At 36.9% G+C, this 72,089-nt stretch overlaps 4 protein-coding genes across 4 annotated transcripts; 3 read left to right on the forward strand and 1 right to left on the reverse strand.

Moving 5' to 3' along the window:
• Positions 1 to 12,741: 12,741 nt before the first annotated feature.
• LOC109114789 (nuclear intron maturase 2, mitochondrial-like) lies at positions 12,742 to 25,996 on the reverse strand. Its single transcript, XM_088890668.1, is given in 9 exon segments — positions 12,742 to 12,968; positions 13,596 to 13,709; positions 14,637 to 14,675; positions 17,508 to 17,581; positions 18,435 to 18,543; positions 23,209 to 23,292; positions 23,385 to 24,288; positions 24,291 to 25,163; positions 25,166 to 25,996. Coding segments are annotated over 3 exon segments (2,073 nt in total). The 5' UTR covers positions 25,515 to 25,996; the 3' UTR covers positions 12,742 to 12,968; positions 13,596 to 13,709; positions 14,637 to 14,675; positions 17,508 to 17,581; positions 18,435 to 18,543; positions 23,209 to 23,292; positions 23,385 to 23,437.
• Positions 25,997 to 27,600: 1,604 nt separating this feature from the next.
• LOC104598411 (stellacyanin-like) lies at positions 27,601 to 31,862 on the forward strand. The gene is made up of 2 exons (XM_010260451.2): positions 27,601 to 27,824; positions 29,313 to 31,862. Exons 1-2 carry the CDS (start codon positions 27,665 to 27,667, stop codon positions 29,711 to 29,713), a joined length of 561 nt encoding a protein of 186 aa, XP_010258753.1. The 5' UTR covers positions 27,601 to 27,664; the 3' UTR covers positions 29,714 to 31,862.
• A 14,052-nt stretch (positions 31,863 to 45,914) lies between these two features.
• Positions 45,915 to 60,090, forward strand: LOC104598410 (protein mago nashi homolog). Its single transcript, XM_010260450.3, has 3 exons — positions 45,915 to 46,500; positions 46,675 to 46,851; positions 59,627 to 60,090. Exons 1-3 carry the CDS (start codon positions 46,285 to 46,287, stop codon positions 59,684 to 59,686), a joined length of 453 nt encoding a protein of 150 aa, XP_010258752.1. The 5' UTR covers positions 45,915 to 46,284; the 3' UTR covers positions 59,687 to 60,090.
• A 7,732-nt stretch (positions 60,091 to 67,822) lies between these two features.
• On the forward strand, positions 67,823 to 71,129 carry LOC104598409 (large ribosomal subunit protein bL19cy-like). Its single transcript, XM_010260448.3, has 5 exons — positions 67,823 to 67,990; positions 68,083 to 68,460; positions 68,573 to 68,659; positions 68,751 to 68,884; positions 70,833 to 71,129. The coding sequence occupies exons 1-5, from the start codon at positions 67,967 to 67,969 to the stop codon at positions 70,939 to 70,941; spliced, it is 732 nt and encodes a 243-aa protein (XP_010258750.1). The 5' UTR covers positions 67,823 to 67,966; the 3' UTR covers positions 70,942 to 71,129.
• The last annotated feature ends 960 nt before the right edge of the window (positions 71,130 to 72,089 follow it).

The raw sequence follows: 72,089 nt of genomic DNA on the forward strand, positions 1-72,089 counted from the left end.
GCATTTACCCGGATAAGTAACTTAGGCCCCGTTCACTTTTCGGTAAGTTACTTACTTAGGTAAATACAATTACTTGGGTAAGTTTTTCCTAGTGCATTTACCCATGTTCTTTTATTTATAAGGTAAATAAGGCAATGACCACTTTAGCCATAAAAATCTATTACTAAAAGGGGCATTTTTGTCCCATTCAAGTGTTGACAATTTTTCCCCCATGTGGGAAAGTTATTTACCCACCTAGGAAATGGGTTTCACTTCCCTGGGCAAGTGATACCCAAGAAAATAAATTTTCATTAATCTCCACATAAAGCTAGGAAAAGAACATAGGATTCTTGGTCAATGAAAACCAAAATCCCATTGACCAACTTCCCCCCTCTCAAAATCCAAAAAAAGAATGCCCCTTTACAGAAAAACAAATGGGGCCTAAAGGGAAAATTTGGAAAATAAATCAACTTGAACAAAAGTGATTGAAAGGGTTTAGAGGTAGTGATATGAATGGGAAATTTGCAAAATAAACATTTTTGTTAAAAATAATTAGATGAATATTTTGGACTTTTTTACGTCTCATTTTAAAATATTCTGGTCTACTTGCAAGTATGTAAGAAAAATTAAAGGGAAATGATTGTAATTACCAAACTTTAAAAAATGTTTCGATGACAACCAAAAACTTCAGCCTAAAATTTAAAAAGATCAATATAAAGATAGATAGGACCATAAATATTTACCAAAAAAATAAAAGACAGCACTCATGCATGAGCTTGCAAATCCGAATCTCCTACCCACTCCTATTGAGAGGACACTACAATTGTGCATTGGAAGGAGATCCAGACCTTAGGGCTTGGACCTTGATTAGTGTCACACGTCCCATGTTTCAAGTATGTTGAAATCCAGCATGCATCCAGATGAATGGACAATTGGACATGGACCCCACACATTTATTATCATGGAAAGTGATGAGAATACATAGCATACAGCATATGGCTACCAAACTATTGTTCATTAAGTATAATTAGGCCAATCCACAGGACCCAGCATTTTAGACGATCAGGATTTCTGTAGCTGGAGATGGAGATAAAGATGACGGATGCCAAGGGTCCAAGGGTCCAAGGCATGTTTGGAAGGTTTCAAAGTGAGGGATGAACTCAATTTGGTAATCCTCTAAATAGGCTCATTGGGTTTATTAACTAATACTAAGAAGGGGGGCCCTACGAGGGGTGATTCTAAAGTTGATCATTTCAGTTCAGCCCGGACCCACATTCCCAGCCAAAACCATCCTAGACCTGCACTAAACTAGACCTTGGTCAACCAAACCCTAAGGCTCGCTCAACATGGCCCAACCCAGAAGTTATATACCATATATGTTAAATATATGAACAATAAATTTTTAAGTATATGTTCTACAATTTATATTATAAAATTAAATTAATATTTTTAAATATAATTTTATTTATTTATATGGGCAAGTCCAAACACCCACTACCCTTCGTATATGCAAAGTATTCTGGTAACATTTTGATTTTGAACTCTATAATTTTAAAGTTTAAGATTTATTTATAAGTTGATTTTGATTTTTTTCCTTTTTTTAAATGAAAAAAGTAACATCTTAAATTCTATAAAATAATTTCTTAATTTAACTTAATGAATTTTAGATCTTTAAAATATGTTAAAAAAATACAATTGAAATGCTACAGGTTAGGACTAATCGGTATTAGGTTAAACCCTATAGGGTCAGGTTGAGGAACTGTAGGGTCAGATTAAGATTGAAGCAAACTCGATCCATTGACATCCCTATCTGAACATATAATATCAGGCCCGGGGTATTGGTCAAGCCAAGCACTGGCCCACCCTATAAAAACCCAACTCGGGCATGGCCTGACCCATAATCATTCCTATGTGTAGGTGATCATTAATCATTTATGACATCTTGATTGTATTCAAGCTCCACACACATCATGTAAGTTAAACAGCTACAAGGAGGGGGAGAGAGCAGAGTAAATTTGCAAGTCTAGATATAATAGGCACAACCTTGTAAAGTTGTAATCGCAATCAGTGAGCACTAAAGAAATATTATCACAGCTGTCTTAAAAGTTTGCTTTTAATCTTTTGAAAGGATAAGGTGGGGGCATTTATAGGACAAATGTGTGAAAATGGATCATTTACTAAAATATCCTTTATAGTTTTATGTATTTGTTAAAATTTATCCTATAGTTTGTGTTTTATTAAAACACCCCTATAGTTTGCAACCATCCCTATATATTATAAGAAAATAATTCTCCGTTAACTTCATTTTATACTTTGGATCCAATTCAGTTGCTACACCCAAATTAAAATGTTGTTAATCAAATAACAATACTTATGAAATTTCCCCAACATTTTTTATGTCATTTGCCTTGCAATCTTGCATAAACAACTAGGCCACTGAAACAATGCTATTCTAATCTCATAAACTGGGAAAATATAAATTCGTTATGGGATACTAAAGACCCTGAGAATAATTTAATTATATTATAAAACAACTTTAACCTCCCACAAATTTCCTGTGTCAATTCCCAGTGTTTCTCACTTGACAAATATTTATATTGTGGCTCACGTTATTTCAAGTGAAAGAAAAGCGTCCTTATTTTTTTTAATTAAACCCCAAATTTTACTCCAAGTGGAGGGAGACCACCTTAAATTTTATAAATAAAAAAAAATTATAAAAGAAATTACAAGAGAGGACGTAGCCTGGCTTGCCCCAAGCCTGAATACAAATGCACTCATCACTCTGGCCCATAAATTGTGCATAAAAAGCTAACCAAGGCGATTTTAGGTAAAGATAGATAACAAATCATAAAACATCAATGCTCTAATTGAACATGGTGAAGAGCATGGTTTTCAAAACTGGACCGGACTGGATGGTCGGACCAGAAAAACTAGGAATCGGTCATGGTTCCGTTTTCTCTCAAAACTGGATTTTCTCAAAAAACATTGATTTTGTCAGCAAACCACTGAACTGGATTAACCGTTTGAACCATTTGAACGGTTTTGACCGTTTTTATTTTATTTTTAATTTTTGTTATTTTTTCTGTCAGAACAGAGACCGTTCAACCCAGTAACCAGACCCCTGACGGGTTCAATCTCTGAATCGTTTTTAAAAACCATGTTAAAGAGGAAATATAAATCATAAAAAATCAATGGTCTAATTCAATTGAAGCGCATGGGATGCTAAAGCATCAGCAACCGCGCGCATTCCCTTCCTTGAGAGTGTGTAAGAACTTAATGCTCATGGAAGTGGAATACAATAATCACATCGAGACATGGTAAAATTTTCCATGGTTCTTGGTTAGTAGAATCCAAGAGCTGGAGCAAATTTTATTGCATCCAGAATAGCCCTACATTCAGCTATCATATTGGTACCTTTACCATATAAAATTCATAGCAAAACCACAGATGTAAGAATCGATTTTTGTTTGAAATTTAGTAGTAAGCACATCAAACATATGCATCCTAGCTTTACCTTTGTGAATTGGAACCCCCAAATATTTACATGGCATTTGTTGTTTACAACAACCAGTTACAATTCCAAAGCATGAATTTTTGTTGTTTACATGATTTTTGTGGTAGCTACGAGAATCTTGAGGTAGAAAAAGATCCGATAGGTGGAGCTGGACCTGTCAATAGTGTAGCAAATGTTGTTAACGTGCCAAAGAAGATAGAACTTTGATAAGAAATTGCAAACTAGATAATAAATTCATTACAATGGCATAGATTATATCATGCTTTCAATACTTTGGTTTGTTTTATATTTATTTCATAAGTGGACTACAACTTTGTTATTAAGTTTGTAATGTGATATTATACTTTGTTATGCATTTAATAAAGTTTATGGGCCCGTTCATTTTTTGGGAAGTTATTTACCTGGGTAAATGCAATTACCTGGGTATCCAGGTAAGTGCATTTACCCATGTAAATAATGTAATTACCAATTTAGCCATAAAAATCCATTATTAAAAGTGGCATTTTTGTCCCATTCAAGTGTTAGCAATTTTCCCCCTAGGTGGGAAAGTTATTAATCCACTTAGGAGATGGGTATCGGGTAAGTGGTACTCAGGAAAATAAATTTTCCCTGGTCCCCACATATATATGAAAAATGAACATGGGATTCTTGGTCAATGGAAACCAAATCTCATTGACCAACTTTCCCCCCTCCCAAAATCCAGAAAAAGAACACCCCGTACATGTAATGTGATTTTTTTTTATGAAATATACAAATCAAGAATCTTGAACATCCAATTTGTGCATGAAAATGACTTTCATATTAGAACACCCCTTCATAGTGGTATATCGCTTATCAGTCTATGTTTTTTACCGTCAATATGCTAGATATTTCTTGTTATGAACAAGCACATGAAAATGACTTATGTTTTTTACCATCAATATGCTAGATATTTCTTGTTATGAACAAGCACATGAAAATGACTTAATAAGGGTTGACTCGTTCAATTCCCCCGATAGTGGTAGACATGTTAAGGTGCAATAATAGCCAATTGCATGAAACAGGAGCCAATTCTTAGCCAACACTGCTTGTGGGTTTTGTTGCTTCATGGCGTGTTGGGTTTTTATTTTACTTTTTATATATATTTTTTTTGTCTTCAAGTAGTCAACAATTATCTAATAACAGTCTAAAAAACACAAGACATCAATAACGTGTGGTCATTTGTTTATTAATTTTAGGTTTGAGATTTTGTAAAATTACTTTGTGTGTATAGATTTGAATCACTAGTCCAATGAGTCAATGGTATTATCTAAACATTGTTTCTCTTTCCGTATAATAGAAATCTATTACCAAGGAGCAGATTGCCAAACACCTTAGTTATTCCCCAAGAACCAAAAACGGAATTCCTATTTTGGAGCAAGAATTTCCTTAGGAATAGAAACATACAAGAACGATGCAAATCAGGGCTTAGGGGTGAGCAAATGGGTAGGTTCTATCCAAAACCAAATGGAACCCACCTCGCACTGGCCTTAAATCGACCCTAGGCCGATTTTGTTTCCAAATTCTTGGAACCGACACCCACCTAGGCCGATTTTAGGGTCTAGGGGTTTACCCTACCTGAACAGGTCTGATGAACCAACCTTAGTTGGCCTCAGCGGAACTGGCTTTGGAACCAAATTTGCCTTGAAATAAACCCAAAAATACTTTTGAGGATGTGAATAAAGATTTGCACCCAAGCAATCATTGTTACAAAGGCCATAGTCTCATTTGAACATTAAGTTATATGATTTAATCATTTGTTTTCATTTTAATATGGGAAAATTCTCAATAAGTACAGTGTACTTTGGGCCTAGTGCCAATTTGGACCCTAAACTTTAAAATGTAACAATTCAATACCTAAACTTTCAAAATGTGTCAATCCAGTATCTATCGTTAATCAATCTGTTAACCAACCACTAAGTGACATTTGAAAAGGCACAAATGCCCTTTGAGTATCATCTAATTCTCTTTACCAACCATCTCTTTATTGACGAAAATGAACAATCCCAAATCCTTGCCTCTTCTATTCAAGAAAGTTGGGGTCACGTTTTACTGGCATTCTGGTGACTCCAACTTTCTTGAACAAAAGAGGCAAACATTTGGGAGTGTTGATTTTTAACAACATTTGGATGTGGTCGATAAAGAAAATTAGATGACACTCGAAGGGCATTTGTGTCTTTTCAAATGCCACTTAATAGCTGGTTAACAGTAGGTACTAGATTAGCACGTTTTGAAAGTTCAAGTATTGAATTGTCGTGTTTTAAAGTTTGGGGACCAAAGTGGCAGTAGGCCTAAAGTATAGGGTACTAACCGGGAATTTTCCCTTTTAATATTTATATGTGTATAATAACTAATATAAAAGGTAATATTTACAAAATTTAAATTATAATGTTAAGTTTTGAACCATATATTAATATATTATGATAATCTATATATTAAATTACTCAATTTAATCAATAAAGATAATATAAGTTTTAAATTATATTATATTTATTAAAATAGTTTTTAAAGAACATGAAAAAAAAAGAACAGATTTCACTTATAGACCCTGGAACAATCAAAAACAGAATCATCCAATCTTAGAACCATAAAAAACAGAATGGACCTTCACAAGATAAGTTCTAGTTATACAAACTTGAACCAACCCCATAGGTTCTAGGTTCTTATGTTGCTTCTTCTTTGATTTTCATTGTATCTTCCTATTTTATAGGAAAAAAAAGTTGAAGCATTTCTAACTTTTAATTATCACTAGTAATTAAACATGTGCATTGCACATAATATTTTTTTTCATATTAATTACTTGAATTTTAGATATATTATAGCTAAAATAGAAATTGAAAATTAACAAAAGTAACAATTTGATTAAAAATAAACTCAAATGCTTGTAGTAAATGTGCATGCACATTGCACATGGAAATTTTAAATTTCATTAACAATTATTATTATTATTATTATTATTATTATTATTATTATTATTATTATTATTATTATTATTATTATTATTATTATTATTATTAAACTTTGTATTCCATTTCTGTCATAAATAAAAATAATGTTACTTTAACAATTATTTTTATTTAATATGATGAATATATAACATTAGAAATGTTCCCAAATGTTTTCGATAAAATTCTGTACTTTTTCATTTTTTATGTTCTATCTTTTTTAAAATATGTATTATTCAATTATGACATCATGAGTTTTTTTTAAAAGCTGGATCATTGACCCACCATCTAGATAAGAAAGTAGCTTTGCTTTCGGATCAGTTTTAAATTATATAGTTCATCCATATTTTATAAAGATTTTTTACTTATTACACCTAATTTTTTTTGACATAATTAATATATCTATTTTTTATATGTTCTTTTGTTTGACATAATTAATATATCTAGTTTGCTTTCAGGTCAAACTACTAACCCACCACCCAAAAGGGAAAATAGTTTGATTTCTAAGTTGACATTAAATTTTGTATTACATTCTATCATTTATAAAATTATTTCTTATTTATAATTCTTATTCTTGTTCAATATAATGAATTTATAATATTATAGATGTACCTAATATTTTATTTTTTTATATATATAACATTAGTAATGTGCCCAATTTTTTTCTTTTTTTTTTAATTTTTGTGATTCTTTGTATTTTCTATTTTTAAAAATTTTATAATTTAACTATGGAACCATTTCATTTCTAAGTTGATTTTAAATTTGGTATTCCATATTCATTATTAATAAAACTACTTCTTATATTTCATATTTATTTTTGTTTAGTACATATAATTAATATACAATATTAGAGATATGTCCAATTCTTTTTTATATTTTTTTTGTATTATATATTTTATTTATTTTAATTTTTATTATTTAATTATGGTATTATTTATTTACCTATTTGACCCTAAATGGTTTAATTGCTTACCCACCACGAGGAGGGAAGAAAATGGTATTGTTTTCAAATTATTTTTTTGAAATATTTATTTTTATACTATTAAAATTAATATTGTAGATTTAATTAGTAGAATTTAATGATAAGAAAAAAATAATATCTTAAATATATGATTTAATGAGATAGAAAAGGGAAAGAATTTTATTTAAATTTTACATTCTATTTCCATAATAATAAAAACATTTCTTATTTATCATACTTATTATTGGTTAATATGTGAAATATATGATGTTAAAAATGTTCCCATTTTTTTATTTTCTATATTTTTTGCATTTTATCTAATTTTGAATTTTATGATTTAATTGTAGCAACATGGATTGGTCCATTTGACCCAAAATGGTTTAATTTCTTACCATCATCTTGATAAAAATATTTTTTTCAAGTACATTTCAAAAGTATATGATTCAATGAAGGTAAATGCAAGTTAATACCTTAAATGTTGGATTTAATGAGAGGAAATTGAATGAATTGAATATTTGAAATTTACCTCTTTTTAACTCATTTAATATCAATAACCAACTATCCTATTAGCCCTCATTTTTTATCAATAAATTTAAATGTAGAAGGGTAAATTTTGTCCTTAGAAAATTTGCAGAAATATTCTTGAAGCTATTCGTCCTTTTTAAAATAATATAGATATCGGACTTTTGTTAGATTACTGTTGTTGCTTCCTTTTCTTGGAGAAGAGATTCACCAAAACCAAAATCAACTTTACAAATAACGTTAAGACCAGGCAGTTAAAATTTCCAATTAAGTAGATGTTTTTCGGGATGACAATATTAGAAGAAATGAAGGGTTACATCATCGTGACGGGGCCATTGGGGTTGGGCCAACACAACATGGCTCGAGGTGATGTCTCACGATCACGATTTCGACCGGTAAGAAGGCATGCCGCACAAAGCGAATCTGAAACACATCTTGTAAAATGGCCATGGCCCACCATAACGCCACCATTAAGCGCATTGAAGGTGAGTGACGCAAGTCCGAATCCTCTATAGTTCTCTCCACTCTTAGTATTTGGCCTATCACGGCACACCACGTCAGCTCCATACAGCAGTGAGCAGGGGTACATATTTGGTACAAGCACAATATTTGTATATGGACACGTGGCCAACATGCAAAATTTTTATAATTTGAAAATTTGTCTAAAACTCACCATGAGTTTTCAGCATTTCTCTTAAACTCACCACAACTTTTTGAAACATCTAAAACTCATCATGTCAGCAAGTTTTTATTTTCTAAAACTCACCTTCCGTTGGTGCACCGTTAAATAACATTTTTATGACCAAATCACCCCTAAATGGTGAGTTGGAGGAAAAGGGTCTTTTTCATTTTTCAATTTTCATTTTTTAAACATTTCTAGTGTTTTGTTATAATTTCTAATGTTTTTTTATTATTTCTATTTTTTACATTTTTCTATTTTCTAACATCTATAAAATTTCCTGTATTTTTTGTTATTTATTTGCAATTTCCGTGCTTTTCTATACTTTTTGGTGTTTTTCCCACCACTTTTATTTTCTAATTTTGTTTTCAATTTCTATAGTTTCTATAATTTGAAAATAATTTTTTATTTTGTGTGCAATTTCTATAATTTTTTATATTTGAAAACATTTTTTGAATTTTTTCCTTTTTTTCATGTCTAAATATTAAAATACAGGTATATAATTTATATTTTTCTATGAAGGCTAAAATGGTAATATATTAACAGCCGTTAGTCTCTTTAACGTCAAGTTAGTGACATGGTGAGTTTTAGAGGTTTTGAAAAGATGGGGTGAGTTTAAGAGAAATCTGAAAACTCATGGTGAGTTTTTGACAATTTCCCTATAATTTATACTTCTGCACAACCAATTTGCGTGGTTCTTGACCCGCTCGATATTGGTCCGGGGTCAATGGGTTTGGGTTGGACCAAATATAGAGTTAGACATTTTAGTGATTGGACCAAATCGTGATGGCTGGTCCTAACTCCTACCTACAACCAAGCCCGAATTCAGGTCTGTGGCGATATTCTAACCAGCGGTGCTGTAAATAACCTCGTGCTTCTGTCCTGGTCCAAACGATACCACCGTTACTTGCACGCCCGCCATTTCGAACCAAAGTTTTCATCTCTCCATTGTAACAGATCCAACGTCGAGGACCCTGAACTACTTTTACAATGAATTAGCAAAGGGAAAGCTCGAGTCCTGCTCGACAGAATGCCTCGAATCGAAGAGGCAGCTGTAGTGCTCACAAGTTATCATCTTGGTTCACTAGATGTCTGTGCTCACAAAGTATGCCAGAGATGGCTTTGTCGACAAAGCTCGAGCTCATGCTAGAAAGGAACCTCGTCACATATAATGCAATGCTCTCTGCCTATGTGCAATCGGGAAGGATTAGGGATGCCTCTCGGTTCTTTGATGGGATGCCTGAAAGGAACGTTGTGCCTTGGACTTCTATGCTATGTGGGTTCACAAATGCTGGGAAAATTGAAGAAGAGAAAATATTTATTGGTCAGAAATATGTCACTAAGAATCGGCTATCAAACACTATGCAGTATTGGTAAAATTGTCCGCCACTATTTAATAAGAAAACAGGTATCTGCTATAAACCTCGACAAATGATAACATTAAGGTCATTAAAATCAAGACATCCATATCATCTTGGTTTTGACAAAAACATTTTCATGCAGTTAGCTAAGGGAGGATGCAGGGGTTTGGAATACAAGAGAAAAATATATTTTATATAGAAGATGAATCTCGGATTGATGTTTTCTCCAAAAGATAGACTTAAAAATTATATCAAATTCCAAAACGCACTATTGCAGTGCATTCAACAAAAATGTTAAACCCTGCTTTCAATAAGCATGTGTGCAATTGAGTCCTGGGGTATTGGAGATACCAAAAGTAAACTATGTTGATAACTACTTGAATTCTGTCCACATGTTTTGCGCATTATCCTATTGGATCCTTGTAGTAAATAAACCACAAAAATAAATTCTGAAAATACATGTTTAAAATAAAATACGAAGAAGACTCCAACAAATGTAACTCCATCTTATGTATCTAACATATCCCCATTAACCACTCTGGCTCATACCATAAACACAAGTACAGTTATACTTACCAAGTTATCAGATCCCTGCAAATGAAAGTACATTGAAGAGTCGAAGCCAAACGAATAACAACTGTCACATCTTCACTTTTGTACAACTAGATATCGTATTTAGAGAACAGATCCAAAGAAAAGTATACAAGCCCATCCTCGAAAATAGGTCTATGCAGCTACCGAAAAATATTAACTGAAGTCCAACCCAAGCACCAAAATCAAAATGAATAAAAAAAAGGATCCAATTGGCGATTTGTATGACCTATTTAGGACTCCCGCTAGGGGCAAATCCTAAGGAGAGTAACTTTTGGTGCCCGGTTGTAGAGAAGTTTGAAAAGAGTTTGGCTTCGTGAAAGAAGAATTACATCTCTTTGGGAGGTAGAATTACCCTAATTAGAGCCACCCTTGCTACCAGCCTACTTCTTGTCGGTCTTTAGGATTCCTTCTAAGGAAGCCAAGAAGCTAGAAAAATTAATGAGGGATTCCTTTGGGAACCAGGAGAGTGTAGGAAGGACCATCTGGTCAAATGGGAAGTGGTGTGTAGGAGTAAAGAGGAGGGAGATTTGGGAATAGGGAATAGTTTTGCAAAAGAACACAGCATTATTAGGGAAGAGCGAGACTGTGGCACAAGGTGGTGGGAAGTATTCATGGTCAATATGGGATGCTAGAGTATCTCGGTGAGCAACGTTGGCAACACCATTGGAAGGCAATTCATAGTATTCTTCCTCAATTCCTTAACTTGTCAGGTATGATGTGTGTGGTGGTAATTTGGTTCGTTTTTGGGAAGATCCTTGGGTCAGAGAAGCTCCTTTGAAGGACATTTTTCCATCCTTGTATATGGTTCTCTGATTACAAAAAGAACCTGTTCCAAAACTCTTTTCCCCTTTAGAAACTCCTATGGCACCAATTTGGGATTTTGGGTTCCGTAGAGGGTTAAGGGATGAGGAGATTAAGAGTCTAATTCAACTTTTGAGTATGCTTGATAAAGTTTGTTTGGATCCCTCTGAACTACACAAAAGGATCTGGACTTCTCAGCCCTCCGGTATTTTCTCTTGTGCTTCCTTTTTAAATCTCTTTGCCAGTCTTCTTCACAACAGAATTTTCCCGTTAAGGAAGTTTGGTGTAGGCCTATTCCCCCTAAGGTTTCGGTATTTTGTTGGGAAGTGTTCTACGTGAAAGTAAACACCTTGGATAATCTACAAAAGAGAAAACCTTTTCTTTGTCTCTCTCCTAACTGGTGCATTCTTTGCAGGTCTCATGGTGAGGACTATTGTCATGTACTAATTTCTTGTTCAGTTACTGCAAAATTGTGGGATTGGCTTTTCTCGATTTTCGGGTGCAGGTGGAATAGGCCAGCAACATCAAAGAGGAAGAATGATGTGGAGATGTGCAAGAGTAGCTCTGATATGGACAGTGTGGGAAGAAAGGAACGCAAGGATTTTCCAAGAGAAAAAGATAATTCTACAAGAACTGAAGGAGTGTGTCCTGTATAGGACTATCTTGTGGCTGAAATCTTTGGATCTCTTTCATCAATTTTCCTTTGATGATCTTTGGAGGAGTTGGGTGGCAGTGACAAGCTCCTCATCCCTTAAGAAGAGGATGTGTTTGAATTGGGCACTCCCCCTGAAGGCTTTATGAAACTAAATTTTGATGGTAGTAGCCAAGGCAATTCAGGTCCCTTTGGGATGAGAGGAATTATAAGGAACCAAAGAGGAAATGTGGTTCTATTATACTCAGGCCCCTGCCCTTCAAGGGGTGCAGTTTGCAATATAGCTAGGAGTAAGGCTGCAATCGAATCGAGCTCTAATAGAATAGTTTGGGCTCGATTCGAGTTCGAACCTTGGGGTAAGCTCAATTAGTTATTCGAGCTCGAGTTTGGCCAATAAAAAGTTTGGCTCGAAAGCTTGCAAGCTTGGCTCAATTAACACATATATACATACGTATGTGTATATTATAGAATATAAAATTATATCTTATACTATATTATAAAAATATATTAAATATAAGAATATACTATATATTGTAAAAAATATCATATATATGTATATATACATATATATTTTAGAGCTTTCGAGCTGAACTCAAGCTCATTGAATATATAGTCAAACCGAGCTCGAGCCAAAAAATATAGTTTGAATCGAACTCGAGCTCGAAATATGATTCCCACTTCCAATTGATATATAGATCTTGAGTCCAATTAATAATAATAATAATAATAGTTCCGCCCTGGCTTTACTAGGTAGAGGAAGTGAATGATCATGTCACGTTACAAAATTAAAAAAAAAAAAAAAACTACAAAGATGAAAAGTATGGAAAGATATCAATCCCAAACACAACCATTAATTCTTCACCCAGCGAAACAAATTCAGGGGTAAACATGTGGCACTGTGAAGCCCAACAGTCTTGATTTGGCCCATCATAGTTTTGCCAGCTGTCATAGTGGTCAATGGAACCATCATGTGAGACCAAAGTCTTAATTGATTGATGAATTAATATTATGTGGATAATGTGCAATTTTCTACACACGAGAATCAAGACATCAGTTCAATAAACTGAATTAGAAAGAGTATCTTTACTTGTCAAGGAAACGTTCAACCTAAAAAATTAAGCTGTTAGGTGAGGTCCATAAATAGATTTTTATTCTTTAATATGCTCCCTCATGCAAAAGCCCATTGGACTTGAAGCACTGACAAGCACAGGCCCGCCCATACCTTGTGCTGAAATTTAATTAATTATAATGGGGGCAGTGAGGATCAAACACTAGACCACTTGGTGAAAGTAGAAACAGGCTTCGATACTATGTCAAGGAACCACTCAACCTAAAAGCTTAAGCTGTTAGGTGAAACAGACTCCGATAATGTTGCGCTTCCTTTTTTTTCTTTTTGCTAACCATGTCTTTCTCAGGATAATGTATAAAATTTTTCCGCACAAATACTTAAAAATTTGCTAGTTATAATGCAGTCTAATTTTTATCTACCCCAAAGCACATAAATAGCTTTTGAAGTAACAAAATAGAAGCACAACAAAATAGACCATAACATTTTAGAACTGTAGTTACCTCCGGCTTCCCTTTTGAAAGAATACGGACTAGGGATGATTTTCCCACATTAGGATCTCCAACTAGACACAATGTCAGTGTTTCCAGGTCAACTATTGGCATCACACGCAACGTCTGCAAACCATACCAAATCTGTCCTTCAGAGAGGGGGAGAGGAGGAACTTGAATCTAACAAATAAAATGCACCTGAAAATAAGATTTTCTTAAGAAAATAGGAGTTAGAACTGGAAACAGAATCAGGACATGTTTGTCATTTGTCAGAGCATTGCCTAGGCACTGAGGTACTCTGAGATGCTAGGAGAGTCGCACCCAAACAAATAGCAAACAGGTGCTCAGAACAATAACTTGGGCAGTTGCCTAGATGCCAAAGTCAATTAAGTGACCTTGACATGTATCCTTGTCGAAGAGACAAGTGCTCACAACATAAGAGACATATAAGCATCATTTATAGAAACAGGACTCACAGTGCATGACATCTTTTGTTTTCCCTTCTCAAAAGATCCAAGTTTTATAAGGCCCTTGGCAATGTTTAACAAATCATCCACAGCCTTCCCTTCAAGTTTAAAAACCTCTTCCAGTTTCTTCATACCCTTCAGGCCTCGTTCGCTTTTCGGTAAGTTACTTACCCGGATAAATGCAATTGCCTGGGTAAGTTTTTCCTGGGAAACACTTACCCAGGTAAGTGTATTTACCCATGTTCTTTTATTTCCCAAGTAGAAAAGGAAATGACCATTTTAACCATAAAAACTCATTATTAAAAGGGGCATTTTTGTCCCATTCAAGTGTTGGAACTTTCCCCCCAAGTGGGAAAGTTATTTACCCACCTAGCATGAAAATAAATTTTCCCTAGTTCCCACATTAATCTGAAAAAAGAACATGGGATTCTTGGTCAATGGAAACCAAAATCCCATTGACCAACTTTTCCCCCTCTCAAAATCCAAAAAAAGAACACCCCCTCAGAGTAAATGGAACAAAGTGATTTAGGAAAGAAAATACTTTACATGGATAGAGGGGGTATTCTACATGCAAAAAAATACCAACCTCACTGAGTCTCTCCTCTGCTTCAAGCTTTGATAAGGACTGGCAACATTTAATAGGCAACTTTAGTAAAACTTTTCTTTTTGAATACTACAAGTAATGAATTAACATCATATACACTCTTCTTCTATTATTATTTCTAGAAAAAGATGGAAACTTAAGGCCAAACTGCCAAATTGACATAAGAGCCCTCCTCAATAGTGGGGAAAAAACATTCAATCATATAGCATATATTCAAAAGTTGATGGTTCTTTTGATATTTAATCAATATACAAGAAGTAAGAAGCATAAATGAATAACCCAAGTGGTAAGGCAACTTCTCATAAATATAATTTTGTTTTCCAATACATGTTAATCATTTAGTGTCCTCAAAGGGTTGCCAATCACCCAAAAAGAAGATAGAAAACAATAAATTCAAAGATACCAAAATCCAACACCCAACAACACACCAAAGATAGAAATTTGAAGGCATTAACCATCTCCTTATAAGAAAAGAAAGCTAACTTGAAGCCACCTTCAACCTCAATTCCTCAACCATAAGATTCATTATTCCAAAATCAGTTTTTTGATCGGTAACAATAAAAAAAAATTATAAAGATATAGAACAGAACATACAAATTTATAATATAAAGTAGATGAGCATACACCATCTACCCCAGCATCTCCTACATTAGGTTCCCCTTGGTACCTCCCCCCAAAATAAAGCAGCCCTATTCACCCTTTGTCTGGCTAGAGCATCAACCACACCATCTACCCCAGCATCTCCTCTCTCTAGTCACCACCGCCAGCCAATCTTAAAACTGTGGTGATGTGTGCATACAGCATACATGCACATTTATAGATATACGTACAAAACAAGCCTGTTTTCAATACTAAGAATTTATTTTTAAATTTTAATATTGAACAGTATTTTTGTAGTGATATATACTATTACTTAAATACCTATCTTTCACATACATGCAAATGTAACTAACATATTTTATGCATGCATGTTTGTACAGGTTTAGGCAAGCCCACAAGCTGGTGGCCTGACCTGAGTTGCAGTCCTATTTGAAACTGCAGTCCAAGAAAACTATCATCCTCTTTATTTGTTTATCACTTTATAAATTGCACAGCTTTTCACCTCAAAAAATGCTGTAGCTGTATTCTTTTCATAGGCACCAATATACTATAAATATCAATAAATTCTCTCCTCTTGCTAAAGTCCTCTGTAGCCAGGTCTAAACTAGGGAACCAAACCCTCAGAATTGCACATTATTTACCAAAGAGACCTAATGAAGTGAAACTGCAATTTCAATGAAAAAGGACAGGGATTTATTAGGTAGACCACTTCTTAAGTTGTAAATGCCTACAACACATTCGCACTTTATCATCCCTCTTCATGAAATTATATTACGAATTCTCAAAATGTTATTAAGACTTGCTGTCCACATGAAAAAAAAAAGGTAATAGAATGATTTAAGAGAACTAGATCTGCTTTCGTGGTACTCTTCAATCAGATATATGATAACCAAGGATTTTTCCAAACTCAATCTCAGCAATTTCTCCACCTAACTTGGAATCTCTTTGAAGCACATTTTCTTCTCTTCCAAACTAGTGTGTTTTTTTTTTATGAATGAGTGGTATTTTATTGAGTAGAGATAGAAAAAGTACAAGCATGAAGCCCCCTAAGAGGAGGCACGAGGTGTTACCTCACTAGTGTTAACAATAGGGACACTATCATAAAAGTGTCTATTCTTAAGGAAAGGACAGTCTTTATTCTAGAAACGTGTAGAAGACAAATCTTTTGATATGGATAAAGCCCTGCCTCTCATAGTACATGATGCATGGGAAAGATAGGAAGTTGTTCAATCTCCACATTGTTCATTATAGTGGAAAAAGAAGCTATTGATTTTTCTTCTATTTTTCAACTTGTCCTTTCTTCTATCTTCTTCTAACATCTTCAACTTGATATTCCAACAGTATTTCAGATCCTTCTGTTCAACAATGATCCTAACCTTTGCAAGAAATGATTTTATGAGGTACATCGGACCAGAAAAAGTAAGACTTTAATAACAAATTTTCTAGCATGTTTAATTTCATGGTTCAATTTCCTCTTGGTTAATTGCTTAGTGCAAGGAAGCTAGCAACCATTTCTTTTGCTCCAACTTAATGATTTTTGGATCCTTTGTCCAGGTTCCAGTAGCTTGAAATTGATTTGCCAATAGCGGAAAGGCCATCCTTCTGTTAAAGCATTATCATATCTCTGCAAATTGTTCTTGTTAATTACTTATGAGGCAGCAGTCAAATAAAAAGTAGAATTTCAACAGAAAACTCTCTAGCAACTCCAGCTTCAATTAATGCTTGCATGTTTGCATTCATTCAGCATTAGTCATCTGTTTTGGGGTTAGAAGACAAGATTAGAACAAGTCTTGAGATTTCTTATGAGTTTAAGTTTGGGTAACATTGTTGTAAAGTGGATTCTAAAAATGCTGCCCCAACTACACCTCCGCTTCCATTTTGGGAAACTGAAATAAACCATGATAGACAATGCAAATCCATCCACAAATCAACTATTATGAGACCTACTAATCTTGTTTAATACCTACATCATTCAAACAAGACACCCTACAAATCTAAAGGACAGAATAATACAAAAAGCAGACTGCATGGATGCATGACCAACGCATTGGCAAACTTTTAAGATACCAAACAGAGGCAACAAAATTAGTTCTTCATGGCAAGAGATTGGGATAAAATTCCATACAGTTAAAAAGCATCTTCTCCAAGCTAAGCACTGCATCTAAAATAAGTCACTGATCTACAATTAAGATGTCAAAAAGACAACATAATGTGATGAAATAGCATCCAGCTTTAGGCTAACAGAATTCCAACCTTAGCACAAGAGAGGCATGTTCCTTTCCAACAGATTGTATCTTCTTCCTCAGAGCATCTACCCTACCCAAAACCTGTCAAACCATAAGCAATCACAACATTATTGCATGGTAGTGGAATCTACTAACTAAACTGCCTACAAATGTAGTAAATGGTTATGATTCAATAAGGGACAACTTACACAAGGGGCAGAACCAATGAATTTGCATCATATGCAACTTAATGACAAGATGGAGGGACAAAGATGTAAACAGATTACAGTCTGAGGTGCACCTCTCATATGGGGACACCTCATTCAATGAAAATCCACTGTAAAAATATAAGTGGGAAACAGGCACACTATATCTCCTCCATGAAACTGAAACCAAGACACTTTCACTTGCAAGAGACAAAATTAATCAAGGTATCAAATATGTGATAAGTGTCCTTGAGATGTAAAAATGTGGTATGTGCATGTATATATAAATTTATATACTTAACATATATACATTATTTTCACTGCAGTTCAGAATTTTTTCTGAGTGACTAGGCTCCACAGTTAGTGCAGTATGAGCTATGTGAAAAAAAAAAAAATGTGATATGTGCATGTATGTGCTTGAATAGTTAGAAAGTTGGGGAAACAAAACAAACTAGCTACTTCATTTCTGAATACTAAAGTAACTAAACATCCTCAAAGAATTTAAATGTTATGCAATAAAAAAGAGCATCTTTGACAAGTCAGCGCACATTGAATCCTGTTTAGAAATTGAAGCTGCATTTCTGGGTAGCACCTTGCTTAGTTGCAAAACATAGCACATTACCCACAGAAACTATAAAGCTCGGTACAGGAAAAAACTTTTTTTAGGCAGAAACAGAATCCATGCAATTATGAAATTAAAAAAAAAAAAAAAACAAAACGTTAACAACAATCATGATTGGAGGAAATACCTGTGCATGGCTTCTTGTTTAGTTTGGATAATGGGAACATAGCTTCCATTTGCAATTTCACATGCAATGGTCTGCATTTCCCTTCTAAGGAGCAGTCTGATAGATATTTCTATTCCAGCCATCAAAAATGAACCAGCATTGTCCATGAAAATTATCAGAACAAAGAAGTTAGTAAGCATGAGAGAAAATCCACCAGGTTAAGATTACTTGTCAGTGTCGTTAACAAAACCAGATAATACCAAAACTGAAAAAAGTTAAGAGGGGAGAAAGAGATAGATACTTACGAGTGCAGGACCAAAAAATGAATAGGATCCCATCAAAAAAAAACAAAAATATATTTAAGACGAAAAGAAGAGCTACATCTGAGTGGTCCATCAAACGAATGGAGGGGCTTGAAGGAAGAAATGGACCAATTTGGCAAGGGGAAAATATATTACGTGAGTTGGTTTGGACAGCTGTCTCTCGGAAGATTTGCTCTGTTGGGGTTGTGGGTTTGATTTTTGTGGTGTCATCTTTCTTTTCCAACGTAATTAGTACTTTAGCTTTGCCTCTTGTTCTCATTGCTGCTGTGATAGTTTTCCATGACAAGATGGATGGGGTGAAGGTGGTGGCCATGTTGTTGGCAATCTAGGGCTTTTCTTCTTATTTAGTTATTTGTATCAGCATTGTATTGATGATTCTAAGCTGAAGGCAAAACAAACTAACATCAATGAGATAACTGACGAGTCTATGGAGAGAGAGAGAGAGAGAGAGAGATGCTTCAGTGTTTATTTTTTTTCTTTTTTTATTACAGTGAGAAATTAGAAGAAAATGCACAAAGCAGGGCCTCCCAAGGAGAAACTGTTTGGTGATTCTATTTAAAAAGATCATGTTTATCTATTTAAATACATATAGCTAACACTCTTTGTAGCGACTTACCTGAGGAGAAATGAAAAAATAAAGATTGTGTTAGGACATGGGTAGTTTTCCCTTAAGGCTCAATTTAGATACAAATACAAATATGTACAGTATAAATACATACAAAATAATACAAAATACAAGGTTTTGCACTCTACATAGAAAATACAGAGAACCAAGAATTGGGACGGCCTAAAGATGGAATTAGTTGAGGCATAAAGGTACAAGAGCCCAACTATAAGTATGCCAAGGAACAGATAGACTACAACAATAGTAACAATAGAAGGCTGTGCAGAGTTGGTAGAAGTTGTGGAAGGATAATGGGAGGAGGATTAGAAATGATGCAGTTTGGACAAGTGTGGCCATCCATTTACTATTTCCACCTTGGTCATAGTAGAACCTTCCTAGAAGAATGATGGCAGATTGGCCAATCAGAAGAAAGGCAGTGTTTAGTGCCACTAAGAGCCACCAATGCCAATTCTTCGGTTTGAGGGATGGTTGATTGATAGCAATTCCATCTTTAGGCAGTCCCAATTCTTGGTTCTCTGTAGTAGAAACAGTATAGAATGAAAAGAAATTAGTTTATTCCCCCATGTCTCCATTTGTTTCATTATAAAATAGCTAAAAGAACTTCATTGTGAAGTATTCAGCTTTATTTCTACACCTTTTACAGTGCAAACCAAGTTTTCACCCATATGACACTGAAACAAGTGCAGCCAAATATTTCTATAAAAGAAGATTTTAGCAATATAAACTACACAATTCCAAAATGGTTCTCAGAGGGGAGAAAGAACACAACAGTTTGAAGCATGGTTGTATGTCATTCAACCTTTCAACCACATATCCTCTTTAAGTTACAATAGGAGAATTTTAAAAAATACAAATTAATAAAATTGAAACAAAGCAGTAACTCAATTCCTTAGGGTATGCACCAAATAAAATTGTAGCACAAGGAAGAATATTTTTTTATCATCAAGAAGAACATGTATAGATTTGTGTATTTGTGATTAAGCATGGGTGATTCATATGAACCACTTACTTTGAGCCACAATATGTGTATTTTGCGCAAGAAATCCTGTAGTACAAGGGAAGTTGAATACAAAAAGAACATCGAATGGAATATTTAAGTATATATTAGAAAATGCTGAATGCCCATGTTGCCCCGACATCTTTTGAATTTCAGATAGCAATCTTCGGCTTTCTTCTTCCCACTGCACTTGTGTAACGAGGATAACGACCAGAGGAAACTGTTTGGGCTGATCAACAACTATTGTATATGACATCCTAATGCATGAGTGTATTAGCTCATTATGTTTTTCGCCTAAAGAATCCTGTAAAGACATGAAAAGTTTGTAAGATCTCTATTTTTTCGTATATATTTTTATGACTAATGATTGGGCCATGCATACTTGTGAGAGAATGGCCTTTGTTTCAGAAACAGGTCTACCAAGCAAGAATAAATCTTGTTTATCAAATACTATGAAGAGCCTTGATGCAGCTCTATCCTCAAATTTAATTGACAATTTGTACCTAGAGAAGCATGTTATAGGTCATCCACACTGATAATAATATGAATGGATGTGTAAAGCAAAGACATTACCTAGGTGTAGTAGATGAGACTTTTATGTTACAACTGGTACAAGCAAAAGTGTTTTCAAATGCTACAACTTTCTTTTTTGGAAATTGGACATGCCTCATACCATAATCCTTGGTCAATATCAAGATATGTAACACAGCCAATGATACGGTGGGCGTTGTAACACAGCCACATCCCATACGTACAAGTATGGGAGTTGTTCCTAATGTGTGGCAGGAACATGCTGTGAAGTTGGTGTGAGGAGCAGATCCGGACTCATACACCAATACATCAATACTTTTTTTGATAAATGAAGAATTTATTAGAAGAAGAAATCAAGAGCAACTATTATAGAAGACACTTGGAGAGGCACAAGCTGCGACCTCTCCAACCCATCAAACACTAAAAAGGATTACAGCTGAGCCCAATACAAATGTTCCCCCGTTGCCCCTTGCTTGGCTAAGCAGTCAGCCATAGAATTCGCAGATCTCCCTACCCATTGTATTCTAACATACAAGTTTCTCGTCAAGCATTTGAATCTTCTAAGTTCATTTCTGAAGCACCAAACTGCAGTCTCTGGATTCTGTAACCACCCCACAACCACCTTAGAATCACCTTCTATAAGTAGTTGCTCCACTCCTATCTGTACAGCAAGCTGTACCCCTTGTACTGCAGCTAATAGTTCTGCCCTCGTGGAGTCCCCCTCACCTAATGGGCCTAAAAATAGAAGAGCCACAGAGCCACTTTCATTCCTTATAACCAAGTATAACAGTATAGGAAATTAGCAAATGGCTGTAATCCTCACCATGGGATATGCATGGGATCTTAAACTTTAAAACTATAGAGTTTGAAGTCAAAAAGTTACAAGAATACCTTTTATATATGCAAGGTATCATGACCCAGCGGGGCAGGTCAGCCAAAACCAGAACCCGACCCGGGTTGAAGAATCAAAACCTTAAGCCAACCTTAAAGCCAAATAGTTTGACCCTAACCCAACCCTATAGGGTCGGGTCAAGCTGGGTTTACCACTTAACCCGACCCATTGACATCCCTAGTGTTGAACCTTTGTGAAGACTCATCGTAACTGTAAAATCTGAAGTCTCTCCCATTGATGTTCTAACTATAGTTGTCAAGGTGTTGCCTAGGCACCCGCCTACACATCACCTAAGCGACTTGGTGCCCTTCGCTAGGCGCCTCGCCCAAACAACTTAATTTATAGCAACTAGGCAACAAAAACGACAAGGTGGGTGCCTTATAGGCTTATACAATATCATTTATATTGTTGCGTCTTATTAATATGTGTCAATACATTTTATTAGAGAAGTTATTCCCCCCACACACACACACACACTCATTCTTCAATCAAATAAAATAGAAATTTCATCTCTATTTTTTTCTATTTTACCTTCCATCTTGAATATTTATCATATAAAGTTAATAGCTTTCTTTAGCTACTAATTCATATGAAATTGCTCTATTAAATACATATTATAGTAGTATTATTTTTGAAAATAATGAAATTAATATATGTAAAAGATTTTTTTAGATATGATGATTTGCCACGTTTTTAGAAGAAATTTAATACCAAGGAACTAACCAATTATTTTTTTATAATATAAAATTCTTATTGCCTAGGCATCACAGTCATTAGTCATCACATAAGCAACTAGGCACCCCAATGTCGCCCAAAATCACCTAATCGCCTTGAATACTATGGTTATAAAATTGGTTGTTGCCCCCTCATACAAATGCTTAATTAGGACTATATACCTATTTTGAACCCCTTTCTTTTCCAAGACCCACCATATGATCTCTCTAAGAACTCTATCATAAGCCATTTTCTAGATCGATGAACACCATATGAAGATCTTTCTTCTTCTCTATGAACTTTTCTATCAATCGTGTCAAAAGAAATACTAATAACAACTCAGCTTAAATTCAAAGAACACTCATTTTACCTAATCTACAATCTACATGTAAAATGCTTGAGATCTAGAAAAATATTATAGGACTAGAAAGAATTAACATGCAGAGACACCATAGAGGATTTACATCAGCATTTATAAGTTTCAAAAGCATAAATTACAAGAAGCATTGCAAAATAAAGGTAAACCTGAATATATGCAAGTAGAAACCCAACCAAAGAAAACTTTGCAAGAAAAGAACAAGAGTGAAAACTTCATTAGAGATGGCATGGTAAAATAATAAACAACTAGCATTTGAAACAAATATCATGGAACCCACCATAATTCTACAACTTGAATGATATATCTTAAAATTTTACAAGCCATTTCCTTATACCTGTTGGGTAGATTCAAGAGTGATGCAATCTTTTCATTGTAGAGACAATGTCTGTCATTCTTTTGTTGACCTGTGCAGATTCATCTACAAAACATTGCTGATCGTTTCAAGCACAGAAAACAAATTTGACTTCTTAAATATGTGCAGCCCAATATCTTTCTTCACTGGCCTCTTACCTCATCCTACCACTTAAGCTCTCAGTCGAGGCCAACAACACCTCTTCAGTTCTCTAAACATTGTTGTCACCACTTTCAGTCACAGGAAGTGGCTCTACCATGATAGCATTCCTTTTGTAGTTCCATACAAGCATTGATATGTAATCCTGTGGTGAAATAAGACCTTGATCTCTAAGGCAACCCCTTAGCTCCTCCAGAGTCTTTGGTTCCTCGAGCCTTATACATTCAAGCAAAACTTTCTCATGCTCAGGCCTCCAACCACTTGGAAAAAGGGTGTAATCGGTCTCAAGCACAAGAGACATACGGGTGTATTGAAGGCCATCAATGGAGTCTACGAGACCCATCCTTAGTAGATTATAGTATTCTGGGGACTGACCTTTTTTCTCCTTCAATGGGTGGCTGAGATTTTGTGATGCAATCTTGTACACCTTTGCTCGTGAACGCAATTTATATTTTGCAGCATATAGTTTTGCCAATGACCCCCTTATGATGTAAGAGCAGAAGTTCACAACCTTCTTACAATTGTCTGCATATCTATACCATTCCACCATTGTTGAAAGGAACTTGTTCATTTGTGCATTTGTGTGAGCTTGTGTGGCATGAAACATTCTGAAACAAGGTTGTGGGTCAGGATCCCTATCCCCCTTCAAAAACCCTAACTTTCTAAATTGCTTAATGCATTGCTTCAAGCCTGCTGTTACTGAGAGAAGGGTCCCCACACCCTTCTCACTGATAATCTTTCCACCAGTGGCAGTGTATCGAAGTGTTGGATACACAACACGCCTGCACAAAACATGGTCAAGAAACATAACACCCTTAGTTATGTGTTCAATAGGTAGGCTCTCATTGTCAAGCTTCAGGAGATACTTCTGGTCACAAAACTCAATCAATTGCTTCCTCAAAGTGCTGCATCTGCCCTTGGGCCTCGCACCCCAATCAAAATGTGTCCCCCATAACGGATGTAATCCACCTTCCTAATCTTATCAAGCCCACTTGTAGGGACAAACTCAGGCCATGATGTATTATTACCTTGTTCCACTTCCCCATCTTGACTATTCCATATCACATCATTCTTTGATGGACGATAGAACTCCTTGATTTTACCCTCCACCCAATGGTCTAATTCATCCAAACATATATTTGCCAGAAGGGGACTAAGAATTCCACAGTGTCCCCAAGAGGGCAACTTCCCTGCCTCCTCTGGAGCAAAACCAAAGAAAGTCTCTAACCAGTAAGGATCAGGCTTTGGCTCATCTTCTGCTAACACCCTCTTCTTCTGATACTTTCTCTTCTTCTTCTTCTTTTTCTCACCTTCATCAACTCGACTTGTTATCACTGGTGTAACAAGCGCCGACTTAATTAAATCAATCACCTTCTTGTCTCTAACATCTCTCACAAGAGCACTAATCACCATCCCCACTTCTAAACCATCTAATATTGTGCTCAAGTCTCCTTTGATGTACCAGAGATAACCTGCAAAACTCCGCCTGATAATACGTAAAACAGTGGGGGCATTCCTGCCTGGCCTGAATGCAAATGACTTCTGTGAGAATCGAGCCTCATAAATGGGCTCCAATATCATCAACAGAACTTCTTGCACAATTTTATCTTGGAAAGAGGTTGGCTGAGTGGTAGTTAGAATGGCCCTGATTTTCCGCTTTGATAGAGATTCAAGATCAGTTTTATCCTTTGGAGATCGAATGAAGAAATCCAACCTGGCTCCCCATTTAAACCTGGCATCTAGAACGGCATTCCTAAGTGCTAACAAATCTTCCAATCCGATTTCTGTATCGCACTTCGTGGCATGTAGGAACCCGTTTCATCAGCACAGACTTTCTGGTAAGCCAAAACCCACAATTCAAAACGCCGAAGGTAGAACGTGAGATTGGTTACAGTCTTACCAGGTTCCCGGAAACTCTCTATCCACATCTCCGAGCAGACTGCAACCCCGTCCTCCTTCATTAAGGTGTACGGATCATCTGGGTCAGGCATTCGCCGCTGCATGGCCACAACCGATAGAAATCTAAAACACGCAACGCCATTAGTAGTAAGGGGATTCCTGCGTCTCGACAAGGAGGTTCTGCTGGTTATGAAACCAGTGGATTTAATGAGGAACCTTCGACCGAACATAGCCAGGGCTTGGTGTATGGAGTGTGGAAGGGTTTACGAGTTCATGCCATTATTAGGTAAGACTGGAGTGAACCGTTCAAGTAAAAACGATACACTAAAGAGATTGTTTCAATAAAACGAAGCAGAAAACTGAGATTACTGGAATTGAGTTCTTGCTTTGTTTGAAGCAAACTCATTACCATCCGAATGGAGACTCTGCAATCAAAGCCATAAACTTTTTCGCCTAAAAAGGTCAGACTCCAACTTGGTAGAATCCTTCGAACTCCGACCGTATTGCTTGCAAGCTACTGTAACCTCTTTTACTTTCTTTTATTCCTTCTGTAACCTCTCTGTTTCGACTCTTCAGCCAACTTCCAGCGCTATACTGTTAGAGAACTTTCCAGTGGCAAAGCAAGAGAGAAGGGTGACATGTTCCCGTCGATTGGGATCTGCTTCTCACAGAATGCACCTCACAGCCCCATCCAACAGTATGTTGGGAATTCCCGTGAGGTGCGATTTTTGAGGAGCTCGTTCCCGTCTCGCCCTTGATGTTCTTTCTATTTCTAGGGTAAATTAGGGATAAACGGGTCGGATGAAATTAGACCTGTTCATGGGCCGGGTTGGACCGGGTTCGGGCTGGGCTTTTACTTGTCACTAATGAAAATATATTAGGCCCGAGCCCGAGCCCGGCCCGGCCTGACCAACGGGCCTATAATTTAGGCCCGAGCCCGACTATGGTAAAAAGCCCGAAACCCGAGCCCGAGCCCGAAGCCCGACCTAATTGAAAAAAAAAACAATTTTCCCTATTCAAATTAGAATTAAAAATTCAGATAGTATTTTTCTTTTATTTAAATGAACAATGGGCCTACAAGATGGTATTTTTCCCTTTCTTTTATATTTTAAAACACAATTTTACTTTCTTAAATCAAAAAATTTATTCAAATGGACATAATCACATAACTAATTTTAAGTTTAATATTAGGTCGGGTCGGGCTATTTTGACAAAACCCGAGCCCGGCTCGAATTTATTGCGGGTTGGGCTTTTTGGCCCGAATTTAAGCTCGCGGGCCTATAAGCATGTTCAAGCCCTTCCGGGGGTCGGGCCGGTCCATCGGGTCACCTGGCCCATACATACATACATATATATATATGTGTGTGTGTGTGTCATTTATTCATTTATCAATATATTATTTATATTGTATTTTTGTGAAATTTTTATATCATTTTTTTACAAAAAACATGTATATACATGATGAAAATAATTGAAAAGATGTATTTTTTTCTTTATTTAAATTGTTATATTTTAGTTTTTTTAATAATTTATTATTATTTTTTGAAATTAAATCAAATCGGATCAGATACAAATATCCGATTTTCTTATCGGATTTAAATTCAAATCCATATTTATGAGATCTGATTGAATCAAGTCTACACTTAATATTATCGTATTAGATTAAACTTGATCCGATCCGTTTGCATCGCTAGAGGAGGGGGTGAGTGAAATTGGGTAAGTCATTGGGATGGAGGCAACGATGGAAAAGAGAGGGCAAGAAGCAAGTAGACATGAATGGGCCAAGCATAGAGATTATAGAGGAAAAGGTGTGGGGGGGTGGGGGACCATGGACCATGGCTCCCCTGGTCCCTTGGTCCCCTAAACTCCGCCCCTGACCTTAGCATCAAAAACAATTTTGATTCTTTATCAAAAGAAGCAAATATTTAAAATAAATGTTTTCAAACATAAAACACAAAGAAGGTTGAAATCGTTTACGGACCGTTAGATATTAATATTGTACTGTATGCCCCAGTATCCGGATGACAAACTGCTCACAAGTCACAACTAATCTCATCTCCAAAAGGACAGTTGGGCAACAACCCACCATCAATTTTGCCAATTTGGTTGTATATGGTAAACAACCAACCCACAATTGAAAATGTCTACAGGTAAGACTTTGATCACAATGGGACGCAATCAATCTCAATCTAGACTCCCACTCGGCCTCATCTGTTGAAACAAACTTTCAAATGAGGTTTCTTACAGAACAAAGGCTATGCTGGTTTGTTATGCTTGATATGAAGTTAGGTCATCTACTCTCTCCCACACAAGGCCCAAGGCCCAAACCTCTCTCGTATATATCACGATCCTGCCCAATTCTGCCTCTATCCTCCTGGTCATGGCTAAGCCTCTCCTCTTTTACACTCTCTCTTGCCTTTGCTTTCTGCTCACATGTTCTGCTACTCTGTACACTGTGGGGGATAGCGCTGGTTGGGACATAAGCTCCAGTCTTGATTCATGGACCATTGACAAGACTTTCAAGGTGGGAGATGTTCTTTGTAAGTGAAATTTCTCCTCTCTTTTATCTTCCTCTCTTACTCTACTGATTTCTTTTGATTCTATATTTATTAGTTTAGATAAATATACACCCTGGTTTCAAATGACAAATAGAATTGCAGCCATTTGATATTAAACACCTGGGCCCCACTTGGGCCCAGATGGGCCCATTATCAACATCAGGTTGTTGCTTCTTGACCCCATCCACTACCCAGAACCTACCTACCAGTTTATTGTTTGGTTATTTTGGTTAAGGTCGTTTCCCAAGTCCTAACTAGGTGATCCACCTGGGTTTTCACTTTTCAGTTATGCAAATTAGGGTGAACCAATCTCAATTCTCAACCCAGTTTGGTTTCAGCATTGGTTGGGACTTTTCTATACCTATATGACTATATATACTGCATCTGAACTAGTCCAGTCCATTGATGAAAATGGCCTGGAACATGTCCGTAGAGGTACAATTTGGGTTGGCCCGAATTAGCATTTTACACATCTTCAGCCGGGCCCATTTAAATTTTGACAAAAGCTCAATCTGAGACCGCCCAAGTTGGATACGTCTATTTATGACTTCCACCTTGTATGTAGGGAGAAGAAATCCAAGAAATGTATTAACTAGCATTCTGATGTTAATAAAAGACAAAACTTACTTCTTGAAATTCTAAGAGTCCTATTTTTATCTCCATTTTTGCTTACTTAAAAATTGGAAAAGGAGGGGTTTGAGGAGGTTGAGCCACAACCCTCCCATTTAGAGCCCACTGACTTGTAGCTAAATGGTTCTGACCCAACCCAACCCAACTACACTTACCCCGGATACTCTTCGATTATGAGAGAGAAGAGAGACAATCAGGGTAAAGGAAGGAATAGCAGTTCTGTCTGTGAGTGCCTGCAATCCAACCAATGGATACCTATTACCCAACCTAATTAACCCATTAAATGGACAAAATAGCTGATCTAACCCATTTCGAACCTGCTATATGTAAAGGGTGTATTGGGTGACCTAAACGGATTGGATCGGCCACCCATCCACACTTTATTATAAATTTATGCACTTCTTCTTTTATTTTCTTGGTAGAATTTATGCCCTTCAGATGCTAGCTAATAAAAATTCATTCTTTTGGCGATGAATGCTAGATTTTTTTTAATAATAGACAGGCAAACAAAACAAACTAAACCGAAAAAAAAAAAAGAAGCTTTTCATGATCCTCTGATATACAATTTGGTCAGAATCACCAACTGTGAAAAGGCAAAAAGAAGGCTCTTCTGAAATGAGAGGGATGTAGCAAGTAACAATATCTCACTTCCCCGGAAGGCCGGAACTGAAAGAATCTAGGAAACCCACAACCTTGTTGGCTCCAACCCAAACCCAAATCGTCATGATCTCAACATAAACCCCTAAAGTGGGGCCAAAGAAGGCCCATGAAAGGCGTAAAAATCCATGGGCCAAAATTGCAAGCCAAACACATTCTAATTAGTCTTTCGTTTTGCCTCAGTGTTCCAATACTCGTCCTACCACAACGTGGTGGAACTGACCAAGGACAACTTCGATGGATGTAACGTGGGCAATCCTCTACAAATAAGCAGCAACGGGAATACTTCTATTCCTTTGACGAGCCCCGGCCAGAGATACTTCGCATGCGGAAACAAGTTGCATTGCCTAGGAGGGATGAAGCTTCAGGTCAATGTCGTAGGGGATCAGGCCGTGAGTTCTCCGGCCGGCGCACCTCAAGCCTCAGCAGGGTCTGAACCAGAAACCCCCTCTTCTCTTCCACCTCCTTCTTCCAAAACCAACAGCATCCCTATTCCTACTTCAACTGGGTTCGTTCATGGGGGAAAGCACTCCCTTATAATAGCTTGTCTCAGTTTCTTGGGAACACTTTCTGTAAGTATTTAATACATTGGTTTAATGAATCAGTGAGATGAGGGGGGTCTGAATGTGTATATAGGTTTCAGCTCTTCCTAATAATGGATGAATCTCTAAATATCTGATTAATTAATTAATCGATCGGTTGGTTGGTAAGCTATGGTCCATCAGAAGGGACAGATGAATTGTCTACGTGGGGTATTCGTGTCGCATTAACCAAAACAATTACTCAACAGGATTCAATAATCCACAATGGTGATAAGATATATGTAATATTGCCACTGCTGTACTTGAATCAAATTGGGGTCTCAAACAAAGAGGCCCCAGCAAGAGGAATTTCAAGGCCTGAACTTAAACCATGCATCATCAATCTGTCTGAAGTCTGATAAACTACTATAAGCCTCTATATCTAGAGGGTTCCTATTACAAAGGAGTTGAACTGAAATGCATATGGTAGGTTGTACTTATTATCTTCTAGATATATGTATAACTGAAATAATTGGTTTGCTGCTTGGGCAACAAATATTAAGGTTATGTTTGGTTTGAAGGAAAAGGTAGGGAAAAGGCAAGGAAACCTATACAAGATTTGTAAAGGTTTCGTTACCTTTCTCTTTCTTTCCCTACTTTTTCCTTCAAACCAAATGCAGCCTAAAGGTTCAAACGCAATGAAAAATGATATGCCAAAATCAGATCATGTCAAAGCTGTGATGCATTGATGATTCTTAACCCTTTTGAATCAACTCCTATGCTTTCTATCCCTCTAAACTTCATGGCTCTCTGACTAGACGAGAATCCAATGCCCAAATCATCTTTAGCTATAGTGAAATATATCTTGGCAAATGTTTATATATGTATCACTATGTCATGGACATATATAAATATAATGAGGTTTTGTGGGTCTAAGGCCATGTGCCTTTCACTTTACTGGTCACGTTCCTTTGTCTTTAATTTACCCCACCACCATAAACTATTCCTCTCCTTTAGACCATCCTCACAAGCACTGAAGCACTCAGAAGAAACCAAAAGAGGCTCTGTCCTTTCCAAAAGCAATTACTCCCCTTCCTTCCACATGATTCCAATTTACCAGCTAGCACCTTACTTTTTCTTTCTCATCTTTTCCATCCATCCGTATCAACTTTCTACCAGACCTTAGACTCCTCTATCTACCCTCCCCCCCAATACCTCTTCAAACTACCACTGCATTACTTAACACGTACCATTTGTTCAGTTGAGGGTGAAGATATATTCGCCCAGGCCTCAGGGATTCAGCTCTGGTCATTCCCAGAAGGAAATAATCAAATAGGATATGTATGCTAGGGAGAAAACAAAAACAACTCCTTAATTAAAATTGAAGTATACTTAATTTTTGGTCCAAGAATGTGCAGAGAGAGGAGAGAGAGAGGGGGGGGGTTACTAAGTGTTTAAAACACAAACAAGAATCACATATATTTTTATTCATCTAAAGTCAAAATGGTACAGAAGAGTAGTAATGTCCAATCAATCTCCAATCATCCTCATCACCCCTCACAAAAATCACCAGAAGAAAGAAAATAGAAAAAGAATACACAAATAATTACCTTAATCTACACCACCAAGTAAACAAAAGTAAAATTCCATATAGCTATCAGTGACAACCGTTCTAGGCAAGGAATGCAACTCCTCCGAGCAAAGTTGCGAGTAAGGCCAAGCCACTTCCATGTATAAATGCCCCCGAGGTGGGTGACCCTGGCTCCGACGCTGGTGCCGAACCTGCGGATGGCGGCACGGCAACGGATGTAGGTGGTGTACCAGCAGATGGCGAGGCTGCGGGAGTGCTTGACGAACTGGGCGACGATGCGGGTGCTGTTGGTGGTGCAGGGGGGCTCGCAATGGGACCACTTACTGTCGGGGCAGATGAGGGCGGTGGCGATGAAACGGGAGGAGTGGCGGTAGGGGGCGGAGACGCAGCGGTTGGTGGTGGAGATGATGCAGTGGGAGGTGGGGTTGAGGCAGTAGGTGGAATCGCCGTGCTTGTGGGTGGAGCCGCGGAAGCCTGTGGCGAGGCCGAAGGTGATTGAGCAATGCAGGTGGCCAGGAGAGCTAGCGACATGGCAAGAGCGAGCATGGGACGCGGCAGAGCCATGATCTCTGCGTGTAAATGAGTGATGAGCCTAGAGAGAATGTGAGGGTGAGGGTGAGACAAGAGAGGGAACTTTGTGAGGGAGAAATGTGAGTGAAGCGAAGATAATATATAGAGTGAAAAGAGGAATACAACTCTTTGCTGGGGGACCTCCGCCTCTCTAACTAGTAAGAATTAAGATGAATGAACAAGAACCAGCCAAGTAAGTGCAAATGAAGTGGGCCGAGGTTTTGATGGGCTTGGGCCAAAGTTATGTGAAGGAAAAGTCTGTTGGAATTTGGAACTCCTTTCTTCGATTATTTTAATTCTGATAATCATGCTGAGTGTGAGTAGACCCTACGCGTCATAATCACACGCGTTTCCCACTAGATTATTTTTTTCATTAGTCATAATTTTCCACATAACAAACACCTACTAGAACAACCGCAAATTTGATATAAATTAGAAGGGGAGGCCCACCGAAACCGATTGAATTTGAACAGTCAGGATCAATTGAAGGAAGGTGCTTAGGGTGGCCATTTAACTTGCGCATTGTGCGTACGTAATCAATGAATACTCCCCCAGTCCCCTCACCGAACCCCGTGACCAGCCAGCCGGTGGCTTGCTTTGCTTGAGTCACGGGGATATCACTTATCAGGTAGCGAAGAATAAAGTCTTACAGGAATATTGTTCCATAAGTGCGCACTTTAGTATGTAAGTTCATGGCAAGGCCATAAAAGTCAGTCTCACAAATTGTAATTACCATCTATGGTCATAGTCGATACGCGTATCTACCTTGGCTTTTTTGGAAGCTTCGTGAAAACAGATGGGGGGATTCGGGAACCAGAGTGGTGAGTACTGACTACTCAGTGGTGGTGTGGTGTGATTTGCGAGTGACCGGAAACTGGAAAGGTTAAAATCTAACATACGTAAGGATGTTTTTGTCATTTTATAACATCTCTTTAGACTTTGGGCCTTGACTTTTCCGTCGCTTTGCTAAAGTTGCTTGCCACAGCCCTGTGTACGGGCAACAGACCCTAGTTTCACTTTGTGGGAAAATATACTATTTTAAATCCCGACATCTCGATAATGATTTATCCTTTTCCATCTGGTAATTACAAAATAAATCCACTCTTAATTGTTATTGTAGCTTTTGAGATGTGCAACAAAGGAGACAACCAGAAGAACCAAGACTCCGGTGACTTGTAAACACAAAAGAACATTAGAAACCCCGGAGTTGTTTCTCGGAATGGATACTCCAAACCGAGAAATTGTGAAATTGTTAATAGTAGAGGTGCAAATCGAGTGAGCAGATCCTAAGAATTAGGGCATGGGGCCCGAGCTTCAGGTCAGGCCTGATTTATCTAATAATCCGAACTCAATCCACATTGCATCTGAATTTGGGTTCGGGCTAGTAAATCAATCTACCTTAAAAATTAATATTATATATAATGTGTTTATATGTGCATTTATTTATATATGTGAATTTGGATTCAAAGAAGGTTGGGTTAGGTTTGGGCTTGGCTCAGGTTGTCTGAGGGTTAGGCTTGAGTCCAACATGAAAATTAAGAAAGCGCAAATTTTTTAGTCCAACCCCAATTGAAGATCCAAGCCTACATCATATAAAATTGCAAGCTGGATTGACATGGATCAGTGTCGTTACATAGAGGGAGAGTCTGGAGATGTTTTAACCGCACATTGGGAATATTTTTTCTACTTATGTTTAATTTTGATAAGAAGATATTTTCAATACACAGTGGGATGTGGCTGTGAGGTCAATATGAAAAACGTTCTATGAGAAGCAGATCCCAATTTATGAAGGGGTACTGGTCAGAGGAGAATTAACTTTCCTTGTGCATCTTGGTTTCTTATTTTGCACAGTTTTGCTTGCCTGGCTTGGTTTTTTGATGGTCATACCTTCCAATTCGGATTTCCCCCTTTCCTAAAGTTCAAATCAGCCCCCCACAACATCCCACAGCACATCTCCGCCGTTTATTGGGCATCTCCCTGATGATAATCCTAGAAATGATGATGTCATCATTAAGAGATGTTTCCAATACATGGTAGGGATGTGCTGTGGGATGTTAGGGGGGGGGGCAATCTTGTGGGGGGCTGATTTGGTCTCTCTTTCCTATTCTTTTATGTCAGCAATTTTCCCAATTTGCCCTTGGTGAGACCACATGTCACCTTTTAACTGAGGGAGAATGGCGGTTCAACCCAGGATCAGAATTTGTAGGCTCAAAGTACATTTGGGGTATGTGCCAGCTCAGAATTGATGCCAATTCATGGACAAGTATGGATGCATAGAATGTGAATTTTTAACATTTTGAATGTTTATAGCTCTATAGTGGAAATCAGAAATCTGCATTGGGCCTGTCCGTACTTCTCCGTTTAACTGATGGTCTCAAAATGATGCCATATCAGTTATTTACAAAATAATTTTTTTTTTATTTATCACTAATTAGATCCTATCTTGCCAAGTAGAAACATTATTATTTACACATACACACAAAAGCTTGATAGAAAGAGGTGAATTAATTATCAAGTACCTAAGAACAATTATGCAGGTTGATATCGATTTTAGGGAATTGAATACTTTAATAAAAGAAGGGATTATATATATATATATATATATATATATATTCTTATAATAAATCTATACTACTTTAAAAGAGCACAAATAGCCTCTGTAATATTTTTGAAATTTTTTGTAGATAAAATTTACCATTTCATATTTAAATTTATTGACAAAAAATGAGGGCAAAAGGATAATCAATTATTACTATTAAATGAGTTGAAAAGAGACAATTATAAGATATTCAACACATTAAATTTCCTCTTATTAAATCCAACACTTAGACTATGTCTGGTTTGAAAGAAAAGGTAGGGAAACTCATACAAGGTTTGTAAAGATTTCCCTAACTTTCCTTTCCCTTCCCTACTTTTTCCTTCAAACCAAACATAGTGTTAAAGTATTAATTTGCATTCACCTTCATTGAATCATATATTTGAGGCATCGTTATTTCTTCTCATCATTAAATTCTATTAATTAAATTCATACATAATAAATTAATAATTCCAATAACATAAAAAACATACTTATAAAGTCATCTTAAAAAATAGTTTTTCATCTAGGCAGTGGTAAGAAATTAAACCATTTCAGGTCAAATGGGCCAATCCATGATGTCACAATTAAATAATAAAATGCAAAAATATAGAAATTAACAAAAATTGGGAACATTTTTAACATTGCCATATTAAACAATAACAAGTATGATAAATAAGAAATGTTTTTATTAATGAAGGAAATAGAAAGTAAATTTTAAAACCAATTAGAAATAAAACTATTTTCCTATTTTCTCTCATTAAATCTCATATTAAGGTATATTCTCTCATTAAATCCACAAAATTAATTTTAATATTATAATTAAATATTTTGAAAGATAATTTGAAAACAAAACTATTTTCTTCCCTCCCAATGGTGGGTAAACAATTCAACCATTTTGGGTCAAATGGGTTAATAAATAATGTTATAATTAAATAAAAAATTAAAATGTATAAAATATATAATACAAAAAATAAAAAGAATTGAACATACCTCTAATATTTCATATTCATTATACTAAATTAAAATACATATGAAATGTAAGAAGTAATTTTATTAATTATGAAAATGGATTGCTAAAGTTAAAATCAACCTATAAATGAAATGACGCCACACTTAAATACTAAATTTTTAAAAATAGAAAATATAAATAATAAAAAAATAGAAAAATTTTGAGCACATATCTAATGTTATATATTCATAAAAATAAATATTGGGTACATCTCTAATATTATACATTCATTATCACATATGGAAATGTAATATAAAACTTAGTGTCAACCCAAAAATCAAATTATTTTCCTTTTTGGGTTGTGAGTTAGTGGTTTGGGTAAAATGGATTAATTAATGATATTATAGTTAAATAATAAATCTTTAAAAAATAAAAAAGTATAAGTAATCAAAAAAATATATACAAATATATATATTAATTATTAGAGGGGCACGACCATGTGGGCCATGCTAGGCCTAGGATTTTAGGTCCATGGGACGGCATGGCACGACACGACCGAGCGAGCCATGCCGCCCGTGGCTCGTAGGCTGGCATGGCCTAGCTCGTAGCTCGGCCGATGGTATGGCCCATATATAGATATTATATATATTATAATTATATAATAATATAGTATATAATATATTAATAAAATAAATATTTTTTAATTTTATTATACTAATTTATTTAATTATTGCATATATAAGCAATTTTATACACAAAATTCATATAAAATTAAAATTTTAAGTTTTTTTGTCAATTTCTTTTTAAAATAAATAGCTTTGGCCCGATGCACGGCCTGACCCGGCCCAAGGCTCGGCCCACGGGCCAGCCCGCCCCGTGGCCCGTGGCACGGCACAAGCCCACATGGGCCTGGGTCGTAGGCCATGCCGGGCCGACCCCCAAATTTTTCACTAGGGAGAGTGGCACGGCCCACGGGCCAGCATGTGTCGGCCCGACACGGCTCACTTTACACCTCTATTAATTATGTCAAAAAATTAAGTATGATAAGTAAAAAATTATTTATATAATATAGATGACATATAATTTAAAATAAATCCAAAAGTAAAGCTATTTTCTTATCTAAATGGTGGATCAATGATCTAACTTTTCAAAGAAATTCATGATGTCATAATTGAATAATAAATATTTTAAAAAATATAAAACACAAACAATTAAAATGTACAAAGTTCTGTCGCATTTGGGAACATTTATAATGTTATATATTCATCATAATAAATAAAATATTTTTAAAATAAAATTTATTTTATTTATGGCAGAAATGGAATACAAAATTTAATAATAATAATAATAATAATTGTTATTGTAATTTAAAATTTCTACATGCAACATACGTGTACATTTACTACAATCATTTGAGTTTATTTTTAATCATATTGTTACTTTTATTTATTTTTAATTTTTATCTTAATTATGATATATCTAAAATTCAAATAATTAATATAAACAAATTTCTCACATGGGAGTTGGAATATTCATGGGAGACATTTTGTAATCAATTGATTGACATTCATTGAATCCAGTTGTGTGCGTGTCAAAGCTAGCTTGTCACTGCCCTCATAAAAGAAAAATAGATCTATTACTGTTATATGAAAAAGATATTATATAATACTGAAATAAAAGACAAGAGTCTCTCTCCATCTCTATCTCTTGAAAATGATGGATCAGGTCCACTTGTGGAGTCACAATTACAGAGGTCTATATAGGTGTTGTGTAGGATTTTTGGAGGAGTGCCCTAAAAGAGAAATTGACGAAGGAAAAAAGAATTGAAACATATCCTTTCCAGCGCTACTGCTTAAAGATACAGAGAAAGTTATGTATCCTTTTCACCAAAAATCATATCTTTTGATTGTTTAGGCCATGGTGGCTATGTCTTTGCCTGTCAGGTTAATGCCACTGTGTCCTTTCAAAGTATCAACCGTTGGAATACAACATTTTAATGGAAAGTTCTCAAGTAATTTCTTTGTATAAGAATTTTCTCTCAACCTTCTGTTTCTATCTTTATTTTGTATTAAACCAAACATAACCTTAAATTAAAAGAGGAAAGAGAAATGAAGTGTGCTTATAATTTAAATGGCATTAAAGGAGTGATGAAATAGGATTCATATAGCTGACCCCATATAATTGGGACAAAGTTCAAATGAATCTGATATTAATTCAAGTGTTATAGCTTGTTTGAGTTTGTATCAATTAATAATTTGAGAACATGATCCAATTCAAATTAGTCAAATTCACTAATTCAGTACTAAAAGATTACCCAATTCCGTTCCGATTTGGGAAGGATGAACTTGATACCATGGTTTTTAAAAACGAACCAGTTAGGGTCCAATTACCGGTTCGAACGGTCTGACCATTTTTATCCCGAACGGCCGGTTCATTCTGACATAAAAATAAAAAAAAATTTAAAAATTGGAAAACGGTCAATTGGCCGATTCAGTGATTCGCTGACCAAAATCAACAGTTTTGAAGGAAAAAACTGTTTTGGAGGAAAACGGAACCGATCAAGTGACCAGTTCCCGATTTTTCTGATCCGACCATCCGGTCCGGTTTTGAAAACAGTGCTTGATACAGACCTAACACCTAGCATTTTGCACAAAACCTCTGCTCTAAGTTTCAAAATTCAAACCCATGCTCTACAACTTGTTAGCCTGATACTTCACATTACAGGATCATATTCTTGTTTGTAGAACTTTCTTTTTTGCTTGATGACAGTAATAGGGGGTTCCACCCTCCACCAAGCAAATCAATAAAACTTAGCTTATAAGGTTTAACCCTTAAGCTTTACAGAATGAAAAGTTTCCTCTTCCTTTACAGAGATGCAAGTGAAGATTGGGAACCTATCTATAATGCAGTCTGGGTTCCAAAACCCTGATAAGATGCCTCATTTATATTCCAATCAGGAGGACCCACCAATGTATGGCTGCCACCAAAGGGAAGGACACACACATGCTAAGAAAGGTTTGTGTAGTAGCATTCATTCCCTGTGGTAATTTTCAGAATTGTAGGAATATAAAACTTCTCTGCACCAGTCCAAAGCATGCTCCAAAATAACATCTTTGCTTTTATATATGTTTGAAGCTATTGTTTGGATTCCTAAATCTCCATATTGGGACTACAGAAGGGAGGGTCCCTACTCCCTCGCTAACCTCTGAACATGACACACCTAACAGGCTAACAAGCTATGGAACCTCAAATGGCTTTTGTAGGAATTGTGGCCCCAAAATTAAGATTTTTCCTCAATTATCAATTTATCATTTATTTCAGGTTCTTCCGTAGAAGGTTTCCAAAACAAAAATCAACAATGCAATGGCTTTCAGCCATCTGATTTACCTGAAAAATACATGCAATGGAATGGTAAAATGAAAGATTTGTAGTAGCTAATGGGGAGGGGATTTAAGTAAACTTTAACAAAAATGGTTTTCAACTTTCATGAATCAGGCCTGGGTAATGATAGGAGATGTAAATGATATCATAACTTCTACAGACTATGAAAGAACCAGCAGCTCTTCTCATACTTCGATCCCTCTGAAAGAAGTAACAAACTACTTCTTTCTCTCAGAAATAGGAAGCTCCAGACCCTATTTCACTTAAACCAATAAACAACAAAGTCGTAAACTGGTTAAAGAATGTGTAGACAGAGCTTTCGCACTTTATTTGTTACCATGTTTAAGCTTAGTTTGGAAAGAGTACAAATGCAAATATGTAGAGTGTAAAACCTTATATTTTGTATGTATTTATATTGTACATGTTTACATTTATACTCTTTCCAAACTGAGCCTTATGATCAATTGTTTTTCAGATATTATATCTTTTCCATATCATAGTCGAAGCAAAATAAAAGGTTTTACACTTTACATATTTACATTTATACTCCTTTCAAATTGAGCTAAGGAAACCACATGGGATCTGCCCTGACTGCTTAACCCAAATCAGATGCCATTTTTAGCAGATTTTGAATGACCAAATCAATCAACATCCAGGACAATCAGCTGAGTCAGGACAAATAGGATGATACAAGCCCAATCCTCCTCCCTTGCCTATATTTGGGCTTCGATAATTCCAATTTCCAAGCAGTGACTATCACTTATGAGCCCACAGTGTGCTCAGGGTTTTCCATGGACATTTTTCAAGCCATACCCAAATAATCATACCGAAGACTCCTAGCTACGTCCAATAAGCTAGGGCCGTTAATGGATCAGGTTAGAATCGAATCTAACCCAATTAAAATAGGTTGGGCAGACCAATGTGTTTTATTGAGTTGGATCCATGATGTTATAGGATTGAATCTGATATAATTTGAATATCCAAACAAAGCTGAAGCAACCCTTGAAATCCTTGTTTGAATTTATGGGCTGGATTTAGGCTTGGCTTTTGCCAAAATTTAAATAGGGCCTGGCCTGCAGTTGAAGCCCAAAGCCTGGCCCATGAACATGTCTAGTTTGGAGCATCATGCTTGTATATTGATATCTTGTTCTCTTCAACTTCTCTCTCTCTCTGCCATATATCCAGGACAGCCAGCTAACTCTGGACAAGTAGGACCATACCAGCGGCCTCTATTAGCTATAGTTGGTCTTGGTTAATTCCTAGCAGTGCCCATGGGCCCATAGTGTGCTTAGGGTTTGACATGGACACCTTTCAAGCCACACCCAAATAAGCATACCAAGGGCTCCTACCTAGGCCTAATAAGCCTAGTGCCTTCGAGGCTTAGTTTGGAAGGAGAACAAATACAAATATGTAGAGTGCAAAACCTTGTATTTTGTATGTATTTGCATTGTACATATTTATATTTATATTCCTTCCAAACTGAGCCCAAATTACAAACGAGATGAGTGTAAATTACAAAACCCACTTTGCACACTCACTTGAACTAGAGAGGATGTATTTGTGGCGTGCAAAGTTTGCACTTCTTTCCAAATGGAGCCCAAGGGTCATGGATGAATGGAGATGATAATCTCACATATGGTGCATTAAAACACAGAGTGGCAAATTAAGATGATCCTTTTGGGTTAAAAAATACATTATTAAATACTTTTTAATTGTTAGCAACCAAAGTTTTATTGAACAAAGCATTATATACTAATATGTTTTTATTTTTATTTTTTTTAGAACTTTAATACTAGGAAGCCAAGTCTAAGTCCTAGCCTTTAGTTGTTTACCAAAAGAAAAAAAAAAAACTTAATTGTAGGCAAAAGGTGCCAAGGCAAGTTCAGCCTCACTTTTTTTTGGATAAAATTTTTAAAGTACCCTTATAGTTAATTGATTAAGTGTATTTTTACTGTTTGAAAATTGATTAAGTATGTGTTTGGTACCGTTTATGTTTATTAAATAAATTTGTGTACTTTATTTATTAGTAAAATCAAGAAATGTAATAATTGCAACCGTTTATGACAACTGGGCAATGGCACCTTCAACATAAGAGTGAATAGCCTAGCCATTTGTGGAAGATTTTAAAAATAACTTTTACAAACGGCTGACATGCACATAAACCACAGTTCACTTTTTATATTTTCAATGTAAGCAGAAGAGCAAGAGAGAGAAAATGCTGAGATGGCGCCTATGTGACACTATCAATAACCGTTTACTGAATAAATGTAAACGGTACCAAACATCACCTAAAGCTACCCCTACTGTTTATAACAATTGAATAATAATTCTCCATCGTTAATGTTCCCTCATGAACCATTCAAATATGTATCACCTAACTGTTATAACTTTCAAAAATACCCAATTCACCCTTATTATAACTTCCAACACTGGCACCGGCTCCAACGTAATATCTCATCGTCTCCTCTGGCACCGGCACTGGCATCTCCATTTTTCCATCTGGGTTCAATTTAATAAAAAAAAAGAAAGTAATTACCCTCCATTTTCTTTTTGTCACAAAAAAGACAAACACAGGGATCTCAGAATTCTCCCTAGCTCTCAGAATTCCGGAAAAAAAGGTTTTGCGTCCAAAGAGAAGAGAGAGGGAATAATTCAAATTTTCAATAAATTAAAGACAAACTAAAATGTAGACGAATGAAGACCGATAATCTCTTGCATTAATAATCTCATCAGCGATTGATGGCTGATGGCTCAAGAAGAAAATGAGATTGGAGAGAACAAATATAATCAATATCTGCACCAACTCACCAAGTACAAAACTTATCTAGACGTTCTTTAACGGCCAACAAGAGCTTGTAATTATCTTGGTCTTCTGTCGCAAAAGCCCTCGACGATCAAGTTTCCTGACATTGATCGTCTGCGCCTAAGATGGCAACATTCGTTTTTTTCGAGATGGTAATATTGCGATCGCGGCCCAGATAAGTTCTTCCTCGTCTTTGGCAAGCGATTCAGCGTTCGAAGGACGAATAAATGAGTCATTTCCGGCTTCTAATTCAAGCGATTCGCGACTCCCGACTCCCGACTTTGAGATCTTTTACAGATAATAGCCACTACATCATAATCCCAAAAATCAACCAACTTCTTCTATTATTCACAGCAAAAACAAAGAAGCCACCATAGCTCGGCGGGGGACCAAGCTTTGATCCTACATCTTCCGAAATCAGAGTTCTCGAAAACTAAAACCTGAGGCTCTGACTCGAATGCAACGGCTTTAACGATATTGCGGATGGATATTGTTGGCTCTAGCAGTGGGCCAGTGGCTCTTGCAAGTAATGGTACCAGCAGGGACCACAAGAGCCCGTTGGTGTCCGTGTGGGTGCTTTTGTCTAGTGTCTGATATCTCGTGATGTATTTGTTGTATTCATGGTGGTTGTATCTAGCGGTGTCCTCCACCTACTGTTATAGAGATAGAGACCCGGGTAATGGAGAAGTTTTAGGAATGGTATTTTAGGAATAAAGGTAAAAGGGGGATAACTCTTCTTTTTGATTCACCAGAGTGGAGCTTCTGGGTTTGAAAGATTAAGGTTTAACCAGTTTTTTGATTCACCACAGTTATTTTGAAAATTTAAGATGAATAAAGAGTAAAATAGTCTTTTTTGCCTTTCTATTAAGGAGCTAATGGTAAGAGAAGTATTAGTCAATTATCAGAAACAGTAGGGGTAGCATTAGTCAATTTTCAAACAATAAGTATACACTTAGTCAATTAACTAAACCATAAGGGTAGTTTAAGAAATTTAACTTTTTTTATAAGCCTGCATTTGTTTAGAGCACAATCACAAAAATGTATGGTGCACATGCAGAATTGTATGGTTCCGGTGAGAGATTGGCTTCTCTCAGGGCAAAAGAAATTTACCTTTTGCAACCTTGTATTGGGAATATCTCCCCGTGAAATACACTACATAAGTACGGAGATATTCTCTATGCAAGACAGTAAAGGCTCTAATTGAAGCTGAACTCTTCAGATGAATACATTCTTGAACTATTTTTTTTGTGTAGCTTTGTACTCGTCCTATTTGGTTGTAATCAAAGAAAATGGAAAGACTATCTTACGAGGAGCTCACATTGTTTATCCCAAGTGCTTTCTATGCTGAACAATAGAAAACTGCCACACTACATTTTACTTTGAAACTTAAATTTAACTAAGTCTAGACTTAAGTGCAGTCTGGACTCCAACACTCATTTTAATTTTAAGGAAATTCCCAATTATTATTCGATACTTTGGTCACTGAACTTTGAAATGCGACAATTCAGTATATGAACTTTCAAAACATGACAAATTAGTACTTATTATTAACTAGCCGTTAAGCGATATTTGAAAAGACACAAATGCCCTTCGAGTGTCATCTAATTTTCTTTATCAACCATGCAAACGTTGATAAAAAAAGAACAGTCCCAAAGCAGAAAGTTGGGGTCACCGGAATGCCCATTGAGACGTGACCCCAACTTTCTTGAATAAAAGGGAAAATGATTTGAGATTGTTCATTTTCTATCAACGTTTGGATGATTAATAAAGAAAATTAGATGACACTTTAAGGGCATTTGTGTCTTCTCAAATGCCACTTAAACGGTTATTCAACAGCAAGTATTGGATTAGCACGTTTTGAAAGTTCAAGTATTGAATTGTCGTGTTTTAAAGTTTGTGACCAAAATGTTAATAGGCCCAAAGTACAAGGTACAAATCAGAATTTTCCCTTAATTTTATTAACTTGCCCAACCCAACCCTCTCGTTCTTACCCTCTTCTTTTTTTCTCTCCTCCATCGCCCGTCTTCCTCCTCCCTCTTCATTCGTTCCGTCATTGCCACTGCAACTAGAAACCTAGAACCCGTGGAAATTTGACCTTTCTCAGGATCTCCATGACATCTGAGTTCTTAGTTAATCTCCCTCTTTCTGCCTAGATGAAGCATAAACTTGTTTGATGTAAAGACATGCTACTTGAGGTTGATCCCTAAAGAAACTCAAGAATGTAAACAATGTATCTTATTTCTGAGATAACCCATCTCATCCTCCTCCTCTCTCGTTCAATCACTGTCGCTGCAACCAGAGAACCAAACATTTCTCCTCTTTGTATCCCCTGCAAATTGTAGCTCCATGGAATGTTGGTGGAAAATTGCCTCCGATTTGCTTAATAGAACCTTATTTAATTCCTTCTCTTTTAGATTTCAAGAATTTGTTCGACTGAACGTGGGAAATGTTTCAGGAGTAGATGGCCTCGCAAGAAAAAGGTTAGCTATCATTTGAAAGACTTTGAATGTTATGGTCCCAAATAGGATGTACACGTAAATTATGATAATTCTCAATTAACAAGGATAATTATCATAATGGTTTAATTAAGAGGAGAATTACAACTTAAATAAACTCTTAAATGATACTTGATCTCCATTATAATCCACTATCCTATTCAATTCAACCAATCTCTAGGTAACTACCTCAAGTAACTAATTCAAGTAGATACTTGTGCGTAAACACTTCAATTAACAATCTTTTATTCTTTCCCTAATACTTAGGTGGGTGGACCCACTAACGGATATGTGACATTCCCTGCCCCTTGAAAATGACATTGTCCTCAGTGTCAAAGTTTTTAACAAGTCTAATTCAGTCCTCAATGTCAAAGATTTCAATGGTTCAATGGGTGCAATTAAGATCAACTCAAAATTTCTCTTAACGTATACATATTAGATTCTTTCAATGGACGTATAGGTTCTCCTTGTGTCATTTGACACTAACCAAAGAGCATCATGCAATGGTGCTGCATATGTCGAGAGCAAAATGGCAGAAAGTAGGCACATGATAGGCAACAAAACGACTTGTAACCACAAGTTGTAAATAGGCATCAACATCATCACTTTCCTTACTCCTAGTTGCTTTTGAACTGGTAGTCCAAGCATGATTGAAGCATGTGATAGGCCGTCTGCTACCAAGGTGGATGGTTCATTCTTCCATGGGAAAATCCTATTGCCACTAGTTTAGTATTTTGTTAGACTGCATGCAACCGTATAAAATTCACTAGTTTGCCTAGTGACCATGTGCATGTGCATGTGCATTGAATCATAAAGTTCCTCAATAAAGACATTTCTACACCTTAACCACACTCATTTTGGAGATGATGATGGCTTCTTGGGTTTAGAGACAATATACCTTTGAAGCCCTAAACAGGGTTCTGGGATGTAACAACCATACGAATAGGACTCAGTTCAGATCCTCCTCAAGTTACTCCTTTGCTCATGCCCGTGGCAAGAGTGATTAGTCAACAACTTCACCCTTTCACTTTGCCTGTGAAGACTCCAATTGCTCTAATATTTCCAACAAATTAACCTTCCATCATATCATGTGTTGTTGGTTAATGGCCAATAATCGGATCTTTCCTTGTACTTATGCAAGCTGGTGCTCAAATCCGGAAGAATGTCACACATCCATTACTAGTATTAGGGAGAGAATAAAATGTTGTTAATTGAAATCTTTAGCCTGTGTGTGGTTGCACTGCAAATTTATTTGCACTAATACAAATGCATGGGAGTGCAAATGTAAAGAAATGCAAAATTTTGTTTTGGATTTTACTTTATTTTACTTCATGTCTTAATTTACTTTATTTGTATTGCAATCAAACACAATCTTAGACATAAGGTGTGCACTAGGCATCTTGCCAACTAGACGAAGCCGAGGTGGAAGGACAAAGCCGTGCACTAGGATTTACAACCAAGAGAGAAAGTAAGAGGCCCGAGGAATTATTCCTCAGGTAGGTATTCTGACACTCAAGTCAATTGAATAGAGAAGGAAGTGGTCGAGCCAAGCATGTTAGAATAGTGCTGGTTCGAGTAGAGAAAATAGTGCAAAGATATTATGAGAATATGCTTCTAAAAGCCCTTTACCTTGAGTGGGGAATACCTATTTATAACTGAGTGCCCGTGTCCTAAAAGGATAGGGCTTTTAGGGTTGTTTACTGAGGTTATCGTGAGGTTTCCCCTTTTCCAATAGAGTTCGCTTCTTTGTCCGTATAAGACACTCCTTAATCATACTTAACCAGCTCAGCCATCATCATGATCACTCTCAACCGCTCACAACACCGAAAAAGGTATTTTGAGCAAAAGGCTAGTGTTTATCGGAATGATGATATGACATGGTAGCAACTGCCGATGTGACCTTCTTAATATAGGTGAAAGCATTGCATGCCATCTTACATGGCAGCAACATTGCCAAACCGTTTCGTGGCCGTTTCTAGTGAGGTATTGCACTGCTGTTTCCGATAAAAAACACCTCACTGACAACAGCCACGGTATCAAACACCTCTTTAATAAACGCAAGCCATGCCTAGCGTCTGCGTTTCTGGCCTGGTTTCTACCGACCCAGGTGCTGGAGCACATTAGTCCAGCCGTGGAAGCACTGGTTTCCAATTTTCTAACAGCCATCGGTTCTTATTTATTAAGAAGAAAACCAAACAACCAAAGGGAGGGAACATCTGAACAAGCGAGCAAATAGAAGTAATCAAGCGGGAAAACAGAAAGAAGAGATGGCAGCGGAAGATAATGGAGAGTTCTATCTTCGGTACTACGTAGGGCACAAAGGTAAGTTCGGCCACGAGTTCTTAGAGTTCGAGTTTCGTCCCGATGGAAAGCTTCGCTACGCCAACAACTCCAACTACAAGAACGACACCATGATCCGTAAAGAAGTCTTCCTCACTCCCGCCGTCCTCAAAGAATGCCGCAGAATCATCGCTGAGAGTGAGGTTCGTCTTCTCTCGATCTCCTTCTCTCTCTCTTCTTGCGCGTCTCTTCTTTTCCTCTGTGAAATTTGGTTCAGTCGTAGGAGTTTTTAGGGTTTCTGTATCTTTTTCTATCTCTGTTGGTTATTCTCCTTTGGAATACTTAATAAAGTTTGGTTGGATTATGGAGAATTTCAGATAATGAAGGAAGATGATAACAACTGGCCCGAACCCGACCGTGTTGGGCGTCAGGAGCTTGAGATTGTGATGGGGAACGAGCATATCTCGTTTACTACTTCGAAGATTGGGTCACTCGTTGATGTTCAGAGCAGCAAAGATCCCGAAGGACTTCGCATATTTTATTACCTTGTTCAGGTAAGTAATTGTATAATCATAACTAAGGCAAAGAAGAGATCCTTTTGCACTAGTGAGCTTGCTTGGATGTTTGGATTTGTTTTTTCTGTGACAATTAGCCAGCCTTCTACATCATTGATTGTATTAATTAGGTGGATTTTGAGAGCACAAAAGTCTGTGAAACAAATATTAACATCATGATTAAGGGTACAGTTGATTATAAACAAATTAGGTCGGGATTTCAGAAGATTTGGAAGGGACCATTGCGTGCTGCAATGATAAAATCTCAGCCTGAGAAGCATGAGAATGTCGGTTCGAGTCTGAGAGCGGCCATTCTGTGCCAAAAAAGCGCCAAAAGTTAGCTCCATGTCTATATCATCATTCCATCCCTCGCAAGACCCCGGATAGCAGGGGGCCAATATTAGTCAATGGTCCCCATTTTATCGGAGGTGTTGTTTTCTTAGTGCGGGAAGGGAAATGGGCTTTTTCTTCATCACTTGTTGGTTCATTATGTCTTACTAGGTTGTGGTTGGATTTTAAACCCCATGGAAAAATTATTTTGCAAACTTTCTGCAGTGCCTTGGAGTTGATAGAAAGGCATACGATTTTCTGTGATGAGTTTGATCTGGAACTGGATAATAAATTTGCTCTTTTCCTCTCCTCCGTTCTAAATAGTGTTGCATGGACATAGACACAGTATTTGGAATTTGACATATTTCCAAGTGTTTGGCAAGATGAGAAAATATGGACTTGTAGACACGTCCATGGAAAAGTATATACTATTAAAATAGTTTATACTTTTTGAATTCTAACATTATATAGTTATACCTGCAATTAGAGGGTTTACAACATTGCCTTTTTTTTCCAAGTAACGTTTGAGATGAAAAATGACATTCATCTTGCACATTAGCTGTTCATTTACATCAAATAATCCGGGAGACAAAAAGGAAACGTTACATACAAATGTCCTCAAGAATCTGTTGAGTGTTGGACTAAGATGCATGTTTAACACAGACACATCATCCATTTAGGAGAGTCAATGCAAAAATGATTCTAAAAGAATTTAAGTTTACTTCTTTTGTGGGGTTTTACAGAGCTTGAGTCATGTAGGGGTTGTTCTGTACTGTGGATATTCTGTGGATTGTTCGGTACTAAAACATTGCCACGCCCATTAGGCATTCTTTTAGGGGTGTGACATGTTTTAAAATCATATGTGGATGGTTTTGGAACACAGAATATCATATTTCTTGAACCACCCAAATCTTGTTGATTGGTCTACACTGTGGTAAATTGGATGATTACCATATGTAATGTAATAAATTATTGAAATATTTCATTTAAAATTTTGCTAACAATACATCCTCACCACAGTGCAGAACACCGTATGTTCAAACCATGTGGTTCTAACCATGCCACAATGGGGCTCAATAGATTCAAAAACACCAGTCCTTAGGCCACAGTACCAAGCCCCCCCCCCCCCCCCCATTAGATGAAAGGGTTGAGTTGGTTTCTTTGGGTCTCTCTTTGTCACTGTGCTACCCTCGCTTAGTTAACCTTTAGAGTGATGGCCTTTGAGATGTATATGTTACATTAATGACTATAGACCTCTTTTTTTCCCTAATGGAAATTTGCTATCAAAATAAAAGGCTAAAAGGGAGAAGGGAGAAAGAAAACAAAACGATTCAAAGGAGCTTTGTTTATGAACTGTATGATGTTTAAAAGCCTATGCATAATGCACTTGAATTAATGAAATTATAATTACATTGACTATGATATCTTGTCATTTAATCAAAGGGAACTGATTAGTGTGGAAAAAGGGTGGAACGGGAACATTTTTGTCAGCTACCTCTATAGCTCGCAAGAAATGGATTGGGGTCCTTTTTTTAGTCAAGAATCTAGCAAATGAAAGTTTGTGGATTTTATATTTGAACCTAACCTCATTTTCAATGCTTCACTTTTCCTCTTTTTCATGGTAACGGGTGAGTAGCATGTTCCCTCTAAATATCATAAATCAGAGAGGTGAATCAGGTGATAAAGGAGATTTGGTCTTGTTGACTTGGGTTACAATAACAAAAGTGTGAACTTGGTTTCCCCATTTAGTAAGCCTATGGGGATAGGTGAGCCACTCAGGATCCAATAAACATCTTTGAGTTCATAGTAGTTCTTGTCGGATTCAAGTTCACTATTTATAGAAAGTCAGTTTTTTTTTATCAATATATTTATAGAAAGTCAGTTGCCATCAACTTATGAGAGTTTGAAAAACTAAAGCTGGGCAGTTATCAAAAATAAATAAATAAATAGATAAAACTGAAGCTGGGATTCTTCTTTGCTTGAGGAATTGCATCCTGAAGTGTTCTTTTTACTGGCTCCAATCTGGATATGGTTTCACACATTTTATGCCCAAGATGTTTGTATTCTTGATTATTGTAGAAATGGAAAATGCTAGAGAGGCTGGTCGAGTGTAGTTTCAAAATGAGGGAAAAATTCACAGATTAAAATGTTTTTCCAGTGCATTATGTGTCATTATGGTATTCAGAAATCATAAAATTCGTGAGTTTCTTGAATGATGAATTGCTTTGTTTTTGAAGTTGAGGGGAAGAGAAGGGCATGTTATAATAAGTAATAGTAAAGTCAAGGGTTGGAGAATTGAAGGAACCTTCGATCGGCCTTCAGGAGTCCCTTTTCCATTTTAGCAATGATTTCAACGTTACTAGGTCTTTTAGACTATGAAATAGGTGGAGTTTTACTTATGCCTTTACATATCAAAGGTTTTCATAGAACTAGTTACTTTTTATTGAAACTCCAGATTTTATTAAGTGGAAAAGATGATACACTAGTAGTATGCCAAGCACCTCAAAGCACCTCAAGTGTCAGCTAGCCCCCCCCCCTCCCCTCTACACTTTTTACAAGCCCCCAGCTTGGGGGATTACGCCCCAAAGAAACTGATTCCTTTTAGCTCTCCGTTTCACTAGGTGATTTGGTATAGCTGGGTTTGGAAGCTTTATAAACACAGATATAGAGAAAATGATACAAGCAGTACTAGGCTGAAAAGAGATCCAAAAGTTTCTGTTGCGTTATAGATGGATTTACATCTATACCTGGCCCTTGTGTCCCCCATAAGAGCTGCTCCCTGGTTACCCCGGTCAGTGCAAGGGTATCTGCTAATGAATTAGCGGAATGATGTATCCATCTGAACGAGCAGTTCAGATTGGATGCTAATGAAAGTGATTCTCTTAATCACCTGTCAAATTAACCAAGGGCCCTCCTTTTTGTTCTCCATCCAGCAAAGGGTGACCTTGCAGTCCCCTTCAACCATCAGATTTGACCATCCTAATGAGTGGACTATTTTCAGGCCTTGAGTAAGTGCAGTAATTTCAGCTTTTATTGAGTTTCCTTCTCCAATTGGCCCTGTGAAGCTCATAATGATATTTCCATGATGGTCTCTTACAAACACCCCCTATGCACGAGGGTCTCAGGTTGCCAAGGCTGCATCCATCAAGGTTAAGTTTTGATTTCCTCCTCAGTGATGCTAACCAAGTGGTATTAATAGAATTCTTTCTATGAGTGAGTGAAGCTTACCACCATGGCCCATCCCCTTAAATATATAATCAACAGTCAATCCTTTGAACTCTTTGCTTGTCAACACCCAATGAGCTGTCTTCACCATGACGTTCTCCATTATGGTGTCTTCATCTTTAGTTTTGTTGTCAACTAGTAGCATTCTTTTCACACCAAAGGATCCAAAGCACTAATGCTCTAGTTCATGACCAAAGAAATTCCTCCCTTTTTGAGTTTGGGGGCATATTTGAGTTCTGTGAACTTTTTTGAGGTTTCTTAAAGTTGTGTTCAGTTGTACAGAAACTTGTACAGTGAGCAGATATGTTTGTTTTTATCCTTTTGATTAATTCAAATTTTACTTTACCTTTTCAAAAAAAAGGACATGACAATTTGATTCAAAGAGGATAAAGAAATCATTCTGTACCTTCGATGAGGAGCAAGAAAGAAAGAGATGGTCAACACTTTTTCTGTTGATAAATAACAGAATACTTGTAATTAGTTGGTAGTCAACACTTCATGTAGTTCTGATATTTTCTTTAGAGCGAGGCTGCATCTCGAGCCTCTCTTTGGGTTTATGTGTAACAGATCTCTCTTTGATTAATGAATTAATTTTGAATTATCAAAAAAAAGAAGTTGGTGGTCAACACTTTCCCCACAACCAAGGCAAAGAGCACACACATGGAAAGAGGCACCATGATTTCCTCATTGTTTGAGAAGTGTCACACATGTTAATGATCTTGAAAGCAACTTCTCATATGAATGCTTTTATGATCTTGACTGCCCAACGCTTTGCTTAATGCAACATAGCTGGCTTTACAATTGTTTTATAAAATTTTCCTTTCAATCTAAATGTTTTTCGCCTATCACATAAAACCTGTAATATGAAGAGCTATACTCGAAGTAGCAAGGAGGAGAAGAGAACCACAGAACTGAAGAGAATGTCGAACTGTACTAGGCAGTCGACCAGTCTTTTATTTATAGATGAATATAGTACAAGGTACAAGAAATTACTGGGATGCCCCTGATTAGTGATGGGACACCTAGATGACTTAAATCACTAAACAGGATTAGGCCCATTAACACAGGCCCAGTTACGAGATAAGTTAAACATAAGACTGGGCTAATAAGAACTCTTATCAGCCGAACATCACTCTAACATTCTAACACTCCCCCTCAAGCTAAGCATGGATATCAATCATGTTTAGCTTGCCAAGTATGTCCTTGAACTTTGTTGATGCCAACCCTTTTGTTAATACATCTGCAATCTGCATCTTTGGTGGAGTATAAGGTACACAGAGTTCTCCTGAAATAATTCTCTCTCTGACAAAGTGTCGATCAATTTCAATATGTTTTGTCCTGTCATGCTGTACGGGATTGTTGGCAATGTTGATAGCAGCTTTATTATTACAATACAGCTTGAGAGGATCCTCAGTCTTGATACCAAGTTCATTAAGGAGAGTTCTGAGCCATAAGAGTTCAGCAACCCCGTGTGCCATAGCCCGGTATTCTGCTTCTGCACTTGATCTAGCCACAACATTCTGCTTCTTACTACGCCATGTGACTAGGTTTCCTCCCAAGAATGTACAGTAACCTGAGGTTGATTTTCTGTCTCCAACAGACCCAGCCCAATCAGCATCAGTGTAGGCTTCAATTTCAAGTCTGCTGTTTTTTCTGAATAGAATTCCTTTCCCTGGGCAAGTCTTCAAGTATCTGAGGATTCTTTCCACTGCTCTCATATGAGGGGCCTTTGGTGAGTGCATGAATTGACTGACAACATGCACTGCATAAGCAATGTCTGGCCGAGTAAGGGATAAGTATATCAGTTTTCCTACCAATTTTTGGTACCTTTCCTTATCACAGTATTCCTCACCCATTGATTCTTGTAATCCATGGCTTGGTTCTATTGGAGTGTCTGCTGGCCTGCACCCCATCATGCCTGTTTCCTCTAGGAGATCTAGCACATACTTTCTTTGACATATGTAGATTCCTTCTCTTGATCTAGCAATTTCAATCCCAAGAAAGTATCTCAGATTTCCCAGGTCTTTGATCTCAAATTTTGAAGCTAAGAACTTCTTTAGCCTCTTCATCTCTTTCACATCATTTCCAGTAATCACCATATCATCCACATATACAATGAGTGCTGTAAGTTTGTCATCCTGTCTTCTTGTAAACAATGTATGATCTGCAATGCTCCGAGTGTACCCTACTTTCTTCATGGCCAAACAAAGTCTCTCAAACCATGCCCGGGGAGATTGCTTCAAACCATATAATGCTTTCCTTAGTTTACATATCTTCTTTCCAACATCCATATCCAGGTGGGAGTTCCATGAATACCTCTTCATGAAGATCACCATTTAGGAAGGCATTCTTCACATCCAGCTGATGAAGTCCCTAAGAGAATTTTGCTGCTAGTGACAGTAGAACCCTGATTGTGTTGAGCTTTGCTACTGGGGCAAAGGTTTCCTTGTAGTCAATTCTTTCATTTTGTGTAAATCCCTTTGCCACAAGTCTGGCCTTGTACCTCTCAATTGACCCATCTTCCCTGTGCTTTACTGTGAATACCCACTTGCACCCAACAGTGCCTTTCCCCTCTGGCAGGTTCACCAATTCCCACGTCCTTGCTTTCATTAGGGCTTTCATCTCCTCATTCATGGCTTCTTTCCACCTTGGATCAGATGCCGCCTCTGAATATCTAGAAGGGATACATATAGAGGAAAGAGCAGACACAAAGGAGTGATAGGCAGGGGATAAGTGTGAGTAAGAAACATAATCAGCTATGGGATGCCGAGTGGTACAAGAGCAAACAGACTTACGGAGAGCAATAGGAAGATCCAAATCTGAATTGAGAGAGTCGGAATTACCTTGGATTGCAGAGACAAATTGATCTGAATTAAACTGGTTGCAATCATGAGGTTGAGGGGCCTTCTTCCTTCTACTGTATGTAAGTATTTCTTTCTCTTGTTCACTGGAACCTTCAGAAGCATCAGCCAAATCTGAAGAGGTGACTGGCACAGTGGGAGTCTCACTAGGTTGACCCAGAATGTTACAGCTAGTAGTAGTGGAAGGTGATGAAATGAGAACAAAAAAGAAGGGAGAATGAGAATCCTCTTCCATCCCACTACTCTCCTCCTGAAGAGGATTTTGAGAAGACTGGAAATAGGGTTGAGACTCAAAAAAGACTACATCTCTGGTGACATATTTTTTCTTGGAGACAAGATCATAACACTTATACCCCTTTTTTGTAGGAGAGTACCCCAAAAATATTCCCTTGGTTTTCTTTGGATCCTTCACATGTATGAAGCATGTACAGCCAAAAACCCATGGGGGAAGAGGAAATTCTGGAAGAGGGGGACACAAAACAGAGAAAGGGGTCTTCATACCCAGTACCTTAGATGGCATCCGATTTATCAGGTATGATACAGTGAGAACAGCTTGAGACCAATATTGCTTGGGCACATTGTGCTGGAAAAGAAGAGCTCGAGCTATCTCCAATAGGTGCTTGTTCTTGCGCTCAACAACCCCATTTTGCTGAGGGGTGTAAGCACATGATGATTGATGTAACATGCCTGCATCTTCCATGAATGAGTTCAGGGATCTTTCAAAGTATTCAGGTGCATTGTCTGAGCGGAATTGCTTGATCTTTTTATCAAATTGTGTTTCAATCATCTTGCAAAACATCATAGTTATCTGGGGAACTTCATCACGTCCTTTCAACAGATAAATCCAAGTGCACCGAGAATAATGGTCAATAAAACTGATAAAGTAACAGAAGCCATCATTGGAAACAATGGGAGGACCCCAAACATCAGAATGAACCAAATCAAAAGGGGCTTGAATTTCATTTCTAGAAATTGGATACATTGATCTGCATTGTTTTGACATTTGACACACATCACAAATTAAACTCTGACTCGGAATGCCTTTACATAATTCGGGAAACAACATTGCTAAAGAAGAAAAAGACAAATGACCTAGCCTAGCATGCCACAAGTGTAGCCTAGCTATTGACTCCACACATTCCGGACTAGTAGTAGAAGCTTGCAAGGCTGAGCTGACATCTTTATCAAAATAGTAGAGGCCCCCATACTCGTGACCACTCCCAATCGTTCTCCTCGTCAATCTGTCCTGCAAGACACAATGAGAAGGAAAGAAAGTTATACTGCAGTTCAAATTTTTTGTAAGCTTTGAAACAGACAACAGATTTGAGGTAAGACTAGGAACATGTAGGACTGATTTAAGAGAGAGATCCTTGCTTAGGTCAACCACCCCCTTTCTAGAGATGGTGGAGAGGGATCCATCAGCTACTCTCATCTTATCCTGGCTAGACAACAAATGATATGTAGAGAATAAGGAGGACATATGTGTCATATGGTCAGTGGCTCCGGAATCAATCACTCAAGAGGTAGAATTAATGGAACTAGTTGCACTAAATGCAGAGGCTGTACCTGATTTGGCAAGGGAGGTGGAAGCTAAAGAATTCTTCTTTAGATGGGCTAATGCCCGGCTGAGAACCTCTACCTCACTAGCTGTGAAGCCCGAAGTACTTGGTTCAGAGGAGTCGGCAGCCTGCCTTGCGGTGGAAGAGGACACTGTGAGTTGTCACTACTGTTGTTGGTGGCAAGATTCCCACTTGCTGTGTGGCCCTATGTTGCCTTTTGTCCTTTCTTAGAGCAGCTGGCTTCAGATGAGGGTACAAGACCCAACATTTCTCCTTTGTGTGTTTCTCACCACCACAATGGGTATATTTGAGGGACTTCTTGTCTGAAAATCTATTCCCCTTAGTGGAGACCAAGGCTGAATGTTCTCCAGGTAGTTTTGTTGATTGTGTCTGGGAGTCAACTTGCATCTCCTTTCTCCTAACTTCTTCATTCCTCACCAAGTAGTAGACATGGTGAAGCTCAGGTAATTCATCTCTCCCTAGAATCTGTGACCTTATACCTTCATATACAGGTTCAAGACCCGCCAGAAACTTGAAGGCTCTGCCCTCCTCAATCTGCTTGTCATGCTTCCCCTTATCATTGGCATTTTCCCAATCCAAAATCAAGTGGTGGTCAAGCTCTTCCCAGAGGCCTTTTAGTGTTGCAAAGTAGGTTGCCACAGACATGTCTCCTTGCCTTAGGGCTGCAATGTCTTGGTTCAGCCTGTAGATTATAGCATTGTTCTTTTTTTGGCCATATGTCTTAGATACTTTCTCCCAAATTTTAGCAGCTGTAGGGAAGTGATGAACAGTTCTGGCCACCCTAGGAGTCATAGAGGCCAACAACCAAGACATGACTGTGGCATTTTCCTTGTGCCACACGGTGTATTCAGGACTGCCAATTTCTGGTTGTTTCTTGTCTCCATCCAAATAGCCAGTGAGTTCACGAGAGGTAATGAACAGCATTGCAGAGACGGACCACTCTCTGAAGTTATACTCATCCAGTAGCACACTTGTAATCTGCAAGCTGTGCAGATTAGGGTTTTCCAGGTTTGAGGACCTTGTGACAAGTTTGTTATCTCTAGAGGAAACTTCACCGGATAGTGAGGACATTCTGACTTCAATCCAAGAGTTGTTCACAGTACTATAGGTGGTTCTGTTAAGGACTGGCCAAAGTGGTCACTGTGTTCACAGTACTGATAGAAGTGTTCACAGTATAAGTAGAGGTCTGTAACTGAACCAGTTCACAGTGCTGGTAAAAATTTAAGGCTGCAACTGTGTGGTGCAAAAGTTGCCGCAGTTCTGGTAAAAAGTAAAGGTCTGTAACTGAACCAGTTCAGTCCAAGAGTAGGGCTGATAACCGACCTGAAGAAAATCTGTAACTGAAGTTGCTGCAGTTCTGTAAGAGTCTTGCTGATGCACCGAGACTGCAACTGTAGAAGCTGATGCACTGAAACTGCAACTGTAGAAGAAGCTAAGTCTTTACCACTTGTTCTGCACAAGTCTTGCTGGAGCACGAAGCTGCAAACTGTAGAGGAAGTTCTCCCCTTCTCGGTTAGTGCTAGGACTGCTGAATCAGCCCTCAACAGACCTCTCTTAGAAGCCCAATAGCTACTACTTGCTGGAAATAATCTAGTAGGACATCTACTTCTGGGTCTTACTTCCCTTGAGTCCTACAACGAAGAGAAACCCTAGGTTCGAACTTGCTTTACTCTCTTACACTCCTAGGTCTTTACTGCAGCAACCCAGAAAAGGAAGAGAGAAGATGAAAAGACAGCAAGAGAAGAGAGTGCACTTGCTGAAACTAGGAAGGAGCTAATGCTCTGATACCATGTAATCTGAAGAGCTATACTCGAAGTAGCAAGGAGGAGAAGAGAACCACAGAACTGAAGAGAATGTCGAACTGTACTAGGCAGTCGACCAGTCTTTTATTTATAGATGAATATAGTACAAGGTACAAGAAATTACTGGGATGCCCCTGATTAGTGATGGGACACCCAGATGACTTAAATCACTAAACAGGATTAGGCATATTAACACAGGCCCAGTTACAAGATAAGTTAAACATAAGACTGGGCTAATAAGAACTCTTATCAGCCGAACATCACTCTAACATTTTAACAAAACCAAGGTTCAAAGTTTCGATACGATACACCCCGTATCGGGTGTATTGAACCCATGTAGTGATCATCAATATTACCATCTGTCCCTTCCATTTTCAAGAGTTCCAATTGGGTTTGCATGTCTGTGAACTCATCAAAGTTTGGTTTAGGGTTTTGTTCACCTTCAACTGAGTTACCTAAAAATTGCTCAATTGCTAGTTAGTTTTTTTTTCCATGGTACCCTTTGTATACCAGTCAATAGATTTTTTTTTTCTTTTTAAATTTATAACCACCATTTTGTTAAAATTAGAGTTTGACAAGCATGAGAACATGGGTTGTAGTCTAAAGCAGCCACTATGTGCAAAAAATACAAAAGGTTAGGTCTGTATCCAGGCTACCCCACCCAAAGACAGGTTATACCAGTTAATAAAGATATAGAAGATTCCACAGACATTGCGACTCAGGTTAGAGTAGAGAGCAACTTGGCTGACAAGGAAAATGAAACTTTTTTTTTTCTTTCACAAGAAAGGCAGAAAATATCTGAAAAATCCGAAGGTAACAAGGAAGATAATACTGAAGCAGAGACGTCATTGGGTTTGAAAGAAGATGAAATGTTGGTTAATAAGGGGATTAAAGGAACTAAAAAGTTTCGCAGAGTAAGACTTAAAAGAAAGAGGAATTATAAAACGAAGCCTCTAGAGGATAAAGATAAAGAAGAGGGTGTGGTTATTAATGAAATACACCAGATTAACAAAACTGTGGACTTGGAAAAAGGTGGTGGCTGTGGAGGTAAAGTTTAGCAAGGTACTGGGGCTGAGATTTATGGGAGGTGAAGAGTATGCAAAGAAAACTTTTAAAGAATTATAGAAGTTTCCTATAGCAAGCAATTCTGGAATTCCATCATTTGATCTATATTTAGAGACTGAAGATGGCTTAGATATCAGGCCAGAGGAAGAGAGAAAGGTATTGGACAAGGAAGGGGGTGAGGCGGAGGCTGGTTTGGTTCTGGATAAGAATGCAGTGCTGGAGCTGGAAAGAACTAACGAATGCTCCAAGGAGTTGAACGAAGCTAACAGAATTCCCAATTCTGTAAGAAGGTTTAGAAGCCTGGAAAACAATCAAACTGTTTGTTTTTTTTTTGATCAATAACTCGAAGATTTCATTAGAATATGCAAGAGGTAGAAAGTAAAATACAAAGAGGTAGAGAGCAAAGATTGTGAGAGATAAAATCTCTTATCTCTCCCCAACCCACCCCAAAAACATTTACAATTGTGCCCAGAACAAAAAATCTCTCACCACCTCTTGTTTAGCTAATGCATCAAGCCATCAGTTATAGAATTTGCATCTCTCTTAACCCATCCAATTCTTGGAAAACAATCAAGCTGTTAAGGTTTCAAAAGTTTTCGCAAGGCTAAAAGGAGGCTATTTGGGATTGGATCTAGCAGGAAAGTCAAGAAGTCAAAGAGAAGCTCCAAGAAAAGTAATGAAATTTTGAACCGAGACAAAGGAAAGGCTGATTAAGGGAGGCAGGGTGTTTTAGTTTGTAAAGTGGGTTTAGAGGGTGCCAACATGTTTGAGAAAGGATATTGGTAGTTTTTTCTTTTTTTTTTTGCTGAGACAGAGCTGGGATTGTTTTTCTTTTTTTTTTTTCCTAAGCTGAAATTTTGAAAGTTGGTTAGGATTTTGGTGTCTTTTGTATTTGGTTTTCTTGGGCATGGGAATTTGTCATGTGTGGGTTTTGCTTGGTTGTGAATTTTTGTTTCGGCTTGGGTTTAAGCTCGGTAAAATCTGGATGCAGCTTGTTTTTTTCTTCTCTCGGGTGATTGCTGGTCACCTTTCTTGTACGTTCTTTTTGTTTTTCTAATAAATTTTATTTTATTTTTATTACAAAAAAATACCAGTCAGTAGATTATCAGTTGGATTTCTCTGAAATTGGCAAGTACTCGGTAGGAGTCTCTTTCATCTTTTTATTCATTGTGGTTACAAGAACCATTTGTACATCCAGTTCAAGTAGTAGCAAAAGTTTTGTTGTAAATTGTAATTTTTATGCTGAATTACTGCAGGAAATGGGCCCACCATCTGTTATCAGTTATTTACAAATGATTTCTCTTTTTTAAAACTATGAGCATGGGGGGAGGCCATTACACGAAGCAATGGCCCCTCCCTTTTTCCTAAAGGTAATAGATATAAAGAGGGCAAATCCTTAATTATTTGTCAAAATATAAATGTATTTTAAGACTTAAGTGTACTAACTTTTATTAGTATATAGAAAGTATAAATAGCGATATCATTTGTCTTTTCACTGGGATAGAAATCAGTCCACGAAAATTAGAAGCTTTTAGAATGTTGTGTATCTAAAGCCTGTAGCATCCCTGGGTATAATATCAACTACGGTCAATGAATCACAAGGGCGTTCTTTGTGTACATGTACAACTTGGCCATGATTGTACGAAGGCATCCATTATGTATGGTCATGTTTAGATTCAATACAAAATGTTGGTAAAGTAAATTGTTGAAGTTTTATAGCATGCATACGAGTAGTGTTCTACATCAATGCCAGACAAAACTAATATCAGGATATATAAAACAGCGACTAATTTTGTTTGACATGTATGCAAGTCAGGTAATTTCCCTATCGAGGGACAGTGTATTATACAAGTGGTGGTTGACAATTCTATATAACATGCTCTCATGATAGTGCGTCTTTCTGTTGTTGCAGGATCTCAAGTGTTTTGTCTTCTCTCTTATCTCACTCCATTTTAAGATAAAGCCTATCTAGTCGAGGATCACCACCTTTTCATTACGAGGCCAGTGGGAAGAATTGCAATTTGTTTTCAAAGCGATGCCGGCATTGTTATGCTTTTTGGATCTGTTTTCTGGCTGCAAGTGTCTACGAGGTTTGATTTGGACTTCTTGGGTAGTAAATGGATGGAATGGATTCAGGTTTCTGGCTGTGGGTGTCTTGTACAAACTTTTATCTAGTTTATAAATAGCATTGATCGGCATTATATCCTGATATCCAATTAACGTGCTTTATATTGCTCTTTGTTGATGCATGGTAAATTACCTATACATGTCAATGGAAGTCGAAAGAATGGAAGACATTAATTGGTAGTTCTTATGACTCTTGGAAACTTGGCTTTGGCCCCTTCAATGGTATCCCCCCTTTTTCATCCCAGATCAGCGTTGGTTTGAGATATGCATGTATTCTTTGAATTTTTAATTTCTCTTGTGTGTTTACACCAGTGTTTTAGAACCACGATTGACCTAGCTGATCGGCTGTTCAACAGTTTTTAGGTGGGTTTTTAAAACCTCCTAATTTAGTCATTTGAGCCTTAGATTTCATGTTATTTGTTGAATCTATGAGGTTTTTGTGAGTTTTCCTAATATGTTTTTGCCCATCCTGAACCTGAAAATCTTGGGTGCAATACTGAAATCGTAGTAATCCAACCCTGGTCAACAATAGTTTTTCGAGAACTAAAGGATTATTAATATAATAGAAAATTTTCTCATGTGACAAATAAAAGAGATGTTTCTAATATACGGCTGAGACGTGCTGTGAGACTGAGGTTGGTGTGACCGTGTGAAAAGCAGATTTGGAGCCGTGTTGTCAATGGGCTGAATTTGGGTTGGGACGTTCTTAATAGTATTTGGAATCTAAGAATCCCCTTAAGATAAAGGTTTTCATGTTCTTGCTTCTTAGTAGCAAGCAAGGTTTAAAGGATTGGAAACAGAAGGTGTATTGGAAAGTCAATTTTAAGAGGCGTATCGGGATACGCTTTAGATATGCATGGATATGGATGAAAAATCAAGATACGTATCAATATGCTAGAAAATTCTAATAGATCTTAAAAAGCATATTAATAACAATAATTATAGATTTTATATGATTATAAATAAGTTATTTAAATGTAAACAAACATAATTTAATAGTTTATGTAAAACGTGACACAATTAATAACCATTGAAAAATAACGGAAAATTTATACATTAATTTTCAAATAACCGATATATTTTTTTAATACTTAATTAATAAATAATCCTAGCATTTATCAATAAACATGGAACATCCACTAAGAAAAAATAAAAATTTACTTAAAACAAAAATTTATATGACCATAATAAACAAATTAGTGTGGCTTAGTGATGAACATATATGGTCATTACTCATTAGAACCTAATGACGAAGGTTCGAATATTGTTATCACTAAAACTTTAGAATTTATGCTTACAATTATAAGAGCTAAAATTAATGGCTAATGTAATTAATGAGAGGAAGAATCATTAATTAATGAGAGAGGATTAGAGAGAATTGGGCATTAAATGTAGATTAATGAAAAATAATGATAAAAAAACTCTCTAAATGAATTAAGTGTATTGGACTGTTTCGGGCTTGTATCTATGGGCCCGTTTTGATCGATACATACAAAAAGAAACAAGAAGACAATTTCTACACGTTTTGCATATACGAAATTTTGAACTTTGGCAGCAAGTTACCTACGAAAAGAAATTTAATCAATAAAGGTTTTAAGATAGATGGTACATGCTGCCACTGTGGAGAAGAGGAAGATATTATCCATATATTCAAAGATTGTGATTATGCGAAGCAAGCCTGATCTTACTGGGCCGATAAATGACGCATCCATGTATGATTGGTGGACTTGAATTGTTGGGATGAAGTGCCCATCTGATTCTCTATTCAAAGAAAATGCGTTGTAATTTGCTAGTTTATTTGAAAAACCAAAAATGACATTATTTAATAATAGCACTACTCAACTGCCTATTCTCCTTAATAAGGCCCACTCCTATTTTTTGGAGATTAATGTAAGTCTTTTAAAAGAGGAGATTGATTCTAGTGATGAAGTTTGGGGCCCAATTATTTGGGCCTGCCCTATCAAGATCAATTTTGATGTCTCGCGCAACTTGGGAGGTCACTGTTCCATCGCTTGCATTGTATCGGTATCGCTACCATTTACTCTGCCGAAGCTTGGGTTCGATGGGAAGCACTCAACATTGCCAGAGATTACCATGTCATCCTTGAAGGAGACTCGAAATTCATCATCATCAATTGTTTGAAGAAGGGTGTGAACCCACCGTGGAGATTGCATAAGATCATTGAGGAATGCCATCATGTTCTATCTCCTTTAAACTCAGGTATCTCTTTTTGTCATGTTTTTTCTGAAAGCAAATTCGGTAGTGAATTGGTTGGGTCGTAATACTCTTATTGCAGGTGTTATAAGTTTGGATGTTTTGCCTTGGTCTCTTAATTTTATTTGCTTCTGTGATGTTTGGGACGTGCTAGGCCCAGTCCTGACCCAAACGCAAGCTATAGGGTTTGTTGAAACTAACAAGTAATATGTTATGTGCCTTAGGAGAATACACCCCTAAAAACTAGTTGTTAGAGGGAGGGAATCTAAGCACATATATACCCCACAACAGCATCCCATACTACCAATATGGGACAAATGGATCATAATATTTCACCATGCTCTATAGTCTCGACATCCACGTAGGCTGGCTTTGCATTAGTCCACCTAGTCCCGGTCGAACACTGCAATACCGACATCACCACCTACGTCACACGATTGCAACTGGGAGGCATAATATAGGCTCTGATACCATTTGTTATGTGCCTTTGGAGAACTCACCCCTACAAACACATATATATTCCACAATAGCATCCCATACTACCAATATGGAATACCTCACATTAACATCCCATACTACTAATATGAGACAAATAGATCGTAACATTCCACCATGCTCTACAGTCCCAGCGCCCACGCGGACTGGCTTTGCACTAATCCACCTAGTCCCACTGCAATACCGGCGCCACCATTTGTTATAATCCCAAATAGGGTGTAATGTGAAGAAAAATACAACTTAAATAGACTCTGAAACAAATTCCTAAAATCTTGATTCCAACATTAATCCATGTATCCTACTCAATACAACCATTATCCACATAATTTCCCAACATGACCCAACTACTTAAACTCAACTTATAACTCTTAACTGACACATGTAAATATTTCTCCATAAAAATCTCAACAATTGATCCTTATCCACCCAATGACTCCCCAAGTTTCTCTAATAACTTTGACCCATGGGCCCCATTAGTGTGTCCGTGACATTCTCACCCTCTTAAAATTGACCTTGTCGTCAAGGCCAGAGCCTCCAACAAGCCAAACGCAGCCAGCTTTGACATATATTGTGATGGTAAGAATTGGGGCAGATGAGTCTTCGTCTCTGCTTTCTGGCGACACCAATGGGAGTCTTAGTAGCATCCCAGATCATCTTTTCCATGCTTATTGATACAATTCATGGCCTGAGTATTTGCAAGAGATGACGCCACGATGAGACTCCTTTTTACATCTCTATTTTTGTCATTTACAGCAGTAACACACCTTCCCTTAGCCGCAAATAGTTTCCATCCAATCTCCGCAAATCTTGTGGGAACAGGTAGAGTGTGACATTTAAAGCATCAACTACCACTCTATCCATTAAGAGCTGCAAACTTGATGCTGTTTGTATAATTTGTAGTCCAAATTCCTTCAAAACCTCAGACCCTCTGTATAGCATTCTCCTGAGAACCTCTATTGTCATGACCAAACAATTTGCATTTAGCGAGAGGGTGACACCACCTGTCATCCACTTAGCTTCTAAAAACTCTTGGCTCAATCCTTTATATTGTTGATTGCTTACAGCTCCCAACGGTGATGTATAAATTATCTGCTGATTATCTCTAGAAGCCATTGCAATAACATAATGGCTAAGCTAAAATAAGCAACATGTAATGAAAGAACAACCACGCGTGATGCTTATAGAAACCATGAGAAGGCATATTTTCAATCCCAATTGTTGAAAGCGTTAGCATACACTTAATACTTAGTGAGGAATTGTGACACCTGCTCCAATGAATCCCATTCAGCCACCCAGCACCTAACGTTAACAACCTCAACACCTGGCGAGAATCCATCTTTAAACTGCAAAACTAGCATGTCCTTAACCAAATTTTTTTGGGTCACGTTGCTCCTGGATAGGCAATTGGTTTGCAACGAGAATTCTTTTTTTCTGCACAGCAAACGATATGGCATCTGAACCTCTGCAAATAATAAGTAGAACAGTGGGGGAAATCTGTAGATTCGAAGATGGCCTGCTTTAGATTAATCGACGGGGAAGAGTAGCAGAGTCATGACTGATTGTTGTTACAATGGAGAGAGATCTCAGGCCCGCTTTGAGTAAAGATCCCAATGGAGGAGTCTGTGGATGGATGAAGGATGCTTCCATTTCTCTAAGGTAGACTTTTCCATCCCTCTTCCTAGTTTGGGTTTCTTCCCTTGAATTGTCACATTCTCTACCAACCTTTTGAGCTTTCGACCACTGGAGACGCTCTTTCCCGTCATCAGAGATGGCTTCAATGTTCTCTTTGGTGTATACAACCGTGTAGGCTTTAGGTAGACCCTCTGTTGTCCCTATCTTCTCCTCTTCTTCTTCATGACCGTCTTTGTTGAGAGCCATCACAACTAAGGTTGAGACTTTTCTCTGCCAATGAGAGAAATTAGAGTTACAAGAAAAGCTCATGGAGTTGTTCCTGTCAGGGTGTCGTGTAACAGACCAATCACATGACTCTTGCTGTGGTTGATCTCCATTGGATCTACATGGTGAATAAAAAGATTCAAGTTGATCAAGACGAGCTGAGAGACTCCAACACCCTAAACTTGTCTTGCTTCGTCACCAACAATCGAACCTTTCCTTGTAGTTGGAAAAGCCGGTGTTCAAAACCGGGATCCATGGCTGGCTCTAATACCATTTATTACAGTCCCAAATAGGATGTAACGTGAATTCTGTCTACTTCGAGGGAGACGAAGACCTCTAAGAGATAAGAATCTCAATTGTAAAAGATAATTCTCATAATTTCTTAATTGAGAAGAAAAATACAACTTAAATAGACTCTGAAACTAATTCCTAACAACTTGGACCCAACATTAATCCATGTATCCTACTCGATTCAACCACTATCCACATAATTTCCCAACATGACCCAACTACTTAAACTCAACTTGTAACTCTTAATTGACCCAATGTAAATATTTCTTCACAAAAATCTCAATAACCGACCCTTATCCACCCAATGACTCCCCAAGTTTCTCTAATAACTTTGACCCATGGGCCCATTAGTGGGTCCGTGACATTAATGTTACGATCCATTTGTTCCATGTTTGTAATATGGGATGCTAATGTAAGGTATCCCACATCGTTAATACGGGATGCTGTTATAGGGTATATATGTGTTTGGGTTTCCTCCCTCTAATAACTAGTTTTTAGGGATGAATTCTCCTAAAGCACATAACATGATAACCCTCTAACAACTAGATGAATTCTCCTAAGACACATAACATGATAGCAGAGGTAGAGGTAGAACCTACTTAATTTTGATTGACAGCTAACAATATTGATGCAGACTCATCCAACCCAATGACCATGGTCGTAACTTCTTCAAAACCCAGACTTTGCACCTAAGGTTGGGAGAACCCTAGCTGTTGGAATTTTGTATTGCTTATGTACTCTTACTACATCAGTGCCCCAAATAATTGTGTGCAGCCATTTGTCCTCCCACACAAACTGCACCCCTAACACGGGATAAAGTTTAGCTCGTTCTGTTAGTTCTAAAATTTGCCCAAAATCTCCATTCCCACCCTTGATTGAGACGTGTGTACCCTTACCCCTATTCACTCTCCTTCATCCAATCTGAGCTCGGAATCCACACTCTCCGGCGCTGATGATCGTTTCGACAATCTCACCGTTTAGAGGTATTTATTCCCCATCTCTCTCACACCCATTACGATTAGGGTTTGATATTATTTTTGATTTTTTTTTTTCAATTCAAAACAGAGAAGGGAAGGTTATTCACTACCACCGGCCATCTCAGGCAACCACTGCCAACAATAAACATGTGGTGTGCTTTTTCCCCTCTTCCATTCTATTCTATTTTTTTTTTTTTCCTTTTTCATTTGCATTTTCCCTCGCAAATCCATATACAACGTCTGAAATGTTAGAAGAAGGTTTAACAGGTTTTGTTGTAGAGTCCAGATAACGTGGACCTGAACGATGCAACTGGGATTTTGCTTCTAGAATCATACCAGAAGGGACTGAGAAAATCAATTGAAGTCCTAAGTGAAATGTAAATGTGGGATTACCGCACAAATTCCTTGTTCCCAAAAATATTCATTTATTTCTTTTCAACCTCATTAATTTGACAACTCCAAAACAAGTTCATTCATATAAACATCTATATCTACATACTAAATGCAATGTGCAAAGGTGAAACTTTTATGCTTTGTAGTTTATTTTCAAAGCCATCATATCTTTTTTCTTTAATTTTTCTTCTTGTTTCTTTTCAAAGGCATATATCTTTTTTCAGTTTTTCTTTAATTTTTTAATTTTAAAATTGAGCAAAATAAAAAGTGATCAATCATCTTTAAAACTTTTAACACTCCTTATTTATACACCATTAAGTCATTAACTCTCTCTCTCTCTCTCTCTCCTCCTTTTCCATTAACTCTTTTAGTAATCTCTCCTTATTAATTTTGCTATTAACTCTCTCCTTCAATAACTCATGCCACTAATTCTCTCTCATCTCTATTACTCCATTAAATTGCATAAAATACATTAACTTTATTTATATGCATTCATTTCAATTTACTCATAATTATATATATTAGTTATATTTGCATTAAATTGTAATTATTAGTAAAGATTAATTATATTGAAATTGAGATATTCAATAATATATTATTACACTAAATAATCTACTTCCATTCAAAAATTATAATCCATTTATATTCCATTTGAAAATAATAAAACTAATTAATCATAATAAAATAATTTAGTAAGTTATTTAAATAAAATAAAAATAATTATTAATTATTGTTATTGATATAAATATTTTATTAATATAATAAAACTTTTAATTAATAAAAGGAATAAGATAAATCAAAAACTAATATCAATTTAAAATTAATATAAAACTAATACAAAATTATTAGTTTTATAATTAAATTTTATTCATTTAAAACCAACTTAAGTTCTACTAAAAATAAAAATTTATATAAATTTCATAAGGAATTTAAATTTAATAAAAACCTAATATATTTAAATAAATTCAAATATTTACTAATTTTAAAAATTAATAAAAATATTAATTTTAAATATAGTTTAATTATTTTAAAATCAATTTAAATTTCATTTAAAAATAAGGAAAATTATAAAAACCTCATTTGGTTTTCTAACAATCCAATGAAACTCCTTTGTGTTTTGACCTTGGTTAGGGTAAAAACACAAAGGTGGTTTATAAAATTGTTTTAAGATGATGTTTTCTTATAATTTTACCTAGAAATAATACAAAAATAATAATAAACTAATAAAACTTAATAAAAAATTATTTTTCAAAAAAATAGATTAACATTAAGATACAAAAAATAATACAAATTTAGATAGAGAATAGAAAATTAGCCGCTCTCACTAAAGCACAACTTAAAATGTGATCGGATAAACTAGATATAACCTCAAAAAACTAATATTTGAATTAACTTGGATATACACCACTTAATTGGAAATGTAGCTCCATCTTCAATTTTATTTATTTATACCGTAGATCGCACAGGTCCTGACTAATATATTATAATACCAGATTTAAACACGGATTAGCACCCCCCCCCCCCCCCCCACCCACCGCACCCAACTAATGACCTAATGTGCATAAGCTTCTATTCTAATTCTATGGCCTGGACCTGGAGTCTGGACACGAGACCAAAAGAACTGACCGGTCGATTAATGGGTTGACCCATGCTCCGGTTCATAAATCTGGTAGTGTTGGCGCTCTGCTTCCTCTCTCATTTCCCACACAATTCTGAAGTCTGAACAGATAAGGCTTCCCTCTTGTTTCTGCTCGAGCTCCTCTCTCTCTCTCTCTCTCTCTCTCATGAGTCGAAAAAGTCTCTCATCTTAAGATCTCATTAACCCACTCTCATTGGCTCGTTCTCTTGTTTCTTCAATCATGGGTTCTAATGTACTCCCGCAGGTACTCTTTCCTCCTCACTTTCTTAGTTTCTTTTTTGTTTATTTTCTTCATAGCTTATCGATTTGTTGATTAATATGCTTTTCTGTTTATAGGCTCTTGTTTCAGTCCCAAGGACTGTGTCTCCTTGTTCTTCAAAGAAGCAGCTACGGGTCTCTACTGTCTTTTCCTCTCGTTGGTCTTCCTTCAACTCTAACAGAATTACGGTTTCTAGGGTTTCTTCCAGTGGATTTGGCTTGAAAGTAGATCCAATTGCCGCTCGACGGAACAAATTACCATTCGTTGTAAAGGCTGAATCCAATTCTGAGGGAGAAGTTATTGAAACTACTGACAATTCTGAACCGGAGGAGACAGCCAATCCTGAAGTCCCCGCCGCAGAAACTGAGGTAGAAACAGAGGCCGAAGCTGCAGCGGTGGACGCTGAAGCAAAACCGCCTAGGAAACCCCGGATCAAGCTTGGAGAGATAATGGGGGTACTTTTCTTTGAGTTGATTATTTCATTTAATCGATTTATTTGTTTTCGTTGATCCCTTGTAGAATTTGGGATTTAATCGAATCCTTGAATTCCCTTTCTTGGAGTGTTAGATTTTGAATAAGAGAGCTATTGAGGCATCAGAGAAGGAAAGGCCCACTCCGGATATCAGGACTGGAGATGTTGTAGTGATCAAATTGGTAACTGGGTCCCTGGTTTTCTATTTAGATATTATTTTTTCATTTATAGAAAAAAAAAGCTTATGATTTTTTGTATGCAATCCACCCATAGGAAGTCCCGGAGAACAGGCGTAGGTTGTCCATCTACAAAGGTATTGTGATTTCCAAACAAAATGCTGGAATCCATACTACAATCCGAATTCGGAGAATTATTGCTGGTATAGGAGTTGAGATCGTCTTCCCTCTGTAAGTATTTGTTTATCAATATTGAATTGTCTTTCACGTGAATAGTTAAAACCGATTGGGCTAATTTTTCTTGTCTCTTCAATTGCTCTATATATGGACAATCAAACTTGACAAAGCTAGACTTCCTGATCAATAGACAGTGAAATATGACGGATATTGAAACACAGTTTCAAATATATAAAATAAATTGGATATATGAGATAAGTAGACTCATGCATAACATTATTTTGCATTTTGAGATAATTGTGTTGGTTTCCTTTAACTAACTTAGAAAAAAATGTAAAGCCAAAAAACTTGAAAAACAATGAGTTCTTCATGTGTAATTGAATACTACCCTGGTAAATATATTGCAGTAATTTCAGTTTTTGGGTTGTTTCAGTCAAATTTATGTTGATTTGGGTTTTGTACTTTAAATTGTCAACATTCTCTCTAATTTCAAACAGCAACCTGGTTTAGGCTATTCATTTCCTTGATGTCCGAAGTCCACACATTAGTCAAAGGGATAAATGAAAGGAAAAACAAAAAAATGGACTCCACTACAGTTTTGTTGCAAAAATGTGTAGGTGTACATAAGCCATCTTGATTTAAGTTTGGGGCCTTAACATTTTAATAATCCTAGGCTTTTCTAGTGTTTTAGAGTTTAGAATAGGAGTCATTACTTGGCATAATGGTAAATCTTGGGCTGACAAGTATGAGACCAATCCATCCCTCCCAAGACCCTAGATGGCTGGACCAACATTGGGTAATGGTTTTTTTTTTTTTTTCATTGAAGAGTTTGAAACGTTTGCCTTTGTTTTGATTGCTTTTGTTTTTAGTTGTTAATAAGTGGTAAATTTTGAACCTGTTCGGTTACAAATATAATAAAACATCACATGATCGTGCACCATGTTGCTCATTTTCAAAAGAATCTCTATGCTAGCGGTCATAAACCGTCAGCCTAGGTCTCCAAACTGTTGGTATAGATTTTTACTGGTGGATGGCCAGCAGTCAATGTCATCAGCATTGGCACAGAGCTTCTCTGAAGAATGAAAATGAGCAACATGGGGCATGATTATTTTTGTGCTCCAAGTTACTTTTTTTGTGCTGTGGGTTCATTTTTCATTCTAAAAAGAGTGAGGCCCATGGCAGAATTTTGTAATCAAACGATCTCATGTTATTCATTCTTGCCTAGAATGAGTAAGAATTGGAAGAATGAGGCTCACAGAAGTTAACCAAACATGGCCTAAATTGACTTATAACCAAGTAAATCTTGTTTTCTAAATCCCCTGCATTTTGATTTGTTTCTTTTTGTTCTTTGCCTGTGTCCATGAAAAAGGAAAACTTGCCCTTTGAACAGGAGCTAAACATTCGAAATATTGATGCCAAAATGACTTCAATTTTATGACACTCAGTTAAAAGTTTTATACAAACTGTTGAGTAATTTCTTTAATTTAGAAACAAAAGCTGCATTCAGGACATGCAAAATGATTCTGAATGCCTAGGATGATCTTCACAGAAGATTTTCATTTATTCAAAACTAGTTTGAAAAAGCTGCCCTTTTTTGCTTGAGTTTCATATTATGCTCTCCTGGCTTTTTCTAGAGCACTCTCTGAGTTTCAATGGTTTTACCATGAAATTGAACATCTTTTGGCCCTACCTGGGAGATACCCCACCTGATAGACTGATTTGTTTTTCGGACATGATATATTTAGTTGGGCATCTATAAAGAGAAATTCTTGGTCACAAGATTCCTTAGACGTTTCCATAATTGGAAACAAGTCCCACTTCAAAGGAGAACTGGGTTGAAACTGACAACGTAGCAGCAACTGTGGTTGTTATGTGAATTGTAACTATGATTGTTTCTGTACTTGGCTGAGAGTAGACGTTAAGTGGTTCATTGCAAGTAATTTTATAATGTTTTGATATCAGGAATACGTATATACTATAAACTAACCCGTCTTAATTACAGGTACTCGCCAAACATCAAAGAGATAAAAGTTGTTAGCCACAGGAAGGTAAGGAGAGCAAGGCTGTACTATCTGAGGGACAAGCTCCCAAGACTCTCAACCTTCAAGTAAAATATCATCTTAGGAACTTTCGGCCTTCTTGTTGTTGCTTTCTCTCAAGGATTGTGAGAGCTGTAGTTTCTTGTCAACTGTGAATCAATGTTAGCCTTTTGTGGTAAATGGTTGGTGTTCGTGGAATGAACCAATATTCTGGCAATTTTTTTAGAATGGAGGGAAAGCCTATTGGCGTTTGTCGATCAGTTTTTTCTTATATAAACATTTGAAAGCGTAGAAAAGATCCATTACGAGAAAGCAGAGTACAAATGAAAGCCAAAAAAAGCCATTCTCACGAGGCAGTTTTAGTGAGCCTGGTTCTCCTGAAAGGAAAGACTGCGTAAACACCGTGAGAACATGGTATCCATCCACACAATGGGAAGATCTGATTTTGCATATTAAATTCATAGAGAGATATTCCTGATGTGTGCAGCTGGATGCCGTGTTCTCAGGGTGCGTACAATTTTTCATTTTAGGATATCTTGTCTCTCTTTTTAGGGCATATTTGTCTAAATGCATTTATCTGTGTTCTTTTCATCAGTAAATTTATCTGAATGTGTTAAACAATTGACCATTTTTAGGGCATGCTTTGTTATTTTTGTAAACATGGTAATTTATCAAATGATATCCATAGGAAAATTGTGGAACCCACAATTATTGATATCAGATAAGTTGATTAACTTATCCTCTCCACTCTCAACCAAAAGTTTAGCTAGGGGTAGATTTGAGCCGAGCCGAGCCGAATACTTTGTTATTCTAGCTTGGTTCATTGAAACTGTATTAGGCTCGAGTTTGAGTTCGAGCTTGGCTCGGTTCAAAGTTTGTAAATTTGTGTTCGATTGCAGGTCATTTAAAAAAAAAAATATGTATATATATTATTTTATATACAAAAAATTAAGAATTATAAAAATTATTTACTATTATACATAAAAAATAAAAATTTTATATATAAAATATTATTATTTAAAATAAAAATTATTTATTATATATTTATATGTATATGTATGTATGTATGTATGCATGTATATAATAAAAAATATTTATTTATTATACTAGGCTCGTGAACCTCACGAGCCGAGCTTCACTGAGCTCGAGCTCAGCTTGAAGCTTGGTTTAAACCGAATCGAACTCGAATAGCTCATGAGAAACTCGACTCGTGGCCACCA

This window comes from Nelumbo nucifera, chromosome 6 (genome assembly GCF_055504915.1).
Source record: "Nelumbo nucifera cultivar China Antique chromosome 6, China Antique-T2T, whole genome shotgun sequence".
Lineage (NCBI taxonomy): Eukaryota > Viridiplantae > Streptophyta > Magnoliopsida > Proteales > Nelumbonaceae > Nelumbo > Nelumbo nucifera.

What these genes read in the sequence shown, in the direction of transcription:
- LOC104598410 (XM_010260450.3), top strand. Translation starts at nt 46,285, where the DNA reads ATGGCAGCGGAAGATAATGGAGAGTTCTATCTTCGGTACTACGTAGGG. An exon ending in GAATCATCGCTGAGAGTGAG is followed by an intron (nt 46,501 to 46,674) that starts GTTCGTCTTCTC and finishes GGAGAATTTCAG; the next exon opens with ATAATGAAGGAAGATGATAA. An exon ending in TATTTTATTACCTTGTTCAG is followed by an intron (nt 46,852 to 59,626) that starts GTAAGTAATTGT and finishes CTGTTGTTGCAG; the next exon opens with GATCTCAAGTGTTTTGTCTT.
- LOC104598411 (XM_010260451.2), top strand. Translation starts at nt 27,665, where the DNA reads ATGGCTAAGCCTCTCCTCTTTTACACTCTCTCTTGCCTTTGCTTTCTG. An exon ending in CAAGGTGGGAGATGTTCTTT is followed by an intron (nt 27,825 to 29,312) that starts GTAAGTGAAATT and finishes GTTTTGCCTCAG; the next exon opens with TGTTCCAATACTCGTCCTAC.
- LOC104598409 (XM_010260448.3), top strand. Translation starts at nt 67,967, where the DNA reads ATGGGTTCTAATGTACTCCCGCAG. An exon ending in GTTCTAATGTACTCCCGCAG is followed by an intron (nt 67,991 to 68,082) that starts GTACTCTTTCCT and finishes TTCTGTTTATAG; the next exon opens with GCTCTTGTTTCAGTCCCAAG. An exon ending in GTTGAGATCGTCTTCCCTCT is followed by an intron (nt 68,885 to 70,832) that starts GTAAGTATTTGT and finishes TCTTAATTACAG; the next exon opens with GTACTCGCCAAACATCAAAG.